The 72089-nt window shown below is 41.3% G+C and overlaps 1 protein-coding gene across 1 annotated transcript; it reads right to left on the bottom strand.

Annotated features, from left to right (window-relative positions):
* Positions 1-12686: 12686 nt before the first annotated feature.
* Positions 12687-37325, bottom strand: LOC118115163 (olfactomedin-like protein 2A). Its single transcript, XM_035166158.2, has 8 exons — positions 37050-37325; positions 25841-26104; positions 23756-23863; positions 23135-23311; positions 22360-22591; positions 19308-19604; positions 18796-18981; positions 12687-15398 (listed from the first exon to the last, which is right to left on the bottom strand). Exons 1-8 carry the CDS (start codon positions 37116-37118, stop codon positions 14794-14796), a joined length of 1938 nt encoding a protein of 645 aa, XP_035022049.1. The 5' UTR covers positions 37119-37325; the 3' UTR covers positions 12687-14793.
* Between the last annotated feature and the right edge of the window lie 34764 nt (positions 37326-72089).

Raw genomic sequence — 72089 nt, forward strand, 5'->3', positions numbered from 1 at the left:
ATGTCCTTCCGTGCCGTTCCAAAACAACATCCCCCTTCCATCCTCCTGTCAGCGCACCAACAGCCCAGGCCACCAGGTGCATCAATTCAACCAGCCACCAATTTGCCATAAATTCAACTTAAATGTGTGTACATTCCCCAACTGCCACTTTCTCCACATTTGCAGCTACTGCAAAGACGCTCATCCCAAGTCCGTCTGTCCCAGACGCCCGAACTCATTCCGGAACCCACCTCAGATGCAGAAACGTCCTGGTTCAAAGCTCTTTTGAACACTCATCCCTCCACACCAATTAACGTCCAATATCTAGCAGCAGAATTGTCTTCCCACCCTGACTCTGTATTCGTAAACTATTTAATCACAGGACTTTCTCAGGGCTTCCGAGTGGGGGTCCTGTCCTCTCCCACAGTTACATACGTGGCAAAAAATCTCCAGTCCGCCGTAAATGAACCAGAAATAGTTTCTCAGTTGCTTGAGAAAGAAGTGAAAAAGGGCTACATTATCGGTCCCTTTCAGTCATCTCCATTCTCCGTGTTTCGCTCAAACCCCATAGGCATAGCCACAAGAAAATATTCGGGAAAAAAGAGATTAATTTTTTATCTCTCAGCTCCCCGCTCCGGCCCTTTCGCAAGCGTAAATAGTCTCATTCCACCAGAGCCATTTTCTCTCAATTACGCCACAGTCGACAACGCAATAAAATTAATAAAGCTCGCAGGGAAAGGAGCCTGGCTTTCCAAAGCAGACATCACGCTTTCAAAATCATCCCCATACATCCCTCGCAGTGGAATCTGCTTGGCATCCGATGGAAATCCAAATTTTACTTTGCGGTACGCCTAACTTTTGGTGGTAGGAGTAGCCCAAGCATCTTTAACCCACTGTCATTGTGCTGGATTCTGCTTAACAGAGTCAGAGTTCCAACTGTTCTCCATCTACTGGATGATTTCCTTCTTATAGATCCTCCTCAAGACAGCTCAGGCGTGTCCCTCTTCAAACTTAAATGCTGCGTCATTCCTCAAGGACGCTCCTTTATCTCCCGTCTTTTGGACACAGCAACCTCCGTTCCAAATTTACACGATAAAATATCGCTTGATGAAGGGTGCCAATCTGACCTGCGTTTCTGGTCTCATCTGCTCGATCACTGGAATGGCGTCACTTTCTTCTATGAAGACCTAGTTTATTCCTCTGATTCCTTGCAGTTCTTCACGGATGCCGCCCCATCCGTGGGTTTTGGGGGTTTCTTTCAAGGACAGTGGTTCGCTAGCCGCTGGCCTCCCTCCTTCCCAAGACACAACTTGTCGTCCACTCTATTCGAAATTTACCCCATTGCCGTAGCATGTCATATCTGGGGACAGCATTGGGAACGCAAACGCATCTCGGTCCTTTGCGACAACCAAACGGTAGTTAATATAATCAACAAAGGGCGTTCCTCATGTAAGATTATCATGCCGTTCATGAGAAGTATCACGTGGTCTGCCATTACACACAACTTCATTATCACAGCACGTCATGTACCAGGGCATTACAACACTTTAGCTGATTCTCTCTCCCGTTTTAATTTCCAGGCATTTCGACGTATCTGTCCAGAAGCCTGCTCCAGTCTGATTCAAGTTCCTCCCCTCCATGTTCTTGCTCTCTATTAAAGGATGAACCCCTGTCTAAATACTTAGAATCAGCCAAGGTCTACATTAGGAAAGGACTAGCAACGTCTACCCTAAAAATGTATGATTTTTCCTGGAGGACTTTTGCTTTGTTCTGTATCTCCGTTCATGTACCACCGAAACCTGTTCACATAAACTTAGTGTGTGCATTCATCTGTTATTGTATGGACGTCCGCCACTTTAAACCAACTTACATTCGAGGACTAGTAGCAGGAATACAGTTCAACGCCAAATGTCACAACCCTTCTTTCCCCAGTTTATTTTCAAATCCGGCTGTTAAACTACTACTTAAAGGCATCTCAAAAGTTTCTCCTCCCCTTCCAGACCATAGACAGCCAATCACGCTTTCTGTTCTGCACAGGATGCTGTCAGTGCTTAGAAATGGCATGTTTTCCCCTTACACAGATTCTCTTCTCGATGCTGTATGCCTATTAGCTTTTTATGGATTTTTAGGAATTGGGGAGTTTACTACATGCTCTCAAACATTTAATCCCGATGTTGACATTTCCTTCAACGACCTAAATTTCCACTCCGCTCACTATAGTCTCCAGCTTAAACATTCTAAATGCAACGGCGCTTGTTCAATCATAGTGGCTCGCATCGATTCACTTTTCTGCCCATTTAAATCCATGATTAATTTTCTAAAAAACAGACCTTCTACTAGCCCCCGTTGTCCCCTATTCCTCATTCCTGGGAAACTTCCTTTATCAAAAACCTGGTTCAATCATCATCTTAAACAAATCCTCATTAAAAGCAACCTATCGCCTGAGCGCTATTCAGCTCATTCCTTCAGGATAGGAGCTGCTACTTCTGCCGCCAACCAAGGTATTTCCTCTTCTTCGCTGCAACAAATGGGGAGATGGTCTTCTTCTGCTTTCGCCTCCTATATCCGCCCTGATATAAACACCGTCCTTTCGAATCAAAGATCTCTAAAACCCTGATGTCAGTAAGTCATGCATATAACTGGTGGTGGTTGTATTATCTGCTCACTCTTCTAGTCGTGCTAGCTATACAGATAACTTCTCATTTAAACACACACCTGGGCACTCTCCTCACTCATTGCCTACGCGGTCTTTGTGACCCTGCTTGGTCTGAAGGACCCCATACGTGCTTCGCGACGTACGTGTTGCACACTGTATTTTATTTTCGGTCCAGCGGACCTTAATTTTTGTTTGTCATGCGACTTAATTTCTGTTGCGGTTACTGTACCAATTTGCATTTCTGTTGACATTTAATTTAATTTGGTCTTGGACCTTAATTTCAGTTGGTCAAATGACCTTTATTTAAGTTCGGTCCTCGCTGACCGTTTATTAAGTTCTACATTTAGATCTTGCACTCACTATGGCTTAACTTGGTCCAGCGGACCTCTATTTAAGTTTGCCATGCAACTTAATTTCTTTTGGCGGTGGCCGTACCGTTTCAATTTCTGTTTGTCATGCGACTTAATTTCTGTTGTGGTGGCTGTACCGATTTGCATTTCTGTTGACATTTTATTTTTATTTTGGTCTTGGACCTTAATTTCAGTTGGTCAAATTACCTTTTATTTTAAGTTCGGTCCTTGCTGACCGTTTATTAAGTTCTACATTTAGATCCTGCACTCACCACGACATTCACTTTCGGTCCAGCGGACCTTAATTGTTGGTATCAAGCAACCTAAATTTTGTTGCGGTTGCTTTACCGATATATAAATTCGTTAGCATTTTATTATTTAGTCTTAGGCCTAACTTTATTTCTGTCTGATAACCTTTAGTTATGTTCTACATTTTAGATCCCATATCGTACCTGCACATATGATCTTTTACTTGTTGGTCTCCAGACCTTTATCTCATATCGTGTTCACTCGGGCTGCAGATGCACTCTAACGAGTCATCTCTATATTTCTATCCGATAAATGTTACAACGATTGTCTGTTTTACCAAAGCATGTATTATTTTGCCTAGAATACTACAACACGAGGTAAGACTCATCATTATCTCACTTCCCCTGATCTACCTTCTTCGCCTTCCTTCTTTTGGGGGTATTCCTGTTCGACGCTCTGCTCCACCCCCTTCTAATCCTGATGACATCACACAGGGGTCTAAAATGCCAAAGACTATAAACATTCACTTTGCTTCTGTGCATTTGTCAAATAAACATTGTTAAATTGTGAATCAAGTCTCTCCTGATTGAACTAAGAACGTCACTGTTCGAGACCAGCGGTTACGCTGTATTTCTTCTGACGTGCCGTGTCGATGTGCTCACTAAGGAGAAAGGTCTACGTTATTGAAACTCCATTGTGAAACTTCATTGTGAAACTCCATTGTGAAACTCCATTGTGAAACTCTGTACTGTGACTCGGGACTTACTCCTACATTGGCCGACTGTCCTGCTAAAACTTGAACAAACATGAGGACGATGTAACTTACCGCTCAGAAACATCCTGTTGTAACCGACTGTAAATATGTGTCTGGTCTTCTACAGCTGCAAACATAACTTGATTATTAGCTGTGTTTACAGCCAGAGTGAATGAGACCAGTGATAGGCCTGGTCGTGTGTCACTCAAAGTGCAGTCAGCCAATCAGAGGAGGGGCTCAAGAGGCAGGCGTAAACAGCCGGTTCTGTCTGCAGCTCCAGAGAGAGGCAGAAGAGAGGACATACAACATTGCAATAGTTTTTTCGACTTTAAACCACTGATATATCATCTTAGGGGTACCAATAGTTTCAGTGTAACAAACTGTATATATAATGATTTCTTGGTTAGCAAGCTTTATTTCAAAATGAACTCTGTGTCTTGTTTCTGCTGGGAGTCACCCAGACAAGAAGCAGACACATGACACCCATCATGCTGGTCCCTCTCTGATGTCAGAGCCAATAAAAGCTTCCGTCTGTGATTCAAATGGAAATGTGGAAGTAGATTATCAGTCCTGACTCAGACTAGAACACAGCAGGCAGAGGCCAAAGGATGCTTTGAAATAAAACCTGTGTGTTGCAGCATGTGTTTTCTGTTGTGGATGTTTTTTCCAAGTAAGCCATGGGTGTGGACAGAACTCTAAACATTTAACACTCAAAGTTTTTTTTGAGTGTTAAATGCCGCATCCCCCCCATATCTCTATTATTAATTCAAAAATGTAATTTCCAGCATTACCTGACAAATAAAGCCTGTGTCAGCGTGTGAAGCAGAAGAAATACAGTTTGTGTCATAGTCTTTAGCCTCCAGACAACAGCTGTCTGTGGCGCTGGATAGAAAAGAAAGATCTGCTGGTTTCTACAATGGTCACATTATTTATTAGCCTAGATTCAGGCTGCTGTCACCCAGCCAGCATTCCTCAAGGCCAAGGGAGAAACTGGCTTTGTGCTGAATGTCAAGTATGTCTGGGATTGCATGGAACGGTCAACAAAAGCCTTCATCAAAGCCTACGCAAAAGGACTTTCTTTTTCTCTGCACAGTTAAATAATGACAAAAGTCAGAGAACACCGTTTTCAGAAAACCCTAGTGTGTGACATTATAACCTCCATATGAAACTGAAGGCATAGATAAGTTATTAAAGCTTGTAATAAAGCAGCATGGCGCATTAGAGAAATTCAAAGATGGCATAAGACCATCAGATCGGATCAGCCTACAAATAGTGACAGTGCTTTCATTAGTTGTATCAGTGGTAGAAATGGTGGCAGCAGTAACTGTACTTTTAAGTTAAATTTTGATACAAATCTTAGCAGCTACAGTGATGGTACTGTAGCAGCAGGGGTGCAGCAGAAGTGGTGGCTGTTGTGCCACAGCTGTCTTCACTCCTCAGCTGCTGGTGCAACTTTCCTTTTGCCTTTTTGCTCCTGGCAGTGATCCTGTTGCTACACTAGTTTTGTTTTCATTACTACAGCTGTCTCAACCTTTACCATTGTACTACTGTTGCTGCGAGCTGTCACCATATTATTGCAAGCAGTGATAATGGCAGCGGCTTAGGATGTTACAAGTAGCAGTAATAGGAGCCACAGCAGAAGTTGCATTTGTGTTTCTGAGCAGCAGCAGCATTTGTATTAGTAGTGGCAGTAGTATAATTGCACCTTGTGTTAGCAATGCTTGTTATACATCCAGTGGTGGTAAACTTGCAACAGCAGAGCCTGGTCACAAAAAAACATATTAGCCCTGGTATCTGACCCAATGTAGATTTATTCTTTATATCCCTATATACCAGGTTTTGGTATTCAAGCACAAACAAAACTTTCTTTACTGGTTACTATAGCAACAGATATATGCTCACTCAAAAAATATAACTTTATTTTATTTTTTATGCAACGATCCAATCTGGGACACCGGGGTTAGTATCTTCTGACCAGACTGAAACAGGTACTTTTAATTAAATTCCAGCATAGCAGTCATTCATTGCTTTAAATAATATATTAAATATTGTTATGAATGGAGAGCATTACAACAACACTGAAATAGGTTATTATATATTTACAGCTATTAAAGATTCTTGTTCCTACCTCAATTTGACAAAAATGTGTTTGTTGTTTGAAGGGCAGGTTAAAGCGAGCAAGAATTCAAACACAAATCCATCATATTAAAATGTGTGTGATTGGGTTTAAGGCACTGGAGGTAGTGGGTCATTCACTAATCAGAAGGTCAACTGGTGGATCCCCATTCCTTTAAGTCTGAACTGTGAACATGACAAATCTCTGAATGAAGTGATCTGTGTCTCTTTGTTTTGTGGTGTAGCTGTTGATGTTAACTGAAGTCAGACTTTCCACAACAATCACATTTTTTATTGTTTCCGCTATACCCCAGCTGTGGAGAATTTTCTGACATTTACAACAAATTAATCTTGTTTCTGATGAGCCCCCCTTCTCTCTCTCTCTCTCTCTCTCTCTCTCTCTCTCTCTCTCTCTCTCTCTCTCTCACACACCAGCTGCAAAATGGTGTTCATGTTTGGCCTCATTGGAGCTGGCGTCTGGTGTTGGGTGGGACAGTGTAAGACATGGCAGGGCTGACGGAGGCTGCAGTCACTCCAGTGCTGTAGTTCCATATGTCTACATATATCAACCATGCTGCCATTGCTGATGGCTTAAACCCAGGACCAGGACACCCCTGCCCCCAACACAACACCAAGTTTCCAATCCTGACACATTGTGGTTATCTCTACCCTCTCATGCTGAGCCAAAACAAACACGAATAGATATCTTCACACTTTTGTTCCTCATAAATAAGGGTAGAAGGTGCTGCCAGTATAAATGTGGTCTGGAAGTAATTTGTAGTGTTTCTTTTCAAGGGGATTTCTCTCTGGCAATCTCCATGTTTCTGTCTCTGTCAGGGCCTGGATTGTACAAGAATCATCGCTGCTGATTCAGTATGGACAGAGAAGTCCATAGAGAAGTCAGATAATGTGATTAGACTAATGGATATCATCCATTTATTGACTGAGTGTGTGTGTGTGTGTGTGTGTGTGTGTGTGTGTGTGTGTGTGTGTGTGTGAGGCACAGTAACTGACAACCATGAAGACACCATTTAGATTGATGGAGACCTGTAGTGACGGGGAGTATTAAATTAGATTAAAGTCAACAATGAGAGCAAAGTAGATCCACAGAGCAAATGTGCATGACGAGGGAAAAAAATGCTTCAAATGTTAATAAATCATTTAAACAAATCACTAACCATTAGTATGTATGTTTATTGTGTTTGAACATCAACATGTATAGAAGTCAGTCTGCAGTCTGTTGTCCACAGGTGCACTACACTGTATGAGCTTCTCCTTCACTTCACTTCCAAAGTCTTTATGCTTTATTGTTCGAGATCCAGGATCGCTGCTGCGGCCACAACGTGGATTGTGATGGTAGATCATGATCTTGTTGGTGGATTGTGGAACGTGACTGTGATGGTGGATCGTGATCATAAATGGTTATTGTAGTGGCAGCTGATCGTGCAGTATTATTACAAGATTGCTTAGATATACAATCTAACCTCCTAACATATTCTACCATTACTGACAATACCTCTATCATTACTACCATTACTGCTCCCTTCACCTCTTTCGGACATTTTCCTACAGTATGTACAAATACTTTACACATTGAAGCACCTCTCCATTTATGTTCGACACTGTGTTTTGTCCCCAATGATGTAAATATTTGTATTTTGTTGATGTGCTCTGCTACTCACGGCATCTATTGCACTTCTGTTCTGGGTTTGTACCCTCATGGTTGAATGCACTTATTGTAAGTCGCTTTGGATAAAAGCGTCAGCTAAATGAAAAATGTGAATGTAATGTAAATGTACTTCTGTCTGTCCTGGGAGAGGGATGTGGCTCTCTCTGAGGTTTCTACGTTTTGTTCCTCTTTTGTTTTGTTGTGGTCAGTTTTTTTGTTCTAGTATCCATGGTAACTTTTTCTTTCTAAGGCCTGTTTGTGTTTTAATGCATTGCACGGTATAACATGCCCTAAGTCATTTAAACTATTGTAATATAAAATGCATATCTAAAGTCAGAATCCACATCTTTGTATTTAAGGGTAACTCATATTTATCCAAATAAATCTTCCTGTGGATCCTAACCCACAATGTGACATTGTCCAGGGTTCTCTAGTCCTCAACATTTTGCCTCGCTTACATACTGATAAAAAGGGAAATCCTAGACCTGACTTTCTGTTTGCAGATAGATTTATTTTCCTGTCACCATATCACATCACATATATATTACCAAATAAACTTTATTAAGAAATGTATTTGCCTTGCAGTGTTTTTCCTCGATCACGTGCCAAAATCTGTAGGTGTTTTGGGGCATCTTTGTCTGGCCCTCTGCTACAAAATGTTGATGTGAGGTCCTGACAGTCACTCCTCCTCTGTAATCTCCAAAGGCCTCCTTTGTATCTCATACAATGGCCTTCTCTGGTGTGCTCCTCGGTCACTAGCCTAAACCTCAGGAAAGCCCCCTCTGAAAAGAACACAAGACATTATTGAGTGAGTGCCAGCTCCCATAGACTAGCTCAGAGAAAAGCACTTCATAATTGGATTGTTATTGAGTATTAGACCCCCAGGCCTTATTTTACAAATTAGATTTTATATAACTTTGGAGACTGAGGAGAGGTTGACCACGCAAACGTTTCCATGCAGCTCTCGTGTTGCTTGTTCACTGTCCTTGTTCTGCAATTTAAATCCTGTTCTGCCGACTCTTTGTCGTAAGTGACTATTACAGCCCAAAGTGTCCAAATGAAAGTCACGCTGAGGCTCTGTTCAACAGAATGAATCAAACTGTCACGAGTCCCATTTCTGTTAACACATGCTTCACTGTTAGTACTAATGTGTTTGCAGTATGCCATTGAGGATGGCTCCAAATATAAAACCGATAGCCTTATGCAATTAGACCCATCTGAGAAACAGAGTTCTGCATTGTGACTTCTCCAACCTGACAGACCCCGGGGAGCACCTTCTAAAATACTGCCTGGTGACCAGCATAGTGGACCTAAATTGTCATATTGCAGTAATAAAACATGGAATGTACAAGTGGCAACATACCAGATCTTGGTTTGGGTTCAAATAAGCACTATGTTAAAAGTCCAGTGTGTAGCATTTAGGAGGATCAATTGGTATAAATGGAATATAATATTCATTGTAATGTCTTTATAGTTTGTAAACGCCTAAAACTAAGATTCATTATGCTTTCCATCATGTTGTGCCCCACAAGTCCGCAATCTGGTGTTGGGGATGGTGAGCAGATTCTGGTCAAAGGATCGTAGATTCCTGGATAGGCTGTAGGCTCGAAGTAGGTGATCCGAGATCGAACTGGGAGCTATTGAAGATGGATGGGTGATGTGCTGCCAGGGCTTGGAAAGGGTGAGAGCCCTGGCACAACCATGAGCTCTGTTTTGCTGCTGTTGCGTTTAAGAAGATTGGCTGACATCCAGGATTTAATGTCAGGGAGGCAGTGGACAAGGGACTGTGGGGGAAGTTGGATGGGGGGTTTGGTACTGAGATAAAGCTGGGTTTCATTAGTGTAAATTTTGTCCATGATGACATACGATGTGACTGAGTGGTAGCATATATGTAAAGAGTAGGGAGCTAAGCCAGAGCCTTGAGGAACGCCATAGTCGACTGGGGCTGGGGAGGAGTGTTTCTGATTTCAACAAACTGTTTCCTGTTGGAGAGATAAGACTGGAACCATGCAATATCTGTACAAGTGATGCTGAGGTGATCAGATAGGCGGTCGGTGAGGATGGTGTGGGAAACTGTGTCGAAGGCTGCAAATATGTCAGGTAGAATGAGGATGCTGATGTGGCCTGCATGAGTCTGCAGTGCTGAGAAGGTCGTTGGGGATTTTGACGAGGGCTGTCTCTGTACTGTGGTGCGCCCTGAAGCCGGATTGGAGGGGTTTGTATAGACCATAGGTGGACATATGCTGGTGGACTTGAGAGGCAACAGCTTTTTCCAGGATTTTACTTAGGAAGGGGAGGTTGAAGATTTGCCTGTATGAGGTCGTCTGTGTCTAGACCTGACGTTTTGAGAATGGGGGTGACTCAAGCTGTTTTGGTGAGCTAATGATGTTCACCAAGAACCTGGAGTAGAGGTCAGGGCCAGCTGTTGGATGTGTGTCATCAAGGAGGGCGAAGCAGCCGGCTGATGGTAGAGAACAGGACCCTGGGGAGTTTTTGGGGGTTGGTGATGAGGGTGGTTTAGTAAAGTGTCTTGGACTAGGATAGGGCTTCTTTGTAGGCCCGCACATGGAATTGGTAGGCTTCAGGGTGGATGATCATGCCAGATTTCTTTCAGAGCCTCTTTTCTAGTATTTGCCATTCTGTTGGTCATGCCTTATACTGGGCAAGACTAAGTCTGCTTGTGATATAAGAGTGAAGTCTCTCAAGTCTTTAAGTCAAAATGCAAGTATTTGTGGTTGTCATGATTATGAACTCTGAACTATAATTCTCTGGACTTCGCCTCCTCATTAAGGAGAGATTGGGTTTTTATTATCAATACTGTGCTTCCTTGGTCCCTCTCTGTTTTATTTTGAAAGTCGGATCTTCCTTGTGTTTTTGTTCAATTTACTCCCTGCCATGATTTGTTTCACCTGTGTGTCCTGTGCCACCTGTCTCTAGTTTTTCATCAGTTCAGTTTCCTCAGTCCTGTCTTGGTCAGTTCGTTCATGGTCGTCTTCATGAGCCTCACGTCACCCACCTAGACCCTGCACTTTCAGTTTAGCCCTTTTGAATCTTTTTCTAGTTTCCCAGTGTTTTTCTGTTTGAGGATTTATGTCAGCCCTGCTTCTACTATTCCTGTGCTTTTTGGTTCGTGGATTTTAGCCTTATTAAAGGAAACTTTCAGTTAAACATTTTTGTCTCTGCATCTTGGGGCCTCCTGTTTCCACTAAAACCCTGACAGCACAAAACACAGGCAAAGGTCAAATACAGACAAAGACTTGATAATAAAAACCCAAACCCTCCTTAATCAGGAGGCAAAGTCCAGAGAATAATAGTTCAGAGTTCATAATCATGAAAGTGGTCTATCTTTTCTTAGTGTCAAAAGGAAAGGACAATGGCCAAAATCACACCAGATACATGTTTTTATTGGAAACAGGCACAGTTGCAAGTAGTGAATGAAAGTGTTTGTAACTGTCAAAAGATTCAATGAGAAATTGTACAGTTGTGTAAGAAGCATTAGGAATCAAATGAAAACAGTTTTAGAGTCAAAACCATAATTTTAAGTGTGAGTTCAGTTTATCTAATGGCCAATGTTATTATCATGTTCATGTTTTATTGTCTGAACGTGATACCATATAGATATTTTCCTCCTGACAGTGTTATTAGCTGCTTCTGGATTCATTCAAGTATTTGTAGTAAGGAGTAGCTCAGCTGAACACTTTCTTTTACACCTTAATTTTCATTTTGGGGTTTGGGGAAATTACAGAGTCACTTCAAGCCAAAAGATTAAAAGACTGGTGCCAAGTCATTGGTGTTCAAGTCAGTCTCAGTCTGAAGTCATCCAATTCATTAGTTTGTCTTGAGTTCAAGTGATGTGACTCAAGTCCACACCTCGGTATATATTCTTAGGTATATTTTCAGCTGGATATGTGGGCTTTTGCTTTATGTTTCTAATCAACCCAATACACAGAGGCGCTGATGGAGTATTGCAGTGCTGGGTGTGTATCTCAATGTGGGCAGATCCTGCAGTGGAAGGTCCCCAACCTCAGTACAGCAGAGGCCTGCATGGGGATCTAGGTGGAGAGCGCTTTCCTACATTAACCCAACAAATTATTGAACATGAATGATATGGCTCAATAGTGCAGTTCAGTTCCTGAGTTCACAGTAGCATGTGAAATGGGGACAAAGGCTTCACATCCTAGGCACGGTGAGTAAACGATGGCATATGATGAGTATGTGATGTGATGAACAGGAGGCCCTGCTGATGTGAACAGGATCAAGTTGAGTACAGATTTAGCAACAGGAGAGCCTTTGTGTTTGCCATGAGGCACTGGGACTGAAGCAGCATAGGTCATGTGAATTGTCAGTGTTCATCACCTCGGCTAGTGTGGACATCATTGTTCCATTACAACAACATGTCAACATTTCGTGACAGAGTTCACGATTGAACACACCATTAGTGCTGCACAAACTTAGTCTTGTCTCATACTCAATTATGAACTTCATTATACCCTGTGTAAAAAGGCCACAGTGCACAGAGATCTTCTTTAAATAGCAATGGGGATTTGATTTCTTTAAATGAGACACACATGCATGGTTCTTCCACACCCACAATTCAGCTCTTGATTTATTTCAGTGTCTCTCTGTAGAATTGCATGACTTGAAGCTGAAGTTTTCAAATCCCCAGCCAAGAAATCAGGCAGCCGTGCCCGTAGTACTATGACCCAGAGCCGGTCGTTCAGTGTATTTTTGGACTGAGATCAAGCAGTGCACATCGACCTCTAACCCAGAACTAAACATAACTCATGAGAACAGACATCCAGAAATCTGAAGGACTGACTCACTGGTCATCATCCCTTCAACAGGAGTTGGGCAAGGCAAGTCCTGCTATCCCATGGCATTTACTAAAGACTGATTCATAAATCTCATGAGACATTTATTATGGAAATTTTATTTCATACCACAGACATACACAAAGCTGGTTTCAAGTGTTGTGTTACATTTCATTTAAGTATAAAGACTTTGCAACTGAACAAAATATTTCATTGCAATCAGCATGCCCTATATGAACAAACCAAACACTCATTCAACAACTGGCAAAACAGTGTGGTGGTATACGAGACTAAAGAGCACTATTAAGCGTTGTGATGCTAATGCTGAAGGTTACCATTCCCACTATGTGCCCCACACAGTTCTGCCTGTCAATGTCAAAAGTAAAAATCTTCATGGTTCTCTTTGTTGAAGCTTGACGAAATAATTTTACATTACACCTTTTATATGAGCATGACTGATCACAGTTCTAAATACACAGTAATGACATTTAATGTAGTGGTTATGCACAATGTATTAACAATGACAGATAGTGTATACTTTTACTTTTTCAGATAGTGTATACTTTTACACATCAACATAGACATTTTAGACAAAGTTATAGGCTATGATATCAATTGTCAAATAAATTCTGTAAATATAAAAATCCTAAGAGCATAAGACTTTTATAGTTACATGAATTAAAAATGTTCTTATCTCGAAGAAAATTGTGTTGTTTTTAGAATTTATATTCAACACTATTCTCAAAACACTAACTAATGTAAGGAGACAGGAAGCATCATGAGGCCGGAATAATAAACCAAGCAGATTCATTGTCAAAGTGCTAGGTGATGGGATGGAGTAGTCGGGCAAGTGAAACAATACGTAAAAGTAACGTCTTACAAACATTTCTTGGAAGTAGAAGTTCTCTGGAGGCAGAAATAATCTCCATGGTTGAGTTAAATGCCAGAGGACTGAGCCAATCAAAACGTGCTATGTAAAGTTGAAACCCATTAAAAGGTAAAAGAGGATCTAACTTTAGAGGGCCTAATGATGGTTACTAAATCTAGCCATTTTGCATTATCTAATACATTGGCTAATTTTCTTATGCTGCTTTTCCTGTGTAAGCTTCAAGACAACTCTCGGCTGAAAAAATAAAGTCCAGTGTGAAGATGGAGCACACAAATCTAGCTTATATTAGCTAAGTAGCATCTGCTGATTAATTCATGCTACACCATCACTGACTCATTCGACAGCTGTGTGGCTTCTTGTTGACAAAGAATGGGAAACTGTATTCTGACAGGTGCAGTGAGTTCATCAATGCATCCTCATGACATGAGCAGTGCAAGAGGATAAGTGACTACTTGCAAGGTTAGTTGATGAATTACTGCATTGGGCAAACAAATGGCTAACTGCTTGCCTGTCAGGAAAGTTCTATGTCTGTACAGCAACAATCATGGTCAAAATAAATTGTATTGGCTAAAAGGGAAAATAAGTAATCATTGACTATCGTCTGAAAACTGTCCTGCAGAGCAGGATTAAATAAAAGTTCTGCTGAAGCTAGCATGAGTTACAGTATTTACAGGAGGAATAGATACAGCGACCAAAACCACTTTCACCCTATAAGTAGCCATACACTGCATGTATTATATTGACATATATTTATCTGAAGCTATCAAATTAAAGGATAATAACACTTATATTTTGGAGTTACTCCTAATGTAACCCTATCTCACTCAGCCTCGGCTCATGCCAATCAGCCCAAAATTCTCAGGTCTCAGAAATTACCGTCATCTATTGCAACATCTAGAGATAATTCTAAAATGTAAGCTTCAGTGTCCCTTAAAATCACGATTTAAAAACTATTTATCTTTTTAGCCAGCCTGCTGACATTTCATAAATGTAGATATAAAGAAATATCTATTATTATAGACTCTACCTGATGAGCTTAACTCAACCCATTCGATTATTTCCACTGTTTACGCCCCATTCTATTGGCATATTGTACAAACACATTCCAATACATATTTGAGGCATGTATGTTTGGTACTTTGCGAGGTCAGTTGTTTGAATAGCATGCATTGGTAGTGGAAGGCTGGACTAGATTCATCCTTTGTCCTGTTTAGTCCGATATGCCTGCTTCTCGGCTGTCAATACTGAACATAATTTTTCTATATAGGTGCCATACTGGCAGGCCTACTGTGAGCTTATCTGTCGCACAAACTAGCTGGGCTCACTGGTCGACAAAGTTAACCTGATATGTCACCTGATTGCCATTGTCCCAGGCATACAAAACCTTCTCTTTGGGGTTGTAGTCAATCTGGGTGGTGAAGGAGTACTCATTGGTAAAGGACAGGTGAGGGATGGCTTCACTGTTGGTGTGGGTATCATAAGCATAGTTCACCTCACCCTCTTTCTGGTTGTACACATTGACAGCATACAAGACTCCACAGATGATGAAGCAGTTCCCATAAGAGTTTCTCTTGAGACCTGTCCTCCACGTTGTTTCCTTTTTCAAGGACAGGTCTCCAGGATCTAGTTTACTGATGATAATCACCTCTTGCTGGTTGTAGTCATAGTCCATGGAAGGGTAGATCACCCACAGGCCACTTTCATCCACTGCAAAGTCAATGTCTGAGTGTCCCCTCCACTTCCAGGGGGTGGTGTCCTCGTAAACCACGTCATGCAGCAGCGTCCAGGCTGCCACATAGCGCATCCTCAGATCATACTTGATGATGTTCTTGGTGAAGGCTCTGTTGTAGTAGAAGGCTCCGTTATAAACGACATGGCCTGTTCCTATCCAGTTATAAGGCAATTTGAAAAGGTTGCTCCACCGGCCTAGGATAAATAAGAACAGTATGTTAGCCTACAAAGTACAAACAGATGACTCAAACCAGTATCACCAATATTACCAACATGTTTAGTACCACAAGAGGCTGCTCTTCTCATCAATAGCCAACTGCCAAGACAACACTGGGCAATAAACACAATCCAAACTTTTACTGCTTCAGCAACATATGGGAAACATCACACTGTCAGCAGCAGTATCCTAATTTTGCTGATAAAACACCTAAATCAAAATGTAGTTCTTCTGTAACTATATAGCAGAACCTTAAACCACAGACATTACCACTGAAGATTAGACTTGGACTTGATGTGTGTAATTAGCATGATAAGGATTTATTACAATTTTCTTCCCCTTCAGTTACTCAGCCCAATGTATTCATGTTAGCTGATTTCTATTTGGGAAAAGGCAAATTATGTTCTACTTGTTAGGCCTGTAGCACGGGATATGTCAATAAGCAATTGTCATTCTTGGTGAGATCTGCTGTGGTAGGCCAGTAGTAGCAGTTGCTAGGAGCAGTCTAAAAAATAAAAGTTATGCTGATATCAGATGTTATTTCTGTAAATTAATTTAAAATAACCTCTACAATACCCACATTCTTCACCATTTCTAGAGCGTAATTTTAATTTCAGTCGCTATCTTTGGTGCTTGGTTGCTTACTTTCTATGTAGGAGGATGACATCTCCATTGTTTATCCTGCAGGCTTCTTATTAGTCGCATAAAACAACCGCCACATAACGCGACAGCCACTTTTGAATTGCAAAATAAATCAGAGAGAGGATAGGATGATAGGCTTTTTTTAGCCACTGTACAGAAATACATTTTGAACAGGATCTGTTGGTTGTTTGTTTGTCAACAGGATTACACAAAAACTGCAAAGCATATTTCCATGAAACTTGTAGGAAGGATGGGACATGGGCCATGGGCGCATCCAGGAATATTTATCTTCAACATTGCGACATAGGGTCCTTTGCGGAGGTATGCACCCATGCCATTCTAGTTTGTATAGGGAGGACTTTGTATTTATTGCATGGGTGATTGATAGGATTTGATAGTGATAAAACAATTACAGTTTAATCTGCCAAAAGCCAGCTATGCAATAGGCAGGGCAATATAGTGAGCTGGTCTTTATGTTTAAGAACCCTCTGTTGTGCTTATCTCCGTTGGATACATTCAGCTGTGTGTATGTTGTGCTAACAGTTTGGCCCTCAAAGAACCAATGACAATGTTTTTACAATGCCAGACTGTGTACACATTGGCTTCATGTGACACTGACACAGTATGTTTAGGAGTTCATTACTGAACAAACACGTGGAGTACTGTAGGTGTCATTTTCTAATCACATCCCATCTGCTATCTTAACCTTCTAACCTCAGGAAGTCTGATTTAGATAATAATAATAAATGAAAAGCCCAGAATGGGACAAAAACAACGTGCAGCCAAACCTCCCTCCCCACCCTTCCCACCCCCACTCCCACCACTCCCATCCCTTAGGCCAGCCCACACTCCTAATCCTTCTCCACTGTGCCCAGTTGAAAAGAGAGAACACGTCAGGGAACAGCAGGCATCACCGCCACTCACCAAGATACCTAGTCATCCGCACACAGCTGTGAGCTAACTGCACCACAGGATGCCTCATATGTAAGAAAGCCCATTGTCCAAACACATCTAGATCAACAAGCCAAGTCCTACAATGGGATATCGTCTTAACTCTCTTAGAGAGTGTAATCCAATTCCTCAGTTGATTTGGATGTGAAAGGAGTTGATTTTCCCACCCACTGAAGCCATGAAACAACCAAGACCTGCATTCCACAGATCTCATCAGTCTCACTGGGCATGTGGGATAATCAGCATTAATCATTGTCAATGCTGTTGTTAGAGAAAACACAGCTATCAGTTAAAACAGGGTGATCCTGCAGTTAGAACCAAATATTGGGACGAAAAATTGTGTTTTGAGTTAAATGTTGAAAAAAGACTTAGTGAAGAGGAAAGATTAGTGTCTGTCTGTAAACACTGTAATAGCCACCAATGAGGATGGTACCACAACCAAGATGTTTGTAATAGTATTCAAAGAATATTAAGGTATTCAAATATTCAGAGCCAGCTCATAATGTAGATAAGGGTAGCGGCAGCCTAAATGTATTTCTCCCTGGACTCACCTGCCTCAATACATACACACTTCTCAAACCTCTCAAACTTACTGCACAGAGAAACCTACCTTGATTATAGAGAAGATTAATATGATAACTACAAAAACAAAAAAAAGAATGCTTGGGTTTCGTTTTCCATATTAACCTGTAAAGATGTAAAATCCAAACGTATTCCTGTGAAAGCTTCAGAGTTCTTAAAAGTTGCTCCACAGTAAACCCTAACTACTCGTTGTCACATATGTCGACCAGGGTGATTAGTAAAACAACTTATACAGACCAGATGGTAGATCAGTGTAATTTTCCTGTTGACCTGCTACTGCCGCCTCATAACACCTACTAAGAACAGACAGTTTGAAATTACCTGGTAGCTATGATCAGTCACCCGTCAGAGATCCTAGGTTTACCCTCAAAGTGCAAAAGTCCAAAAAATGCTGCTCTAGCCTCACAGAAATAGCAGAAACATTGAGTAGCAGCTGGTGAAGCTAGACAACTGCCTGCTGCCGCCACATTTTGAGTAAAATACCAAATGATGCGACATCAGATCCTTTTATGGGTCAGAACATTGTTCTGAGATCAGATGTAAGGAGAGACATTATCTTAAGTTCAGTATCAGTATAGCAGTTTTCAGACATGACACGTGTTCACAACAGCAACAAATTCAGTGCATGTCTAAAAGCAACTTATATTTGTTATTTTTGACAGGGATGGCCCAATGAGACCACCACCCCACCCCCAGCCCTTTCCGCCCTTACCACCAACCAACACTCACTCACTTGTCCCAAAGGAGTCAGGCACGCTATTCACTAAATGACTCTCTGCAGCTCCAGGATGGATGGGGGGCAGGGTGTTAGGTTAACTATGGTGAAGCATTAGCACCAAGAATTGTGACCGGTCTGATTGTGTTTTGCCCCACAAACCTTGATGCTGGTTAGACATAACTGATAGTCAAGACCACATTAAGGAAGTTTAAGAAGGACAGTTGTCTACTTCTTTTCAGTAACACACATTAACATTGATCCAATAATATATTAAGTGACCTCCACAAACAGACACCAAGCAATTTGAACACGTTAAACAATTTCACAAATGCACACATTACAATGTAAATAAATATTCATATTTTACATACAGATTTAACAGATGATATCCAACTTTGAGCTAAAAATCAAAACCACTATAGTGGGTCTCTTTACCCATTGCAGCAACAGAATGTTATAAAAAAGACCCAAATGAAGCACACCTTGTTTGAAGTTGTCCAGATTGCGGAACTCCACCAGGTTGTTTCCATAGTAATAGTTAGTGACGTAGATCTTGTTGTCTTTGGCCAGGGGATCCTTCATCCAGGCTCCCTCGTTGCGCCCATAACTGTGCTGCTTCTCTGGCTGCTCGATGGATGCTAGCGTCCCTTCACAGTTGAGGATCTTCCCTGGACAAAATAAAAGCAGAACATTTAACTAACTTGCCCCTCGTAGAAGTGCTGATCATAATTGCACTGTATGAATGTGTGTATGAATAAATAAAATGTACTGTAAAGTGCTTTAAGTGGTCATCAAGACAAAACAATGGATATATGAATACAGACCATTTATAGACCATTAAACTAATACATTTAGGGAAAGAAGTTAAATTGACTTCCCACTCATACATTTCTTAGCAGAGTGAACCTGTGCACTTTTCTGCTGTTAAACTGGTCTCTGTCACTGCAGTCACAGCCTGTGACAGAATACTGAGTGTGTGAGTGTAAGCAGCTACCTGCTCTGTGGAGAGTGGGCCGACTGTTGTTGTTGGAGTTGTCCAACAGCAGCATGATGGTTGGAGCTGGTCTTTCAAATGCTGGTGTGCCCTGCGTAGTGATAGTGGTGGGTGTAGCGGTGGTAGTAGTTGTGGTGCTAGTTGCTGTGGTGGTGGTGGTTGTGGTGGTGGGAACTGCAGTGGTAGTGATGGGTTCAGCCACCGTGGCCTCCATGTTTTCCAGGACCATTTCAGCTCCTCCGTCCTCAGACTGGCTTTCTGTGATGTGGTGGACGGTGTACATTTTGGCAGATTGATCTGGGAGGGTGGAGGGGAGTGTAGAGTCAGGCCAAGAGGAAAAAGACAAAGAAATCAAAATATAGCTGATGGTTAAACAAGGTCAGACAGTCCTGATGCCGAGTGATGATAGAGGAGAGTAATACTGTTAGCTGTTAATACCTGAGAACAGGCTGCTTCTTGTTCTTGTTAGTGATGGGCACATTACCAAAACATAAAGAAGTAAGTGTGTAGGGACATTGACGATATTTTCGAACTGTTTTTTAAACCTTTCAATCACTGCACAGTACAAACAGTAATAACTACTTGAGAAATAAAATCCACTTCCACGTGTTTACATAAAAGTTGCCACATTAGCAACAGAGCACACAAAGAATACCAACACAATGAGACTTATTGTAAAACAGAAATTGTCAGTGCTCCAAACTACCTCCTCTTCAGATGATTATCCATCCATTATCTATACAGAAGGTCACAGAGTGAGCTGTCCGTGGGCGAGAAGCATATTACAGATACAAAGGATTCACTCTCACATTCACGGCCAATTTAGAGTCTTCTATTAACCTAATCTGACTCTGCATATCTTTGGACTTTGAGCTGCTAATGAACAGAATCATTCATATTTGCACTATGAATTGCATCACTTTTCATGTGTACAATCCAGTGTAACATCATCAAAGCTTTTGAGAAGAGAGTAGTCGTTGCATCTCAACCTTTAATGACTTTTTTGCAATCATGAATGTTTGTGTCATCACATTTGGAACAAATTATCAACTTTGCCTTTTAGATGTGGTTGGACAACACATCACATCTGTGACCTTGTTCGGTAACGTATAGTGAATATTTAGCATCTGATAATGGTCTGAACACATTGACTGCCTACCATATTTTAGAACATAAAGTGTTGTTTTCATCAAAAATCCATACTAGTCAAATCTGGCCACTTGTTTTCCAGTTTCAGGCTTCAATGTTCACTTTTGTTCTTTTATAAAAAAAGAAAGCAGGCCGAATCAAAGACAGTCTTAGCGGAGAGAGCGGCTGCTCTCCTTCTGGTCCTCATACTCTGACATCCTGTGCTGCCAGACAGATGTGAAGAGATTACAGCGTTTCTACATATGCAGCGGACCCTCCTCACGAGCATACTCTAAACACATGGACCAGATGGAGGCTGAAGTGAAAACAATATTCGGATAAGGTTTTTACAATTAACAGTAGAAGGTTTCTGAAAGACATGAGGTCTTTTAAGGTGATGAAGACTTTACAAGTGGTACCTGGCATTAAATGTAACCCTCATCCACACAAAAGCAACAAATCTGTTGAAATCAATTTATCTGAGGTTGAGTGTAGGTAATGACTTTCAGTGGAGAGCCCATGAAAGAGGACATTAGCTAATTGTTAACAGATGTGACATCCATCTGTGTTTAGTGAAGCAGATGGAACACATCTTGTATGACTTTAGTTATTTTATTACTATACAGCTCAAAGACCTCTTTCATATATTTTGAATGGTGATGGAGATATTAAAGTAGTTTTAAAGGACCATAACATTTTTTGTCAGGAGCACCATATTTGCTTTTATCATTGTCAAAGTTACATGTTTCCAAATTAATCTGTTATAATGCTGTATCCCAGATTCCAGTAACAAACAGTTACAAATGCCTTGATTTCAATCTAATCTTTCAATCTTACAGTTACTGTTGTAATGTCAATTGTCTTAATCACAGTTTCTGAATCAAGTTTGTAAGCAGGTACAGTGAGTGTGTCACTTCATACCCACTCAACTGTACAGAGACCAACAGCTGAGAAATGTGGTTACCCTGGGCAGCTCCTAGTAAAATGTGCGTCACTGCAACTTAACTTGAGGAGAGGCATTGCAGAAAAAATAGTATGAAGGTGTTTAAACCTTTCTGGGGTGAATAAATGAATAATAAATAAGTTCTGCATCCGGTTCTTTGCCAGAGATTATGGAAATGCAACCGACTGGTTTCAGTGATTTGACAAGGGTGGCTGAACTCGCTGAGGTTCACATACATGGTAGAACACACGGTCTGACAGTGTTATGTGCGTGTGCCCTGTGCAAACGCAGCATACCTATTCATTCAACTAGACTTAAAGAGGATTGGAAGGAATTGGGAAATGTTTTCTCTGCATTGGTGAGGGTCCCCACACATTGTTGTGAGGAGTGAAGCTGAGGCATGTCATGAACATGGCAGCCCTCCATTGAGACAGCATTCCATCAGCTCCGTGTATTTTGTCAATAAAAGATTTGGATTTCCTGCTCGCCGAATGTGCACCAGCGTTCCAATCCTACGCTGACTAGACCAGCTTTGCTAAAAACAACACTGGAGTAAATCATGTATTGATGGGATCTTGTGTGCCACACAGCTATAGATTCCCTGTTTTATTGCCTTCCGCTTACGTGTGAAGTTAGCAATACAATTACAGCCTTATCTCACAGTTGTGTAAAACAACATTCTCAGGAAAACTTTACACTGTCCTCTATTGGAAACTAAACCCAGCTAATAACCATCTTCACTGTGTTGGTAAGACATGCAAAGCTGTGGCTGACGGCTGATCCTGATCCTGCAAAGAAACTAATTTGGATCATTTTCAACACCCACAGGGGATCACACACAGATGATCGCACACAGATGGGAGTGCAAACTCAGCTAAAGTGCGAGCACAGTGTTTTCTCTAGCTCAGGGAGGATGGCCTTATATGAACACACCACAGCAGTGAGCGAGAATGCAGTGTCCTGGGCGAGCTGAAAACTCACCTTCTCCGTGCTCATCACTGGTCTTGGCAGCCTTGTAGTATGTGATGCCCCTCACCACCCCAGGCTGGTGTCCAACCACCTTGGCTTTGACTGTAGGGTCAGGCTTGACCGGCTTCCCAGCTTTGATGACCTCTTTCTTGGGTTTTATGACCTTTTCTTTGGGGGGTTTGGCTGCAGGGTTCTTTTTGTTGGGTACTTTTACGGAAACCTTGGTTTTCTCATCATTAGTGTTCTGTAAAATGCATATTCAGATTATACCTTGTTAAGAAACTGGGTAAAATTGTCTTGTGTGTTTCATATGTTGACTGTCCTTAAGAAACAATGAATTAAGTTTCACTTCTTAACTTCTAGATATGTGCAACATAAAAAAAAAATGGATACGATATCCCTATTGATATTGCTTTACAGTGTTGTAAATAGAAAGCATATTATCTCCCTAGTAATTCCACAAACGTCTGTCTGATTGTGGAACGTATATATATCGTGAAAAGTTACATTTATCGACTTCACACTTGGCATGTGTGCTTCTAATAGCTGAGGGAGGGGCAGGGCCGAGTTCAGTGTGATTTGGATATGTGATATGTTCAATATTAATACAAATGTGAATAAACAGGCAGTCAGCGCTCTGTAGCAGTCAGTGGGGGCGGGGCAGTGTGCTAACTATTGTTCTGTAAACCAAGTTGAACGTGTCATCGCGTTCTTCTGATATTTCAAATAGGTCCCAGTTAATAGCTAAGGACAATGGGTGTTAGTTTTTGAGCGTTTTTTTTCTAACCTGTACTTTGCTCTCAGCTGAGTCTTTCTGAAGCAGCTGCAGGCTGAGACTGGAGATCTCCTTCTTGATGCTCATCATAATGTTGGAGTAGTTCTCATATCTCTTGAACTGGTTGGTGAGGCTCACCATGCTGTCCCGGACAAAATCATTCTCCCGTGTAAGGTTTGTCTTGATTGTCTGCAAGACAGAATCATAACTATCACAATGGTTATCATCCATTAAATAACATCAGCTGTTATTTGCTCTTGTTATTAATGAAGCTGTCACTGTATGTATGTATGTCTATAAACATATAGAAAGAATATCTTGTGTTTATGCCTGAAGATTATATTGCATTATGTTTGCATCTGGTGATCTACTTACACATGTATTAATGTATGCAGTTATTTTTCTTTTTCTTTTCTATTGCCTGTTTGTACATTCATGTTTTTATAACTGCATTGCTTTATTGTCATGTTACGATTGCAATAAATGTTGGGACTCCCTTGAAAATGAGATGGTACATCAGGTTTATCCTAATAAAAAAACAAATTTCTAATGAAAAACATGAGCTGTTACTTTAAAGTTACAAAACCTTTCACTATAATCATATGAGGAGGTATATGTCCTTTTTTTGCTCACCTCTTCCAGGGTGTTCATCTGTGACATCACCTTGTTGATGTAGGAGTGGACTTTCATTAGATCCATGCTGTAAAGGGTTCCCTCGAGGAGGTCCACCATAGATTGGAGCTGGTCATTCAGGCCATGAAAGAGAACTAGCATCATTTACCATCCCCTGAACACAATGCTGACAGATTAATGTGTCTCTCTTTAACTGCAGCAATAGCTTAAGTGACCTCTCAAACTATTTGCTCTGATTACCACTATTGACATCCACACTTTATAGGCAGCGGTGTGCTCTTAGTCTGGGGTTCATTTGAATTATATACAACCTCTCCTTTTTAATGAAATGATTTCCTTAGGGGATGTATTGGGCTGATCCATATTTTAAGGTGCAGTCAGATCAAACATCTGGAACCGCCTTTTACTTCACATGGTACATATTGTGCTTCTCCAGCCTGTTAAAAATGATAGCGTGCTGAGGTATGTGCAGAAGTGAGCTGACGTGTTCACAAAAGATTCTGATGACATATAACTCAGACAAGGTCACAGAGAGTTGAATCAGGATTTTAAACTGGAATAAACCTTATTATACATCCTGTTCAATAACCATAGAGATGTCTGTATGTGGATGATGGATGATCCTATTGTGTTTGTCTTTCTGCAGTGTAGTTATAGAGGTGAGAAAGTGGCATTTCTAACTATTCTTGAGGTTTTTGCACAGATCACATTTGTCCTTAATGAATGGGGCTGAGGATATATTTGTTTGGTGACTCATTGTCATCAAAATGCATTAAAAGCAAAGCAAGTTACATTTAAAGGGGACATAGCATGCCCATTTTACCACAAGTTGATATGGTTCCTTGGGGTCTTAATGAAATGTCTGTAACATACTTTGGTCAAAATACCACAAGGATCATTTCAAACAGCACCCTTTTTACCCTGTATAAAACAGCCCTCCACAGAGTGACCTGTTTTGAGTGCCTGTTCCTTTAAATGCTAATGAGCCAACTCCCCCCTCCCCCCTCTCCCCCATGATTTTAAACGATATAAATTACATATTTTATATGATATAAATTATCAAATATGCATCCCATACTTTGTATTCCCCTTCTGTTGTCCTGGAGTTTTAATTTTCCCAATCACATAATTAAATGTCCCCCTCTGCCCATCCACTACAAGCACACAAGCAGACAGACAGAGAGAGAAAGAGAGGGGTGGGGGGGCTATGAAGACCATCATTTACCCCCGAACCCCGACATTCAACGGGTACAACAACAAGCGGAGAAAGCAGAAAGCAAATGCGTCGTTCTCAAGCACGCAGCCAGGCGGCTGCGTGCTTGAGAATGGCGCTGCGCTGCGCGGCGCTTCCGCGTCCGGTGTTAACCCGGCATAACGAGTGTGGGGGGGCGGGGGGGATGAGGTGGGGGGTGGGCAAAGGCCATGTAGGGAGACTTCCAGTGTATTGTGACGACACAATACACAGGAAGCTCATTCCAGTCACTCAAGCATGACGTTTCTGACTTAGAGGAACCATAACAAAACGCGCAAGTGTTTTTTTTCCAGAGTTTTTGGGTTGGTAGACATGCCAGATACCCACATTAACGTGTAGAAGCACTAACAAAGTGGAATTTTCATGATATGTCCCCTTTAAGCTGTAATGTTCATCATCTGACACCATCAGAATCACTTGAAACATGCTATCATAAGCTGCTTTCAGACATGCACTGAACTCTGGAGATACTCCGGACTTTCTCCACAGAGGCTGTATGTGTGAATGCAAATGTCCAAGTGAGAGCCTCCAGCGGTGTTTCTCCACCTGGTGCCCTAGTACAAAGTCTGCAGTAAGTCCAGAGGAGCGGATGTAAGAACACAGCAGGAGATCCTCTGCAGGGTTCACCACGAGCGAGTGGCATGTTACTGACGTTTGCATGCCTGCTGCATCATCCCTTACCTAAAAGCTCCGGAGATTTCAGTGTTGTTGTGAACGTGTCTAAGCAGAGAATCTTCCGCTGCATTGTGCATGAGTGAAAGGCACCAATCCTGACTTCCTCCAGAGGTCATGTCAGAAAAGGGCTATAGTGGCTTTAAGCCTCATTTGCTCACCTTTAGTAACTCAGGGGCCTGTTTCTTCAGCTTCTCCATCTTCCACTCATTCTCACAGGGGTTGAGGGAGGAAGGTGGGGCAGTGCACGAGCACTTGCAGTCAGATCCGGAGCTGACCGTCTCCACTGTGTAGAAGTCCTCCACACGTACACGTCCACTTCGCAGCCGCTGGCAGGCGTCTTTGGTGAGAGGGCGCATGATGCATTTACAGCGGCAGTCTGAGCCCTCTGATGTCATCCGGACAGGTTCAGTCTCCCCAAAGATCTGGAGGAGGGAGCATGAATTATCACATTTTAGAATCCAACAAAAAGGTTTGCATGGTTTTTTTTATTTTTAGGTCTCTGTTATCTTCCCTTTATGTTTGCACATAGGCAACTCTTCAGCAATGACCTCTTATGATCAAACACACATCATTTCTGTTATTAATACACTATGAGAGATGGGTGGCCCCAGACAAATTTGTGTTCAAACTGCTAAACGACTGTGGCCACATTTGGACAGAAGGATGTTAATGTAAGGTCTGAAGGAGGTCTGATTGGTCAGATCACATTTGAAGGTGACCACATATGGCCAAACTGTCAATTGTGTCCTAGGCCACAGACTCCACTAACACTTTGCACGAGAGGTATTACTTCTTTATTTGCCTTCTCAAATCATGTAAGCTGGCTTTTTAATCCACAATTAAATTTTTCTTTCAAGTATATCGAGGTATATTGCACCAAATCTCTTGGGGGATTTAGTTTGACTGGAACAAATCTAATCTGGATTGTTTCAATTTCGTCTGCTTCATTTAATTTCCAGGAGACATGGACTGCATTGCTACCTCCTGTACTTGTTCAAAATCACAGCATTTATCTTGACAAACAGAAGTGGTGTACATGTGCATATAGAGCAGGGAAATGAGATCTGATTACAAGTGGTCATTCGGGAATGTGAACTTACTTTCTTTGAGATGCCCACATGTGATCAAATCACCCAACACGTAATACCAGGTATGAACTAGGCCTTAGATGCATGATGTGACAATGTCTCCTTGTGGTAATGCTGCAAAATAAGCAGCCATGGGGTTGAACACGGGTTTAGAACATCAGACCTGGATGTGAACCTGTGGGGTGAGGTTAAATAAATATAAAGATGAGCTGTGCTCTTCCTTTCCTCAGTGCGAGTTCTTCCACTCATCTATTCCATTAGTCAAACCCCTGATGGACTTGCATGAATAATAATTCCCCCTCTATTGTAGGGAAACAAAAGCAAGGGAAGGAAAGTAACCCTGAAAAATAACCACATGTTTCCCCTGCTTTGAATGTTAGCCTGTGTGACTCAGAGGAAAGCCTCTGAGACAAACATAACTCATAAGACTCCTGCATCCCCAGCTGGCTGCCATGTATGATGAGAGAGCCTTGGCAGGCCAGGTTCATGGCTTACTTAATAAACAGGAAGCAGAGCATGGCAGCCTGAACACACATTCCACACAGTTCTTAAGTGAGACATGTGCACGCTGGCACACAGTGGAGATTTCACAGAAGAATTCCACTACACAGATTTACGACATTTGATGAGGCTTATGGTGATGGTGAGTTGGCAAAGGTCTGCTGAAAACTGAACGGTGTTTCTTAATCCATCTTTTCTCATTTGACAGGGGCCATTGAAGCCTTGTTGGGCAGAATTGTAAATTGCTCTTGCAACAGCTGTGTCCTTTGAATGGGCCCTTATGCCTTGTTGTACTGATAGATAGTCCGCAGGTACATGTGACTGATGGGAGCTCATCTCTCATCATTTAGAATCATGTCCGTTGGATCATGTGTTGTAGGAGGTTAGGACTGTCATCTCTCCCTGGTAAGATTTAGGGACTATAAACCACAGCACAGATGCACATATGGTATTACTTCACAGACATTCTTCATTAATGAGCTGTGGTCCTGTCCTGATGTGACTGATGTTCAGATGTAGGACTATTAATTATAATTTTATAAACAATAGAACTAATATGGAGACAAATGTAAAGAAAAAGATTAGCCTTGCATAATGATGATGAAAAACCTTCCGGCACTGGAACAGTGGAACAGTCACTGATATGCATTGTCTTTCCTGTGAATAAAATGAAACTCTAACTAATCTTAGGCATAAAGGTCAGCTTATTTGTAATGGGGAGTACATGCTGCATGTAAAAACAGTTAAATAATGTCATGTGGAGCTGTGGAGGTGCTCAGTCAAGTCTGAAAAAATAACCATGGTGATGTCATAGTAATAGAATCATGGTTACTGGAGCCAATTTATAACAGAGTTTGCAATACAAACATTGACCATATAGAGCTTGAAAGGCCCTGCTGAATTATGTGGGCATTTAACAAATATCGAGGGTCTTAGGTAGGATTTTGAGCTTGACTCATACTATGGACTAAAAGTAAATTTATCTCCACCTAAACAGATTGACCATTCCTTTTAAAATCTGTCTCTCATGAGTCCCTCAAATTTATGAGACACACAATTGCTGGACTACTGCTGAACAGAAAATTATTAATGAAAGTGGAAATGATCGACTGATTGATTAGGATGTAAGTTAATGTTATATTCTTTAATGGGTTTCCCTCATTACAGTTATAGCACAATTTTGGATGTCTTCTGGCAGGGCTGTATTAGGCTTAATGAAGGTAGGGAGGGAGTGGTGAAGGTGGTGCGGGCTCATTAGTGAAGGAATGTAGGCTGAGTGATGAGGGAAGACGTGGAGGGGTGTATGCTTTCCCCTCTATTACTGCAGACATGTATGGGAGGGGGTCTGATACAGGGCAGGACTCCTGTGTGCAGAGCCGGACCAATCCTGACCCAAGTCAAGCGAAAAGGCAGCAGGTTGACAAATGCTACAGCCACATGAAAACAGAGTGGATTAGCAGATTAAACTTCTTTAGCAGAATCCATGCCTATTGCCCTGCTGGGCTGCATTGTTCAAGCCCTGCTGAACAATAACTGCTGCGTAGCAACATCAGCTTAAGTTGCTTTAGGATGTAGAAGTCAAAGAAATTCCAGGAGGATTTACTCCGGTACTTCGTGTTTGCTCAAAAAGGACTAAAGCTTTCCAGCAGGAGAAAGATTTGGCAGCGATGTATCATGAAAAATCTGAGCCATTCTTCCAATCAGAGCAGCTGCCTCTGCCCCCTGTCAAATCATATGTGCCAGTATGCCTAACTAACTGTCCAGCATCTCAGGCCAAGAGCTGACCTACCAGCATGAGAACAGGCAACACAATTAAGAGTGCTAATAATTAAGAGTACAGAGTATTTAACGCATGCTTTGAGCTTTGAGTCTTTGGCTCTGACCTTTCAAGTGCAGTCAAGTTTCAGGTCAAAAAGGAACGGCTCAAACATGAACTCATGTCTGCACAATACGAGGAAAAGCGCCTGCACACTGCAGAGAGCTCTATTAGATCAACCACTGCAGCCTCGGGCAGCTAACATGCACTGACAGTGATGAGGTGAACTCCCAGTTGTGCTCGGAATTCGTAAAAAACTGAGATGTATTACACAGGCATTGGTGTTGCTCTGCTGTCTCTGAAACAAGGTTCCTATAAACAAGGATATCATCTGTTCTTTGTGCTTTGCTAGCTGGTAACAGTATGGGACAAGAGGCAGCCAGTGCAGGTACCCTGTGGCAAAGCTAAAATGTCCAGATGCATGTTTGCAACCTTCTTCAAACACAAACATTCATACTTTGATCCATGTTGACCTGCAGCTAGTTTTGAACTTTTTTTCCCCACAAACGCACATGAAGGCACCATGAGTACCAGCTCTAATCAGCCTTAAGCCCATCAAGCTTGTGATGTTAGTGATTTTAAAGGACTTACTATCCCTTTAAAATCCACATCATCTCCTGTCAAGGACACTCAAGACCAGACCCAGGGTCCACATTCCAGTCCAGAGTCCACCTGATTTTTTTATCTAATTAGCTGAGCCTATGATAAACAGTCTTACTGTGTCACTATGAAGATTAACTTGGTACAAAGGAGGAATTCCTCAAAACCCTTCAGGCTGGAGATGAGCCATGAGGTCGGGGGCTCAGATTTGAAACAAAAACACTGGAATTAGCACAGAGATGCTAATTAGCTGAACACAAAGTGTATCGAGCACTTGCTGTTTTTCGGGGTACACATCTACATTCCTCTCTGAACTTTTCAGTCCTTTTAAGAACATGATGACGAAGAAATGAGAAAAGGATTGTAATACTGGATGTCTGAATGAGCTACTGGCATGAAGGCTCCTATCGAGCCAGAGTAACTTTGAAGAACTCAAGAAAACGTTATCAAACCTTTGAACTTTTTTTGCACATTTCCGCATTTGATTTGTTGCACAACATGATCACTCTGTTTGGAGCGTAGAAAAATCCACAGAAACAGGTACAAGATCAAGCTGTCAATATGGCTCCACAGTAAAAATCTACATACCAGTCCCTCTAAAATGCAGCAATTAACACAATCTCCACTAATCCACCCTTATGTGAAATCACTGCAATATTTCAGTAAATTTGACCAATCCATTTAGTTTCACCTATCATAGTTAATCTCCAAACAATGACAATGAACCGACTCCCTCCTTGTTTTTGGTTGGGATCTTGCAGACGTGTGTGACACGTAAGTCTCACCCTTACCAACCAAATTTACTGCAGAGCCCCGTGTTAGCCAATTCCCTGGTGTCAGTTTTGTGTGACAACATTGTTGTGGAAAGTCACTGATTGACAAAACACTTTTCTACAAAAAAACAAACCTGCAGAACAGCTAAAAAGCCAAAAGACAAGACGAATCACAAGGATCGAGGCCGCTTATATAAATCGCAAAGGGTTAGAGGCATGCTTTCTTATTTTAGTGACAAACTGGTCACATGTGGCTCTCTGAGGTTTCTACTTTCTTTTTACCCTGTTAAAAGGGTTTTTAGTAGCTTTTCCTTACTCTTGTTGAGGGTTACAGAGGATGTTGCACCTTGTTAAAGCCCTATGAGACATATTGTGATTTGTGAATATGGGCTATACAAATAAAATTTGATTGATTGATTGATGTTTGTGTGTGTGTGTGTGTGTGTGTGTGCATATGTCTAAATATCATTCTTTTGTTGTCAGGAAAAAAACTGTTAGGACATTATGGCTAGTTTCTGACAACTTCAATGGGTTTTATCAAGGCTTTAAGACTTGGTTTAGGGGCTGGAGAATGCATTATGTATGTATTGTGTAGAAATGGTGTGAAAGCTCTATACAAAACAAATAACAGTATTTGTGCAGTGTTCATTTGCTCCCACAATTTCATTGCAAAAACACAATTAAAAACATTGCAAAATCTGCCATCAAATCAGACATAGTTTTAGACAGCAACAACCACAGAAAACTCCACATCCCTGAGAGACTGACATAATAATTTAATCATAAGCACAAAGAGACACTTCCCTAACTACCAGTGAATGTCTGGAAACCTCAACCACCACTGGAATGATAGATGTTGCCAAATATCTTTTGTCTCAGATGATTTGTTACAGCAGATGTTTATGTTATTAATATTATTATAATTGTAAAATGCTGCAGATCTTATCACTGATACTGCACTACATATTAGAATAATTTATTGAACAAATTATTAAACGTTAACCTCCTAAAAAACAGCAGTAGTTGGCAACTAGGTCAAACCTCTGATCAAAATCGCGGCCAGATAATTTAGATGATTTAAATGATCATTCAATTATTAAAATAACACCATACTGGGGCGGCTGTGGCTGAGGGGTAGAGCGGTTGATCCCAGTCTTCCCCATCTGCATGCCGAGGTGTCCTTGGGCAAGATGCTGAACCCTGAATTCCCCCTCATAGAAAAAAAAGTGCTGCTAATAGATGAAGCTATGAATGTGTGTGTGAATGGGTGAATGGCAAACTGTACTGTAAAGCACTTTGAGTGGTCATCAGGACGAGAAAAGCACATTTAAATACAGACCATTTGCCATTTAACCAAATTGGACTGACACAGACATTCGTTGGAGTCACTGGTGCTTCTCTCTTCGTGAATACAATATATATAGAATCGCTTCCTCCTCAGCAAGTTCTCGTCAAAGTAAAATCACAACATTGGTTTTGTTGCCGTAATGCTTTATATTGAGCTGAATAACAGAGCTTTTATTTTGAAAAGTTTGAACCCAGGACATATTGGTGTTCACGATAATGCCACCTCCGAATGTGATCGGATCTCAGGACACATTGAGGATGCAATTGGGTACGTTCAGACCTGTACTTAGTGCTGACCACTCAGGATGGATGTTTTTACCAGGTTTGAACTGGGTCATTTTAAGGTTTGCAGACAACCAGCAGAGGCTCCACAGAGTCACTGCAGCACAAAATATTCCCCAAAGTCTTTTTTGTCCATTTGTTGTTGTTGTTGTTTTACGTTAGCTTTTTTCTCCTGGGCTCTAGTTTTTGTTTTAAGAGATTGGTGGTAGCTTCATTTTTAATGTACAATTGTGAGAGGGCTTTCTTCTGATTTTACTCATACGTCCTCATATTTCACCAAATGTCAAACTATTCCTTTACAGTTATAGACATATTTTGTTATATGTGTTTCATATATATTTTCATAAAAAATCAACACTTCCACACCCTGACTTTTTGTTTTGCTACATATAGGAGACGCAATACTTTTAGCTCTAACACTAACTGGACGTAAATCATGCTTTACAGAACTTTCTAATATGTAATTGTTATAGATACTGGGGCGAGGACCCCCAACAGGATAAGACTGCAGAAACACATCTGATGGTGACGTCTGAAAAATACAATAAATCTCTGTCATTTTTTGTCCTATTATCCCTGACACAAATGTGTATATCTACGTACTTCTACTTCATTTGTAAATAAATAAATACATTGTATGCACAAAGGTTTTTGAGGGTGTGAAGTTGATTTCTAAAAGAATGATCTTACGCTTGTCATGCACTTACTTATGCCAACATCTGTAGGCAGAATATAGGACAGGATACAATGATACTGATCTGTAGAAGCTTCAAAGCCCACAGGAAGAATATGCCCAAGAGAGATTTCATGAGAATTTTTAGAGAGGCCATAGAAGGACTCCGTACATGTAGAGTCGGCAGAGACAAGCTAAATTTAAAACTAATCTAGGAAAATACATCTGGCTCGCAAGGATTAACAATCTGCATAGAGGGAGAAGGCGCCTCACCGAAGACATGAAAGTCTGAGAGGAAAAAGGACAGATGATGCTTTCAAAAACACAAACATACTGAGTATCCAGTTCTTTTTTGCTTTCATTTTATAAGTTTCTCTGCTTTACAGTTTATGTGCATACACACACCATTGTGTCTCCGTGACTTGAGGTCATTGCATTGACTTACATGGATTTCCTGGAGACCAACTCTAACCTTAACCTTAGTTTGACTTGCCTAACCTTAACCCTAACCCTAACCCTAATATAAACCTAACCTTAAAACATGTCTTCACTTTAAAATGTAATAATTTACATTATAGGGACTTGCTCTTTGTCCCTATAAGGAAGACAATATACAACCATATGACTGTGTAAACATATTTAGGTCCCCACAACGCGAGTTGATACCAAGCAAACACACTGGTTTTGCTGTCCATGCAGATTGATAGGTTGATTTAATGGCTGAGGTGTTAATTAGTTAAAGTAACATTCAAGGATCAAGAACAGTGAAGCGTCTATAGAATATACATCTATATTGCACCGGTCGTTGCCCCAGTGTCACTCCTACTCCTCTTCAGCTTGCAGCTTTGTTTTAACCACAAACAGGGTGATGTGTCTCTCCACAGTCTGATAATGTTGACACTTCATCAAGCCCCATGTGACATGCCCTATTAAAGGAAGTCTAACTAGTATAGCATGGCATGACAAAATGCCATATCTTGCACATTATGGGAATGACCTGAAGCTAAAACACACCATACAGCACATGTAAGAGCATGCATGTTTGGCCCATCCCCATCTGTGCCAACATCAGAGTGCCATACTCCAGAATGCTGTTTCAATGAAGCACACTGGGCATCCCACTCTGCTGGCTCCTTCTGTCTCACCCCCTGCTGATCTGTGCAGATTGTCCTTGGGTTTGTTTACAACCAAAACATGAAGCAGGTGCACTGTTTCCCACGCCACCCTGTGCCCTCCATGCACTTCTCTAAGCGGGCTTTGTCTCTCATTAATGCTAGTGGCACCAGACAACTACAGACTATGACTGGGGGTCTGCTGTAGCCTAGAAGAAATTATGATATGTCAACATTTAGCATCAACAGCTGTTAACTTACCAGTCTCACCAAGAGCTTAAGGAGTCATTGAGTTTGCATGACAAACCTTATATGACAGGAGGTTATAATATGTCCTCTGAGCAGAGCTATTCATTCAGGACAGACTAGACACTACAGTGACTCACTGTCAGAAAGTAATTAGCATCCTAATGTCAATAGGAAAGAAATGATAAAATTAAAAGCAAAACAAAAGTGTTGGTGTTGTGAGAGAAAAACCTGGAGAGAGAAATGGTGAGTGAAGGAAAGCAGTTTGGAACTTGCAACATTTGTGCAAAAGTCCAGTAAACAGCTGCTAAAGCAAATGTTGGTTATGTAGCCTTTAGCAAAACGTACAATTAGCCAACTTTAGGTAAGTGACACACACATACTCATAATACAACAGGCTACATTGTCTAAACAAAGTCCTTCACCTAAAATAAGTCTAATGGGACATTTTGATTTCACAATTATTATTATTATTATTATTATTATTATTATTATTATTGTTTATTATCCATTACATGTGGCATCTATTGCACTTCTGTCCGTCCTGGGAGAGGGATCCTCACATGTGGCTCTCTCTGAGGTTTCTACCTTCTTTTTACCCTGTTAAACTTTTTTCAGTAGTTTTTCCTTACTCTTGTTGAGGTTTAAGGGCAGAGGATGTCACACCTTGTTAAAGCCCTATGAGACAAATTGTGATTTGTGAATATGGGCTGTACAAATAAAATGTGATTGATTGACTGATTGATTATTAGTCCAGTAAGTGAAAGTGCAAATGCTTTTCTCTTCTGGGTGAATAGCTTTCATTGTCGTTGAAATGTTTTTTTTGGGTCTATTCACTTATGGTAGACATAAATTAAAGACTGGACATTCATATAATTTAAACGTAATTGTACACTTATCAACATTTTCATGAAATATTTTAGTATTTGTGCCTTACAATATTAAATTAAAAGGTTATCATTTGGATTGTTGTATCAGAGTAAGCTGAAAGACAATGTTCTATTACACCTCTGTGTCAGGCCACGATTAAAACTTAAATCATTTTTTTAAGTTTTACCATAATAAAATAATATTTAACAGAACACGAAAAATACAAAATCAGACAATGCATCACCCATATCTGGTTTCACAGCTGTATTTTGTCAACCAACAATACAGACATAAGGATACCACTGCTCCTGGTGATGGTACTGCTGCGACTGCTACTAATACTACTTGTACTATATATTATACAGCAGTTTAGTCTTAATCACCACTCAAAGCGCTTTCACACTTTTACATTACAAGTCACATCCACACACATTCATTGTCATTCATATATTCTCTAACAGAGATAATACATCACACACTGCTAGCACAGCTGTCAGGGGTAATTTGGGGTTCAGTGTCTTACACAAGGACATTTCAGCATGTGGACTGGAAGATCCTGGGATCAAACCACTGATCCTCTACCTACTCTACCTCCTTCAACATTTTCTAAAACTTTGGAATGTGATTAATTGACTAATTTAGGATATTTTACTTCATTAAAATATCAGTGAGTAGAATTGTCAGTAGTTGCAGCAGCTAATGTCTGCATGATTGACTGATTTAATGCCAGTATCTCACTTATTTAACTGATAGTTGGGGCAACTGATAGCCTTGCAGCGTTAGTCAAACTTCCATAAAAATCAGCAGTTTAGCCTGGCTAAAAACAACAATGTTTAACTAGCAAAAAAGGAAACTGCCTCCTCACTGTATTACAGCCTTTACCATATTTAAGGTGTACATTTTATTTTCTTATGTAGGAGAAAAGCGTTATTTTCCACTGTATTACCTCCTTCCTCACCTACATCACCACTACTGGACTACGATTTATTTCGACCAGTTATAGTAAACAGGCTCCAGTAGTTTGCTCCCATTCGGGAGCGGTCCAACACTGATGCTGGGTGGTGAGACTTGGCGTGCAGTTGGTGTTCCAGTTCCTCCCAAAGGTGAGGTCAGGGCTCTGTGCAGGCCAGTCGAGTTACTTTCCAGCAAATGGGAAAACCATTTCTTTACTGAGCTTCATGCACAGGTGTTGTTATTGTCAAAGTAACACTGTAAGCTGTAGTAGTATTTCCCTTCATTTAAACTAAGGGACCCAGAGCAAACCATACTCACACTGCTGCTGATTTGGCCTCTCTGATTGTATCCAGAGTACACACACACACACACACACACACACACACACACACACACACACACACACACACACACACACACACACACACACACACACACACACACACACACACAAAGTACATAGGCGACCGTGCCTCTTGTCTTCATATACTGTATAATGTGAGCCATACATGTGTTTTATCCTCTGGCAGTGCATGTCTGTGTATGCAAGTGTGTGTAGAGCTGGATTAGGCTAAGGGATAGTTGGGGGGGGGTTGATGTTACTGGAGTCCAGCAGCTGCACAAACAATGACAACCAGATATTAGTTACCCCACTGAGAGTGTCATCTCTCCCACACTCCAATAGCATCAGGTCTGCACACAGCGGAGGTATGATTTCCTAAACCCATTGTTACCCTTGTCACACATAAGCCCTCATTGGGAGGATTACCTCCAATCATAAAAAATGATACATAACCTGAACCATCTGCCACCTTTAGACAGACAATTAAAGGTCTGACTTGAGGAAAATGTTGGGTATTGGTCTAGACACTAATTTGTCTGAAGCAGAGGCACCATGGCACCCAAACATGATACAGCTAAGAGGTGATTTTCAGCAGAACAGGACAGAAGAGCTGGACACTGTATACCCGCTGCAATATATTGACCATTACTGACATAACTACATATTAATACTTCTTTAATCAGCAGCACTATACAGTCGTGCATGCAATCCTTGGTAAAGAAAATGGAACATGACAAAAAATGCGCTTCTCGTCTGACCTACCTTGCTCTGTGAAGACGCATCCGAACACAAAACCAACAGACAGGCGAACAAGTTTGTGTATCTCCACATTTTCTCTCTGGTCTCTCTCTGTGGCGTGAAGAGCACAAATCCAAAGCGCCAGTCACTGCATTCAGTCCATGTGACGAAGAAGCGCGCCTACATCAACTCCATCTCCACCAGTCTGTGTCCGTCTGTCTGCACGTAAGGATGCTGTGTGAGCGTGTGCGTGCGGTGTGTGTTTGTGTGTGTGCGCCCTGTCTGCACCCGCGCGCTCTGACTACAGTGCGCACCGTGTCCAACAGTGATGGGAGGGGTCTACTCACACGCACATACACACACACGCACAAACGCACACACAAACAAACACACATACAAACACACACAAATGTTTGTACTTCTATCTTAGTGAGGACACTAATTGACATAATGCATTCCCTAAGCCCCTTACCCTAATCTTAACCATCCAAACTAAATGCCTAACCCTAACCATAACCTAAACCTGATTCCAACCCCAAACCAAGTCTTAACCCTCAAACAGCCCATTGAAAAAGTTAGGACCGGTCAAAATGTCCTCACTCTGTTGAATCTATGCTTAAAATGGTCCTCACAAAGATATGAGTACAGGAACACGCACGCACACACAAATACACACACCGTCTAGGTTTGAATAGTACAAATAGCCTACTAATAATAACAACAATAATATTAACAACAGGATTGTTTTATGATTGGATGTTTATGTAAATACAATATAATCTATGAATGTATTTACACGTTGGATAGTCTCACTGCGAGTTTAACGTCAAACTGAATTGGTTGTTTCAGGACAGCAGTACTCGCTGCAGAAACCTGAAGGGCTTTAGGCGCCATCAGCTGGCCAATTACTACCCTACAATTCTTAAGGTGGTTCACAGGTTGCTCAGTGTGGACACCAATGATGAGGTCCCCTCATTAAGTGAGGACCTGGAGATCAGGCAGTGAACACAGCAGCTCTCACTCATACGTTTTGTCTTCATCAGTTCATATGGTGCTGCAGTGTAGATCCACCAACTTGGTCTGAACTAGGCCTACATTTGCACCTAGCAGCAAACACACAAGTCTGGAGCCCCCACGTGTGAAGTAGGGAGGAACAGTGAAGGCTGTAGAGACATCTGCAGGACAGCAGGAGAAGCACACTGAACTTCACCAGTCTCTACAGCAGTAGCCTTCTGTCCGTGTGTGTTTTCTATAATATGTAATTAAATGCCTAAAATGAAATCATACTGATGTGGCTTCATATGGTGATTTAATCAGATTTGATGAAGAACAATTAGCAGCAGGGAAAACACAAGTACCACATTAACTTTTGTACTTGAGTAAAAGTAAGAAAGCAGTTGCTTTAAAGTATCAAAACCAAAAGTATTTGCAGAGTGTGTCCTATTCCATAATGCAACGGTCTGAGTCTTGGCAGTGACCTGCTCTGAACCCATGTCAGGTGTCTCTTCAACACTGCAGCTGGTTGGGTCCAATGTTTTACCGGCCTACTCTGATTGGATTAGTTCCCCTTTCGTTTTTGATTACTGATAAAAAAAATATATAAATAATAATGTGTCACAAAATGCATTGTAAAAATGTAGGCTGGTGGAGTAGAAAGATATTTGCTGATATATGTAGTGGAGTAAAAGTAAAATGTCCTCAAAAATACATTTACTTGAGAAAAGAACAGATACTTAATAACATACTGCAGTAACACAGTAAATTTACTTCATTACATCCCACCACTACCTTTAAGTCTGACTATTTTACAGGTCAAATAGTGTAGATACATTTTTGCAATTTGTCACAGTGCAATATGTCGTCATGGTCAGCAGATGTGTATGGAAGTATTATAGGCCAATGTGTAAGAGATAATATTTTATTTTATGTGAAACTGCAGGCTGGACAGTGCTTTATCGTAAAGGCGACTCTTAAACGTACAGAGAGTGTCTGCCTCCTGAACTGAAAGTGGGAGATGATTCCACAGGAGAGGAGCTTGATAGCTGAAAGCTCTGGCTCCTACTCTACTTTTAGAGACTTTAGGGACGACAAGTAAGCCTGAATTCTGGGAGCGCAGTGCTCTAGTGGGGTGATATGGTACTATCAGCTCTTTGAGGTATGATGCTGCCATATTATTAAAGGCCTTGAAGGTGAGGAGGATAATACAAATTAATTATATTCTAGATTTAACAGGAAGCCAGTGTAGTGAAGCTAATACAGGAGGAATGGGTTTTCCTGGTTCTTGTCAGGACACGTGCACAATCAAACGTGCTGACGTAATATAGTAAGTGTATCTTATCTCATCTTGTCTGACAGATGGAGTAAGGTGGGTACAACCAGAACAGTGTAACTTCATGGAGTCTGTATTTCTGCAGGGTCAACCCTGTCAGTTTACATGATTTCTCACTGGTCTGACTTCACTGAATGTGTTCTTCAGATATATATATAGATCATGTGTGGTTCTGCCCACGGCACCTGGCTTCAGGTTAGCACACTGTGTGACCACCAGAGAGCAGCACTGACGCTGGTCTACTATTTCTCAGTGAAGACTCTTCGGTGAAACTTGCTGCTCTGAGGGAACACGGGCTGTTCCCAGACTGGGCCACTTCATATTAGCTTGGAAGTACCAGGGGCTAACGATTGGATTAGCATTAGCGTGTTAGCTTGGGGTAAAGCGTTGGTCTTCAGATTCAGGACGGGACCTGGATGGGTTGAGGGTACGACACTACACATCCCACAATGCTGCAGGGTGAAGTTGCGTAATCTCTGTTGTGTGTTTGTGCTACCTTCAGGGCATGTGGGATTAACTGCAATTGTTATATTAGGCGACATCATTACAGTAACGCCAGTTTGGGTTTGTTTGACATTTGGAATTAAGATCTAAAAATGAAAATGAAAGAAGAGTTTTTAAATTTAATGATTTATATTCATTCCACAACATCTTAGGACATAGCCCCCTTTAACAGCCCCCTTTTTTGGATAATCAAAAGACAAGTAAATGACACAACAAGTTATTAAATGTTATTTACTCTAAATGTTTTTGGAAATTACATTTAATATTTGGTTTAACAACTTTTTTAAATAAGTGCATCAAGCCTGCGCCCACTGACGTCACCAAAGTTTCTCCAATCTTTCACTGCAGCCAGTTTTTCCACTTTAGTCTTTATTAATTTTATGCAAATATTCAAAACAAACATACAAGGAAAAAGAGAGAGTGAAGACAAAAAACACAAAAAACAAAGAAAAAGAAAAGAACAACAAACATACAACTGTAGTGAGGGTTTCCATTTGATCATTTTACAGTTTTTACTATACGTCACCATATCACGACTTTTATTATCTAATAATTCGCTTATAGTGTTATGCAGAGCTGATGTCTTTATCTCTAGACCTTATCCAGTTTTACAATTTTCTGGTAAATATTTATTCTTTCACTTTTCAACAAAAAGTGAGCTTTTCCATCACATATATTTCCTGTAGTACATCTGACCATTGTCCATGTCTGGGTGTGTTTGTATCAAGCCCGTTTCCAGAAGATATGAGTGCCACAGCCTGTCTCACTTCTTGTCTCAGGGGCTTTCTCCTTCAGTCTGCTCTTCAGGAAGGGAAATATCTTCCTCTGTTACAGATAACGTCCGTTGTTGTATGTAGGTCATCGTCTTGCTTCACGATGAAGTTTTGATGATCTGTCTGTATAGTGGCACACAGAATGTTTCTTTCATCCATTCTACTGCTACAGCATCAATAATCATCATCAGTGATCTGTGAGAATGTTTCAGAAGCTGCCATGAAAGCACCTCCACCGAGGTTCACTGATGAAACTGTTAGTTCCAGATCATGAGCAGATTCTTTCTGTCTCCACACTTTTCTTTCATTCACTTTACTAGAGCTTCATCCAGGTCTCATCAGTTTGTTGCAGTGCTTTCTGTAGTTCATCCCTCTGAGTGCAGAGTGGTTTGCATCTTGTGTTATGGGGTCTATATTTCTGCTCTCAGAGTCCTTCTCAGCCCTGCTCTTAGGAGGTTGATGCTGGTGTTACTGACTTTTCTTCACAACTCACAATGATTCTGTAATTGCTGTTGTTGTCCTTGGTCCGACCTGTTAGATGTCCATTGCTCAGTTCACCAGTCATCTCTGTCTTTTACAGGACATTTCAAATTGTTACAGTGGTTTTCTAATGTTGGTTTAATTGATCTAATTACTCTTTTCTCTGCTTCTAAATGTCTCTGTTTTTCTCCTATAGACATCAACCTGCTCTCCATGATGTTTTATAGTTTTTAACCATTTACACAGTTTTCATGGGTGAAACCCAAGAGCTGACATTCTGGTCTATGTAAGATTTAAATAATCAACGGAAAAGGCATCACATGGGCAACAAGGCACATGTGTAAATGTTGCCATGTTTCTGCTCACTTGAAAAATGCGTCTCAAATAAAATGTGTTAAGTTGTTTAACACAGGTGTAAATACCAGGAAATAATAGCTGAAACTCTCAACTCTTCTCATGTTCATCTTTCCATCTTAAACATGAACATATAAATAATAAATACAACTATATTGTTATTCTTTGATGTGCTCTGCTATATGCTGCATCTATTGCACTTCTATCCACCCTGGGAGAGGGATCAATCACACTCAATTAATACAATTTTATGTGTATAGCCCTTATACCCTTTGAGGCAAATAATGTGTTGTGAATATAGGCTATAGAAATAACATTTTAATTTGATTGAATCTGAATAATGGAGGAGGCTATAGTCTACATTGTAGGCCTATTGCACATATGTAGCTCTACTTGAAACAATATTATAACAACCTATTCTAATTGTATTCAAACAAAGCATTTACAGTTCAGGGTCAGTTTTTGTGGAGAGGTGAGGCTATTTTGTTTTTGGTCTGTGTGTATGATAAATTAATTATGTTATTTGTTAATTGCGCATGGATTCAACTCTTCATTTATAAGAGGGAGATTGTGCCTTTAATACTTTGTCTCACTTGCTTTGAAGTTTGAACATCATTCGGGCCATGAGTCAGCTTTCTAATTGGAAGCCACTATCCTCCACCGTCCTGGCAGGCCGTGAACGCACCATCCCTGGGGGTGTGGATCCAGTTACTCCCCGCTGACTGAAGCAGGGGACGGCGGTCGGAGGAGTGAGCCATCCAGGCTGAGGAGGGACAAAGCAGCGCCAGCACGAATCACCTCAGACTGCACCTTCTTCATCATCATCTTCACCACCACCACCACCACCACTGTCCCCTCAGCAGCAGCAGCAGCAGTGTGCAGGTTTTCCGCGGTGGTGAGAGGCGACGTCGGGCTGACTCGGGATCAGCCCATGCAGGAGGATGGAGATAGAGAAGAGGACGAATGGGTTCGACTACCCGGAAAGAAACAACACCAAGTCCGTCAACGGTAGGCGAACACGCCCCGGAGCATGGTCCTGCATGTTCACACTCACACACACTCACACACACACACACACACACACAGCACCGTGTATCCTGTGCAACACACCGCTGCTGTCCGTGATTGGATCATTTCTGTCCTCACCTCCAACCAGTGCGACCATTAGTGCTGCCTGAGCTTTCACAAGCACGTCAACGCACCTTCTCCAAACTGTAGGCTACATACCTGCAGGAATAAACCCCAGGCTGTGTTTCATCAGCAAATAACATGAATGCGCTCACATCAACTTTACTGCCAGTCACCAAGGGAAATCACCTGCAGTTATCACAGAGCGCATTCTGCCCCAAATTGTGAAGTTTGATTTGTCTCCTCGTTTTGTTTAAGTGGGAGTTATTCAACACTGCTGTGTGTGTGTGTGTGTGTGTGTGTGTGTGTGTGTGTGTGTGTGTGTGTGTGTGTGTGTGTGTGTGAGAGAGTGTGAGAGAGTGCTGGACTCACTGGGAACAGAGGTCGGAATGTTTTTATTTGGAGGTGGTCAGTCAGGCTCGGGGAGATCGTAAAAGGTGAACTTTTGAACTTGGAGAACGCCCTGAAGCCATTAGTGTTTCAGTTCCCAAAATCCGGTGGTGCCTGCGCTGCACAGGGTGGAGGAGATGGAGAGAGGAGAGAGGAAGGAAGAGCGACAGTACGACGAGATGCATGGTTCGTGTGGCTGACGTTCAGCCTGATCTGTGGCCTGTTCATCCCACTGTCTGCAGATGAGAATACCTGGAGATGGAGACCACCCACAGCTCGCTCCTCATGTCATTTGTTAAGGTTTATTTTTTCGTCGTATGGTCCATACGGACCGGGGCCAGGCCCAAACCCATCCCCACACTGGGCCACCTCCCAGCGGCCAGGCCGGTATCCTGCACCTACGCGGGCGACTGAAGATTTATTGACATTTCCAAGATTCAAATTCCTTTAAGTGCTCTGAGCACAGCGACTGAAGTGGACATTAAACTGCACCGTGTTCTCTGCTTGGTTGTGTGTGTGTGTGTGTGTGTGTGTGTGTGTGTGTGTGTGTGTGTGTGTGTGTGTGTGTGTGTGTGTGTGTGTGTGTGTGTGTGTGTGTGTGTGTGTGTGTGTGTGTGTGTGTGTGTGTGTGTGTGTGTGTGTGTGTGTGTGTGTGTGTGTGGAATAACAGGTGACTTCATGAGCTCAGTTAAAAAGCTACATGAAGGCCCATGAGAATGTGATGGATATGTCCTGTCCAAACGTTCTGCTCTGTGATAGAGCTCTGTGAGGTTTTTGCAAACAGCATTTTAACAATTGTGTAATCAATAAATAGGTGATAAATACAACAGTAAGTAGATAAAAAGTGTTTACTAAATATCTATTTGCATAAATGCATAGAAGTTCCGGCTTCTCTGCAGCAACAGCAGATTTTTATAGCAACATATAGTTCGGATTTTTAAAATTGTATTAATTGCTTAGTCAATTAGGGCAAACTGATCATCATCAGTCACCAATAATTATACCCTAAATCATTTAAAGTAATTTATCAAGTAAAAAACTTAGACATTCACTGGGTCCAGCTTCTTAAATGTGACAGATTTTCAAACCTTTGGAAGACATCCTCACCAGGCTTCTGGGAAATCTCACAATTCTTTTCAAAATAATTATTGACATTTAATAGACCATACAATTAATTGATAAATCAAAATTCAATACTATAGATTTATATATAATGAAAATAATTGTCAGTTGCAGTCATACTCATATTCATACTTAAAATAACTATTTTAATAATGTATCATGTTTTCCCTCTTTCATGCTAAAACAATAAAGAGTATACAACAAATACACAGATAACATAAATGTACATATAAATACAGATACATGAAGGAATAAACCAACACTGAATATGTTTGGGAATAATTTATAAGCCCTTGATCAGGATTTAATTTTGAAATCATCAGTTTTATAATGGGCAGTTTGGTAAGACTGATAAAATAAGATTCACACAATTTAAAGCATTTTAGCGATTAAAACATTGTCCTGAACAGGGTTCTTTTAATATTCTTGTCACACTTTCATCATTATCACGATCTAATAGTACACAGAATAATAATATTGATTGAAGAAGGCCTTTTTAAATAATGTGTAGTTGCTTTATTGATTCGTTGAAATAATAGTTATTTTGATAGTTAATTAATCTCTTAGCTTTGGACTTTTTGGTCGGGGGAAAAAAAAAGGTTCCATTTTCAAAAAAGAAAATAAAGGTGTCAGTAGAATCATGGATCAGGTCACAATAATGTTTAGTTGCCACCTTAGAGGATGGACAGATGTTACAGATGTTAAAGTCCAGCTGGTTAACCCATCACTGATTGGTGAAAAGTGCAGAAGTGTTGACTGTAGAATCTTTTTATCAACTCACATTGTTGTAGAAACAAAGGAGCTGAACCCTCCTCCAGCCCCTGGATGACATAACCACATTTGAAGAACAAACTCAATTTGCATTGATCTTTGAATTGACCAGGAATTTGGTTTTCCCCCCTCCCACCCTCTGCTCAGTGAAGTATCCTTTTTTTAAATGTAATTCAACTCACTGGGAGAAGAAGTAGAGAGAAGGAGGAAGACAGGTTGTGTGGGTGGAAGGGGGTTGTGTGTTTGTGTGGATCCATGTTTGGGCCTTGGGGGTTTGCAGGCTGGCACATTGGGGTAGATGGGCTGAAAGAAAGTGCCTTGTCAGCCTCTGTTCTGGTGTGTGTGTGGGGGGATCTGTCCTGTCCCTCGGGGCAGGGTGAAGGGGACGGCTGACAATGGGTGGGGCAGGGACAGGATGCGAAACCCCCCAGTGTGACGCTTGAATGATAAGCCAGGAGGAGTACAGTAGAGGAGGAGGGGCTGGTGTTGGTTAGTGGAAGAGGGAGACTGGGGGGGGCACGGGCAGATGTGATCCATCATGTCATGTTTTCTTCTTTTTCTTAACTTGGCTTCCTCTGCTATCATTAGATCTGTTTCAACAGCAGCCAGGACACGAGCTGCGCCTCACCTCACACACACACACACACACACACACACACACACACACACACACACACACACACACACACACACACACAGTGAGATTTAAACAGAACTTTCTGTTCTTACATGAGTGTTTTGTGGATAAGAATAAATTTATATGGATAAGAATAAATATAATCTAAACTGAAATAGTGGACACGGGCCTTGTTGCTTTGTTACAGTAACTTTACGGTAACAGAAAAAAAAATCCCAAAATAAAACATGCAATGAAAGATTTTTTTACTCTCAGAATATTACCAAGAGATTGAGCTAATCTCTTTTATATTCGACACTACAAATTAGTGCTTCATTTAGCATGTAACATTATTAAAGTCAAAATAAAACAATATGTCAAAGCATTTACTGGTGAATTTAAAGGCCTCATCTTGTAACTTATAGTTGCAGCTCTTCAATGATTAATTGGGGAAATAAAACTCGATTTTGGGAGACCATGACTTGATATCTATATATCTACTATTTTGAGTGAATTTGGTTAGTTATTTAGTAAGTATTGGATTTTCTGTTTAGGGCCTGTAAATAAGTAAATAAGTAAAGTAAGGAAATCCAGCAGAGGTAAGATAACCAAACTGATGCATACTTTGGGTGCTTGTGTTTTCTGCAAGGGCCTGAATTTGATCAAGCATGCCATAAAATATCTGTTCTTTAGTTCAGTGCTAAATGTTAATACACCCAATTTATTAAACATTTTTTCCATTGAAACATCAGACAGATACTGACGAGGCCTGTTACAATGATATTTTTTTAAAAAACAAAATTAAATGGAGAGTGAAGGATATTATTTCACTAAATGTTGTAAAACAAGGAGGTTCCTTTTAGGGCATTCCAAGATAATTTAAGCAGATGCAAGAAAATGCTCACCCATGGTGATTAGCATTTCAAACAAGGTGATTCATCTCACAACAAGCTCCACAGCAGATGTTTTTTTTCTTCTCCATTTTAAAGGCTTAATATTGATGAATGAAGGGATTTTAGTGAGTCGTCAGCATGAAGGCCTGCAGACAAAAATAAAAGACTTGAGCCTGATCGTTCGACCCTGGTATTGAAAAGGAAAACAGGCCAAAGTAATTATTTAGGATTATATTATAATGTTGCATAGGGCTTAAAATAATGCTGACATATGGTTCTGTTTTTTTTTTTACCACTTGCTGAATAATTTCAACGAAATAACACAGTAAAGTAGATTTTGAATTGACAGATGTAGTAGTCATAGAGGATTGGTAAAAACTGCTATTTGAGTTTTTGAAGAATGAATGATAAAATATTAACTCAAAGCATTTCAAGATGTTGCTGAAAAGATTTTTTTCGTTTAGTCTTTTTTTAAAAGAACTTCATATATGCCGTTGAACTAATTATTTATTATTTAATTGTTTATCAGGCCAATATGCGTCAATATGAAAACTTGTATATATTTTTTAAAAAGTGTCAAGTTCTGTATATATTTGGTTGTGTATATATGTGTTTTATCTCCATGACAATAATTAATTCATTTTTATCCCTATTTAAAGACATGCACATTTAAGTTATTACGGTTTTAGCTTTTCATTATAGACAACAAGGCATCCACTGCACTTCTGTCCATCCTGGGAGACGGATCCCTCTGAGGTTTCTATGTTTTTTTCCCCTGTTAAAAGGTTTTTTGGGTAGTTTTTCCTTACTCTTGTTGAGGGTGAAGGACAATGGATGTTGCAGCTTTAGATATACTAATGTAGATTTAGGGAGACCAGAGAATGCATTCAAAGACCAGGGAATGTAGGTGAATGTAAATTCTGGGATCATTGTAAGGTGAGGACTGAGTGTGAGGAATGAGGTCCGCTTCTGTCTGAGAGGTCTGGAGGCTGAATGTCCTTGATCCCGATGCGCCTGTTTCCAGGTAACACACATGTATGTGGTCACAATGAAGATGGTCAGATGGTGATGCAACATCAATGACAGAACAGCAGCATAGCCATTCATGCGCAACACAGCAAAGCACGGCACAGCACAGTATAGTATAGCACGGCACAGGAGTTTTCATCCTGTTCTTATGATCGTATTCAAATAGTCAGGTCACATAAAAGTGTCACTGTCATTATAAACATGTGATTAAAAGCTATGTCCGAACTGAGATGTCGATAAGAACTATGTTTACTACTCAGTAAATGGCCAGTGCTCTGTTTAGTGCAATTTTGCACTATAACAGAAAGTTTGTCATCAATTCTGGCGTGATTAAAAGTGTCAAATTTAGTACCATTAAAAAGTATCATTTAATTAAATCACAAAGCAGTCAAATATGAGAATTGTATCATCATCACAGTTTGTAGCTGCCCATAACCAAAACATGTTACGTTTATAAATAAAAAAAAATTGAAGACACTGACCTATAAACGTTTTGGCATTTTTGCTTGAAAATGACAAATGTTTTATAGAGAAAAGTCCAAATCCAATTCTCTTTTGATTGACTAATTTATTGATTTATTGACATAACAGAATGTCGCTCATGGGGAAAAAAGTAAATTAAGAAATTAAAGTAAAAAAAAATGGGGCTTGATAAATTGTGTGACAGGGTGTGAAGTCAGCACTTTTAATTTACTGTTTGTGACTTTGTGGAACATATGTACTCCTCCAGTTTACATTTTCCAAAGAATTGGTCAAATCATTTAAAATAAATGGGAATCTTTACATCTTTAATTCAGTTTGATCACCAAAGCTGTCATTTGAATGTGAAAAGAAGTTTAGTTTTTGTGACTTGCAGCACTGTTGTCATCATTGCACACAGCCCACAATCTTCCCTGAGGCTGTGCCTGTGAGTTTGTTGTTGCGTGAGCTGTGAGGGACACATGGGGGAGGTGGGAGTGAGCGCTATGGGAACGGTGACCAGGGTCAGTGGGATGTTGCTCTTGAAGCATTAATGGCCCGCTCTCTGCTGACCTCCACGTAACCCAGGAAAGTATTTACAGCCTCCACTTGATCCATGAGCTACAGGCTGGGATGGCAGTGAGGCCGCTCTCTGGGATGTTTGTTAGCTCCATCCTGGCACAACCTGAGGCGCTAACAGCTGCTGATGAGCAGCGGGGGAGGATTGGGGAGGAAGAAGCTCAATGCCATAAACCATATTTTTAAGGGGAAAGGTATTCTAGTAAGTATGGGGGACAGTTGGTACAGTGACACTGGTCATCTGCAGGCCACGTTTTTGTCAGACCTCTGCGATATTTAACACGTAGCCTAGCCAGAGGTCATAAACGTCTTCAATTTGAGTTTGAATTTGGGTGGAGGATGAGTTTACAGGCAGCTGTAAAACACTGAACTTGGTATGTAGAGCAGGGATGACTTTCCTGTGAAACGGCAGGGCTGGAGGATGCAGTTGTTGGGGGGGGTCATAAAAGAGCAGCTGAGCCATTTCAGTTTAGAAACGCTATTTCCATTTTAGAGGGGAGAATGGGGTCTCCTGTAAGTAGTCATAACAGTTAGGTGTAATCCTACGTTTGACATCTGACATTTGAATTAGAGAAGAAACTCACAGGTGATTTGTGTGAAGAGAAGGTAGCAGAGGCAGCAGAGGTCCTTCCATGCCGAGAAGATGGGAAAGGGTTGAAGATGATTGGCTGCTGAAGCACAGTCCTTAAATCCCCACTGGTCATATCACAGTCAACAGAAAAGACACACAGAGCTGTGTATATTGACTCTTTTAACAGGGATGTGCTAAACCGTTACTGTTCTCATTACACACACAAACACACTGTGAGGAGCAAACATTTCCTGCATTGCTCACTTGAGTTCAAGTTTTGAATTGCAGGACTTAATGCTGGAGAGCTAGGACTGCACCTAAAAAATCTCTCCAAAACCAGGATGTCTTCCAGGATTTTTCGTGATTGTCCACTAATCGTTAATTCTGTCAAATGTCAGAAAATAGTCCAAAGTGTCCCATCACATTTTGTGCAGGTGGTACAGCAGGCAGAGGCAGAAAGTTGCGTATTAATTCCGTGCGAAGATCACGCGATCATGTTTACAGCACCCTGACACCTCTGTCAGCTCTTATCACCACAAACTGTCTTGACATCTTTGTCTGTGTCTTCTATGTGTTTGATGTGTGTGTGTGTGTGTGTGTGTGTGTGTGTGTGTGTGTGTGTGTGTGTGTGTGTGTGTGTGTGGGGTAGAATTGCAGCAGCAGAATCTAAAGTGAACTGAAATGGATACATTGTGAAAAAAAACAAAACATATATATGTATACTCCACTACTATATCATGCAGTGAATATCAGTAAATAAATTGTTGATGTTTTGCCTGAACAATGAACTGAACGTTACCTGAAGTTGAGCTCAGAGTTGCACTGCCACAGGTTACAGCAGCATAGTTCCTGAGAGAGAGAACACGAGTGAAAGAGTCGAGTTTTGGCTGCAGAGCTTAACGTGTCTGTATTTTACCAACTTGCAGCCTCAATTCAAAGTGTCGCTCAGAAGCCATCCCCAGAGTCCGCTCTCAGCAAGAAGTGAGATAGAGCTGAATGTAAATGTGGCTCAGTGGCTTCAGGGAGATGCCCCTGGTTTGTTTTGTTTTTTGGTGTGTTTTGTAAGGTGATGATTATCAGATGGCTGCTACAGGTCTGAGTTTGCACAGTGCAGTACGCTCGCTGGCTCTGGGAGGTAGTAAAACTCTGACCCCTGGTATGATGAAAGGGAAGTTGGTCCTTTGAGCGTGTCAAGCAGCGGTGACAGAGCCTCCGCCCCTCTGACCACAGCGTGACCCTCCGCCCAGCCGCCCGCCGGGATTAGCAAAGATGAAGACATACATTCATTAGGTTAACATAACATACACTGATGACTGCTCTATGAAAAAGTCTCCGAGGCTATAACAAATGGCCTCCACCCCATTGTTTGACATCAGAGGTTACGCCGAAGCATTGATAAAAGGAAGGGTGGATTATTACCTGAACTTTATCAGTTTAATATCAATGATTAATCAGATTTTCATCATCATCATTAAAAGAGAAAGTTGTGCTTAAAATTGGGGGAAAATCTTCATTGATAATATTTCATGAATAAATACTGGCTTGGTAAAGCACTTGATGTGAGCTACAGGTTATCCCGAAGTGCTCAGTCATTTGAACTATTTTAAACATACTTTTCCAATATTGAATCCACTTTACTTTCATTGTTTTCTGAAGTTGATGCTCCTGATAACACAAAATAAATATATGTTTTGGGATTTCTTCTTAATTTTTTACCTTCATTTGCACAGTTTGACTTATTTGTTATCTTTAATTTTGCTCAGCCCAAGTTGTAAAAATCCACTTGCTGAAGCCATGCACAGAAATCTAAAAACTGTTATTTGTGGTTTTAGTCTGATTCCGTTGGAAAAGGCTGGGAAATAGTGACTATACTACTCCAAAACGTAATGGAACTCCACATTAGATGTAAAATGTATAAAATAATGTTCATGTTGGGCCTTGCATCTTAAATTCAGTTTTTTTAAAGTCTATAGGATGTTGTGTTCTTTAATCATTTTTTCAGATGATGTAAAAAGTATTGTACTCCAATGCTACCTGCATTACAGAAGGTTTAAATGCCAGGTGATGACCGTCAAACGCTGCTGCTGGTCAAAGTGCGATCTCATGAGCATGGAGCATGCCCTGTGAACTTGAGTGGCGCTGGGAGGCAGCACCACGGGGCTGTGCAGCGCTTTGTCAGCCAGAAGCAGCGGGGAGGACAGAGTAGACATTGTGCTGCGCTGTTACACAGCTAGGTCAAGGGTCAGGTGTAGAGGTCAAAGGGATGACTGCGGAGCAGCCTGTGAAAGCCAACACTTGAGTTCCTTCACAATCTGTCATATGTAATATCCACCATGCAGCGTTGAGGGGCTCTGACCCCGACCAGGCCTTAAAGACAGACTGCTAATCAGGACCTAGACTGTTTGTCATGTTGAAGATGGCGCTCACACAACTGTTCCTGAGTGGTTGTACTCAAAGGTGTCAGTATTTAATTTAGGGTGTACCTGTTGGACCAGGTAATTCGTAGCCTATAAGAATTTGAAGCCCATTCACACCCTCTGGAAGCAACATTTACCTCTTGTAGAAAGATTAATGAATTGTTATCGGAGGCTAGATAGAGTGATTCAGCAGCAGGTCTGTTTCAGCCACGTTGTTGCATTAAAGTGACCATAATAAACATTATCTCAAGGCACATTACATAGATCATAGAGGAACCCAACAGCTCACACAATGAGCAAGCATTTTGGCGACTGTGGAGAGAAAAAACTCCCTCATTTACTGGAAGAAACCTCCACCAGCAAGAGTTTTGTAACCATCATGTTTCACAGTAGAGCTGGGGGCCAAGCTAATACTATCCAAGGTGACTGTCTGGTCAGACAAATTTTCTCTGAGGTGTTTAGGGCCAAATACAATGACTTCTGTTTTGTCTGAATTTAGAAGTAAAAGGTTATGGGCCATCCATGCCTTTTAAAGGGATAGTTCACTGAAACATTTAAATTTACTCACCACTATGCCGATGGACGGGTGGGTGACGGGTTTGAGTCCACAGAACCCTTCAGGAGTCTCAGGGGTAAACAGTGTTGCAGCCAAGGTGACCCTTTCTTCAGATGTAATAAAACAACATGCCTCCATACTGCTCGTGTGGTGTCATCCACATAATCACAGACAGGTTAGTTTTACCCTACTGATGATGTGTTGTTGCAATAGTAATTCTTCCAAGAATCATCCAAGTGTCCGGAAGCCGCAACATTCATACACAAATATGCTAAAAGTTCACTACTGGCATTAGCGATGCTAGCAGACGTAGCAATCCTAACGTGCACCCCATGCATGCCCTTGGGCGAGAGCTTGTGTGCAGTGTGTGCAGTTTTCTGAGTGTGCGTGTGTGCAAACGCGAACATAGCTTCGAGGAGAATATCAACGACTTTTAGGTTTAAAACACAGTGTAAATGATGCCATTTCTAGTCAAATATGATTGTCGGTGCTTGTGGACGCTTGATTAAAGGAAAAACTTCCTTAATAAGTCTAGTTGGGACAGAGTCTAATAGACAAGTTGAACGTTTAGAGGAGGAAACTAGTGAAGTCAGTTCAGAAAGATCGACTGAGGAAAGTGGTCCGAATAAAAATCTGGTGCTACAGGTGGTTCTATGGTTTCTGAACTAGACAATGTATCTGTGCTGTTCATGGGGAGGAGGTGGTGAATGTTTTCCGTGATGGTTACAATTTTATTTGTAAAGAAGCCAATGAAATCTTTGCTCCTGCTAAAGGAATAGATGGATCAGTAGAGCCGTGACTCTCTGTCGGCTCTACAGTGCTGAAGAGGAACCTGGGGTTGTTCTTAGGTTCTTGCATTTCGGAGTGCTTTCTTTTAATTTATCAGGCTATCTCTCCAGGCAAGGTGAAAATCATCTTAGCTGGTGGAATGCCACTTCCTCTCCATCTTCCGTGATGTCTGTTTTAAAACGCGCGTTTGAGAATTGTGCCATGGAGCTAATCTCCTCTAAATTACTTGCTTCTTATTTAGCGGGGTGACAGTGTCAATGTCTCCATGTCTCCACTCCATACTTAGTTATAACCCCATCTGTTCCTTTAAGGCTGTCTGAGGCTCCTGTCATGCATGGGTGTCTCTTCTGCAGGTGGGGGGGTGCCCAAGGGGTAAAGCAGCCCTCTCTGCTGTGACCTCTCAGCCAGCACAGGATTCATTCTGTCCTGCTGCAGAATGAAAACAATGATCTATCTGTGGTTGCTGCTTCCTCTCATCCATCTTACTGTTGGGAGGGGTGACTGACTGATTGATTGAGCAGAAAGCAGACATTACACAACCCACAACTGTATTGTTCAAGTGTAATCTCTCAAATCCTTTCTTGTGTGTATATTTTCTGTGCTCGGACGATGAGAGTTGTTTGTGCCAATGTGTGGTCACAGTTAGTTAATAGCCAGCACTTTGATACCTTGATCCACAGATTTTCATTGGTGAGGGCAAAGCTTCTGTTGGTCTGTTCATACATGGTGCTCAGTATGAAATCTTTTGGTTTAAGAACCATCATTAATTTAAACATTTATCCACCAATCAACCATGATTGATTTAGCAAAAATCGAATAAAATGTTAAATGTCCAAAATCCTTTTTGAAATTAAAACAATAACATTGAACACCAAATAACAGAAACATAAAGTGTCATAAAAAAAGTTTAGTTTCCAAATTTGGAATTTTCATGTTCTTTCATGTCCTGACAAAATGTTCAATCGTCACTTCATTCATTTGCCTACATCATGTTTACAGAATTAGTAAATTTTGTTTTACTATACTAACTAATAACTACTAAATATTCAATTATAATTTCCTCTTATGTCTGATTAACAGTCCATAGCCCACAGGTTTGATCTAATCTCATGCAAGAAAAGGAAAGGCAACAAATGTTCACTTTTCAGAAGCTGCAACAAGTGAATATTTGCAATATTTTACTAATAGCAATTCTACAAATTGCTGCCTATTGATAGTTATTAATCAATTATTATTGTTAGTAATTATTCATCTTAATTCGGTTCGGCTTTTTTTGGTGACCACATGGCCTCTTTCTCTTGCCTGGTGTTTTTTTAGACCAGGCCCTCTCAGTGTGACGTTAAAGACGGTGCCTGTGTGGGTTGCAGTTCTGAGATAAGAGTGGGGCCGGCCCATGCTCGGTCAGGCTAGCAGGTAGAGGCCAGCTTACTCAGATAACAGGCTGGTGTTGCCCTCCACTGGCCATGCGGAACCCTGGCCATCTGGGACAGAGGAGCAGGGACAGTGATGGACTGAGGAGGATTCTTGGGGAGGTCTTATGGCATCAGAGGGTGGGTGACTTGGTGTACATTCAATATCTGCTGTTTAAGCCGCTACATTGTGGCCTCGTGCCCAAATCAGTTCAGCCATATGGTGCTTTCTAGTAAGGAATGTTGTGTCAGCTGTACTGCAATATGCATTACATTATCAAGTGTGGATAGTTGTGTAAAGAGGGCAACGACAACTGAACTTAGGAGTATTTTAACCATGTAATGGTAGAAAAGTATATATTGAAGATAATAATGCAGATAATAATAGACATATAAAGAATATAAAGAAAAGGGACAGTATATAGTTGAACTGTTTAAGGAGGACTCACTAATGGCAAGGAATCATTCTGATGTAGCTCTGGAGCATTTACAAAGGCCATGTAAACATCCCATCCCAAACAGGCACGTTTAGAACAGGCCCTGCACTAGTAATAATGATAATAATAGAAAATATTGGGTCAGTTTGTCAGACAAAGTTAGACGAAAACATGATCACCAGATAAAGTGATCATGAAATAAATCAATGGTTTGTTTGCTTGGCTCTCTCCATGGCATCACACATGGAAAGATACCATATTCACAGCATGTTTTGTCTGACCATCTGTCCAAAACTCTAACTTAAAAAAAAGAGTAAACCCTCACTCTTGATAAGCTGGAACCGCTGTGTTTGTCACATTTGCTTGAAAGTTGATGATCAATCAATCGACAACAAAGCGGCCATTTTTTCTGTCCATCAATATCCTGATTAATTAACTAAATTTTACTGCAAATTTTCATTTGACTAGTGTTTGAGCAGTAATGTAGGTAGCAGGAACTGCAAGCCAGATCTGTTTGTTTGTCTGCTGCTGCTGCTGCTGCTGCTGCTGCTGCTGCTGCTTGTTTCCACAGGCAGTGAGACAGAGCGATGCTTAAGAGTTCATGCTTTAATTAGTGGATAAATCACCACATTAAATGCTTGCTAACACTTCTTCTGCCACCTCGAGCTCAGGATGCTGATGCCAGGCTGACAACAGCAACCTGTGGTAAATGCCACGCTGAGCATGCATGTCTCCATCCATAAGGAGGGAGAAGAGGGGACAAGAGGCTGTATGTTATTTTGATGGGGAGCTGATAGCAGCGGAGGTTGCGAAGGTTTTAAAGGTGAAAGGTTAAAGATGCAGCCTTTCTTTGTCAACACACAATGGGCCACAGCAGAGGAGGCTCCGGCAGTATTGGCTGCTGCTAAAAGCCTCCCCAGCCTCGAGCTATAATGGTCAATAAGCTGTCATGAGGATTAGCAACAGAGACCACACACTAGAGAGCCCCATTCTTCTCTGACGCATGTCCAGTGTCAGCGAACACTACAGCCGTGAGTACAGACTGAAGCAAGGATTAATCCTGAACCCAGACATGCTACTATTAAGACTGGACCAGAAAGCAGTAGCAGAAAAGTGGAAGATGATGTGTGGGAGGACTGATTGACCAATATCCTGACAGCTTGTCTGTGTACAGTATTGTTAAAAGATCATTATGGCAGAATAATTATGCTTTTTTCCAAAGCATACTGTAGTGTTTTTTTTTTTTAATGAAATACGTATATATTATCATCCCAATACAACAGGAACTCTGTCTTTCCGAGGCTTGAAACTAGTCGTCCATCACATTGGATGAAACATGTGCCTTTTATTTTAGCTAATAAAGTTGTATGGGCAGAGTGGTTTCAGTCTGCTTTGTATTTTCCATTCAACACACACATATCTGACAAAAATAGATACAGACATGATGCTCACTGAGTTGAACTAAGTTTATATTATAAGTTTAAAGCCTTTACATATAAAAAGGTAACACAAAAATAACAATAGTCTGTCTTGCCTCTGGGGGTATCTAACCAAGTAGATGGGTATGGTTTTATTTGCACAGTGCGAGGTGTGTTTCTACATCCACAATAGTTAAATGGAGTTGGTCTATGGTGCCTACAGCATTGAAAAGTCTAATATATAAATTCAACAGGATAATCCACTCACCACACTCTCATTAGTGCAAGGTCTTTGGTAGAGACTCGTCCCACTGTTGACTGTTGCTGGATGGATTGCCATTAAATGTACAGACATTCATGATTACCTGAATATAGTATAAATCTGACTTAAATGATCTTCTTATTGTTTCCTTTAGCACCGTCATTGGGTCTAAAATATGAATTCATTCCAATACTTATAAGTAGCCCTTGACATTCCCTCAGCTATTTTGTTTACAGCTAATTAGCTAAACTAAGATGCTGAATATGGTAAATATTATACTTGTTATACATGCATCCTATATAGACATAGATGTAAGTCTGGAGCTGCCGCTGCTCAAATGGAACTCTGGTATTCACTCTGGTATTGGGGGAAGACCGTAAAACCACAGCTCTCTGCTGCATGGCTAAATGTGTTTTTTTTAACTAGGTGAATAGATCTGTTCAAAACCTGTGCCATGTTTGAAAACTGGTGAACAACAAGGTGAAGCAAATGGGGTTAAAACGGTTTCAGTGAAGATGTACAGTGAGAAAATGAATGCAATGAAAATATTTGTCAGTTAGCTAAAATGCTTTTGACCTCTACATCAGAGATGCAGTGGAAGACGATGGGAGACATGATTCCTGATTATTTTACAGTAAATCTCATTTGAAAGCTGTGACATATCTCAGAGTGTCAGTATCGTTAAGGTGGGGGGTGCCTGGCTGCGTGTTTGTGTGTTGTTCGTCAATATAAGTGTGTGTCTGTACAGGGGAGGGTGAGGCACGTGTGAGCTGGAACAGAGCTTGTGTGTTGGTGTATGCTCCAGGGAGAACATATGCCGGTGTTGACTCCGGGCGGGAGAGGAGGTGGGGGGTGGGTTGGGGGGGGGGCATCTGGCGTGTGTCGGGTCAGGGGTCTGCAGCTGTTGATAGCAGGGTGATACACTGACACAGATAGGGGGATCTGACGCACTGATAGCCCCCACTCTGTACCCGTCTGGATGTGAGTGATGGAGCTCGCCGGGCACCGTGTAAGTGAGAAGTGGACGCTGTGTCTCCAGACGGCGGCCACACAGATGGCCAAGCTGCTGATGGAGATGAGACGGTGAAAAAAGTGGGTATAAAATAAAGCTCAGGCAGCAAAAGGGTAATCAATCTGAAGCAAACAGATTGTTCTGGGGTAATGGCTAGATGGTATGATATATAAGGCTCGGTGTGGTTTGCCACTCTTGTCTAAGGTGCAGTTTGACTGATCCTGTTTGTACAGTACAGTTAATTAACATGATATGGATTGTCTATCCAGCAGCCTGTTTGATGCGCCCATTCTTTTAGTTAGTTGCTCTTTCATTTCTCCGAACTTTGTCGTCTTTTTGCTTCGTGTATTGCAATTGTAATGAGGTTTAGAGGACAGATGGATGCAGACGAAACTGTCATAGGCTAAAAATGGCCTAAAAGAGTAAACCATCTTTTGAATACGTCATTTAAAGGAGCACTTCAGCCCTAGATTTGAAAGTCTGAACAAATTAAGGAAGATTCAAGAGGTATCATTGGCAAAGAAAGATCATTTTAGAAACCACTCATTTTCCTTAACGATATATAAAGCTACAGGATGATTGGTAGGCATCATCCAGAGAACAGGATACCATCTGTGTCACTCTCCCCTACTATCAGTTTGTTGATTCTGGTGAAAACCCTGCACAAACAACAGTGGAGGTGCACTGTGTATTTTGGAGACACACTCTTGGTGCTGTTTCCTCAGCAGAACTTCATTCATAATACAATCTCCCCCTGACGTTGCGCTCTAATCTCTCTGTTTGAGTCCACATTTAAAAGTATAACTATCAGATATAAGAGATATGCCTGGTCCAAGTTGCGAGGCTTGAATATTGACTATAAAAGTCAGAGTGGCAGGATTATCATTTGGCTGCAGCTGACAGATTTAAAATGTTGCTCTCCATGTGTCCACATGTTTAACACAGAGGGGATTACATTTTATATTACTCTTGAAGCTGTAATTGACATGGATCTTACATGTTACTGTTATAATCGTAAATACTGCAATAGTAAATGGCAGCAATAGGTTCATTATGTCTGATATATTTTGCTACAGTTTAAGTAAAATGAATATTAGAAATGTAGTTTTTAATATGATATGATCATAAACAATATCAGCCTAATTTATTGTGTCTACTTTGTGCAGTAAATCATTGTTTGATTTAGTCAAGTGCTCGCCAGTAGTGACTTCTGTCCAACATTGCACTGTTACTTATAACACCATACTGCCCCTTTTTAATGAATGGAGGTGCTTAAGGTGTCGTTGGCCTCTGTGGTGGGGAAAAAGAAGCCATGCGAGAGAATGCTTTGATTTCTCCTTCAAATCTTCTGTTGATGATAGAATGTCAGTGAAAAGCCCAAAAGGTTTAAGCTGCAACTAAGGATTGGTTTCATAGTTAAATCATCTGCCAATGACATTAAGACTCCAAGTCCATCTCAATTTGACAGAGTCAAACATGTCAAGTTATGTGTCAAAAATATAAAAACAATGTCTAAACAGACTATTCAATATTTACTTTACTTAAATATTATGAGATCATGATTATGAGCAGCAGTTTTTTATTCATTTCAACAATCTCTGGGTTTTACTTAAAAATGTACTTCATCAAAGCAGTTAATAAACTATTTGTGGGATTAATCATGTTTATTTGATGGTATTAAATAAAATCTTAATACCAGCGAAAGTATCTGCATCTCTATCGCTCTGTCAATCATCTGACAGCTAAATCTTTGTGCCTTTTTCTTCAGGCTTTTACACTGACCATCCGATGGAGTCTGAACAGAATGACAGCATGGGTGAGTTCACAAACAAACTCTATCTATCTGTCTCTGTCTGTCTGTCTGTCTGTCTTTCTGTCTACAGATAGATAGCTCCATCTAGTGGTTAAGAAGTCATTTTATTGAAAAAAACAATTTCCATTCCAATCCTCAAGAGGGGAGTATAAACTCAGTAATAAGGGAGCAGCTCTTTCAATGTGCAGCCGTCCCTTGCTCCTCAGCTTCCTCGGGGAGAGATCGTGTGAAATTTCCCCAGCAGGTTTAAATGATGTGTTTAAAAACAGCTAGAGATTTGTGATTTTCTTTTTCTGGCTTTAGAAAAAATCAATGTCTGTCTTGGTCTGTGTATATCCAGTACATGCTGGTGGAGAGGTCAGCTGCCTTTTTTCCCAGATCCAAGTCCACCATTTTAATGGCATCATCAGAAGAGTCCCTCCATGGCGGGTGAAACGCAAACTTGAAATGTGAGATGTCAGAAATGTGTGACTTCTGGCACAGAGGAAACTGGGAGCAAAGGGCCAGGGGTGACGCAATGGTCCAATGTTAAGGTCCAGGTTCAGGCGAAGTTCATTTGGGACTCCCCTGGCTGCTATTGCAGCGCCAGGTGGCACCATGAAGGGTCAGAGGTTGGACACAGTTCAGAAACTGTTGACCTCTCCGTGACTCTGTGCTGACCTGATTGTGTGCAGCTCTGCACCGTCCTAGGCTTTCTCATCGCTCGCTTTATAGACCTGTGAGAGGAGAAAGAAGTAGGGGGGGGGGTCGCTAAGAAGTGGAAAGATGCCTGAGAGGAACTACTAAACCTGCGCAAATAGTGAATGGCTTGCATTGTTATATGTTGCAGGAGAAGGCGTGGATTTATGAGGCTGAGTCTGATTGGGTTGTAAACTTGACGAGGTAGACTCACGGCTGTGGCCACTCTCTCACTCCTCTCTCTCTCTCTCTCCTCTCCCTCTCTCTCCCTCTCTCTCTCTCTCTCCTCTCTCCCTCTCCCTCTCTCTCTCTCTCTCTCTCTCTCTCTCTCTCTCTCTCTCCCTCTCTCTCTCTCTCTCTCCCTCTCCCTCCCTCTCTCTCTCTCTCTCCCTCTCCCTCTCTCTCTCTCTCTCTCTCTCTCTCTCTCTCCCCTCTCTCTCTCTCTCTCTCTGATGGCCCTACTTTGCTCCCAGGATGCCTCGGTGCATGCATTGGGCAAGGGTGATGCAGGGGTCAAGGGGGCTGAGGCAGGGCTCCGCAGGCTTGTAAATGTTCTGACAGGGGTGGGAAATCAGAGACCCCCATTCAGTGTCCGAAAAACCCGGGTCAGGGGCCAAATAGCTGAGTTAGCAACAGCTGTTTTCAACACTAACCCTGTCTATTCAGATATCTCCAATGAGGAGAGTTTGCTTCTTTTCCTTGGCCCTTCTTCCAAATCTTTCTCCGGAATCTTGCAGCATGCATCAACATCTTCATGGCCATCTTCATCCTGCAGATGGTCTTTTTTATTGGAGATTGATTTGTGGTTCACTGGGTTGTAAACCATTAAGAGTGTGGTATCCTGGGCACAGATGTAGCTCTTTGGGGTGGTGGTAGAATGCAGGAGTTCATAAAAGCTGGAGCTGTAACTCCTAATCAGTCACACATCCTCCTGGATAAATAATTGATCATTTCAAAGCCTCATCCTAAATTGAGGCCTTTGTATTTACGTATGTTCTATAATCCAAATGGTAAATGATTGAAGCAAGTTCTGCGAGATCTATCCTTCATATTAAGATCTGTTTTTATAACCTATGTAGGCACATGCCTGTGTGTCTCACACAGCTGACCAATCGCTGCGGAGAGGGTCATCAGTGGGGTTATCACACTACCTCTGTTCTGTGGTTAATCATTACCAGCTGGGGACAAGACTTTCTCTATTAAACTTTGCCTCTGAGGTCTCGCTTCAGTCCAAAGAACTTAAATCATTATCTCTTAGGAAGTGTACAAAGTAGGAATGAAAATAGATTAAATAATCAAGAATTTGTGTACATGAACAAAATGTATTCCATGCCCGACTGGGTTTTTAACATGGATTATGTTATCCACAATCCACTATGTTCTGGAAAATGATTTAATTCCACTGGTCGTTTATCTGTAAAGAAACCTACCTTGTAAATCAGCACATGCAGCGAAGCCTCCTGCAGCACTACATGTTCCAGGCCTTAAGGGGGCAGTAGAACCATAACAGCCCTCCATGTGATGTATGCTCCCACGTGCCACCTGGACCCAGTGAACTCAACACCCATATGGAACTACTTGGCTGGAGCCCACCACATGCCTTTCCTTTGTCCTCACATAACTGGGCTAACTTCATATGCCTCTGTCCAAAAGTCATTCAAGATCAGCAGGTTTTCATTTTCCTATGTGCTACGCAGCAGAGCAGTCAAACACTTGACGCCGCTTCATATCCCTGTCTTTGTTCTTTTGTAGTGTTCTCCCTCCATTTTAAGTGGATTTCACTAAGGGCCTAAGGGCTGTGTTTGACTCAAATGAATGTATAGATAAGCGGATAAAGAATGAAAGGGCAGTTGTTGCCTTTTTTTCTTTTACTTGATTTTCCTTTTCCTCTCCCATGGGTGTTCCAGCCTTTTGCACTCCGAACATGGCGTGAGTGCCACTGAGTGTCTGGGGGCTGCCACTGCCGCTGCTGGCCTCTGTGCTTTCTTGTTATTTTAGCCTTTCATAATTCATGTTTAGCCAAGATTTGATTCACCGTCCCTTCTTTCTCGCTTGATGCAACTTGCGTTGGCTTTAGACTTGGGGTCAGCCTGCAGAGTTTTCCAGGTCAGGGAGAAGTGGGTCATGCTGTTCCCAGTGTCAGTTCCTATAACTTCACAGTGTGTGATGACAAAGCCAAACTCCACAGGGATAAACAAGCAAACTTATGTGTGGCCCTGATATATGAAGAAAATAGCATCCATTTTCCGCATACAGCCCTCTTTTGCTACACGGCTTAATTGTAAGCTGCAGCGAACCAATGTGCTGACTTTTGATTCAGTCATTCACTTATTCATTCGTAGATGAATCCCTCATTAAAAGTCAGCATTGTATCGCAATATTTAGTTTTGGCTTTAAAAAGCTGCAGACTTCGTTTTATTGAATTGTTAAGATTTCATCATATATTCATAGAAAATACTTAATAGCAGTTAATTTAAAAAGATATAAATGTAAACATAATTATATATATATATTCATATAAGTGTGTGTTTGTGTGTACAAGTATATCATATAAAATATACTTGGTTTCCTTTTTATTAAGATATTTAAATGGTAAATGGTCTTTATTTATATAGCTCTTATCTAATCTTGATGACCACTCAAAGCGCTTTACAGTAGTTTTGCCATCCACCCACTCACACACTGTCAGGGGCAATTTGGGGCTCAGTATCTTGTCCAAAGACATTTTGGCATGCGTAGACGGGGATCAAACTGCCGACCCTCTTGTTTGCGGACGACCCTTTCCAACTCCTGGGCCACAGCCGCCCAACAGACAAGAAGTGACCCAGGCTGTTTCACATTGTCCCCTCAGACACTTTTCCACTGTAAATAAAAGGTTTGGGGTCTGCTCCGGCTGGAAAACATCAATGTGTTTGAAATTTCCCAGCATGTTAACATAACCTTACAGGGCAATTACTGCAAGATTATTTCCATATGTCTAGATCTCCTCCAATTACACACTGAAATGGGGTTATGAGGCTTATTAACTTTCCAAGAATTGTGGGCACAGATTGTTTCACTTTAGAAAAATATATATATTTGTGTGAGTTGATTTGAACTGCTGCTGAGTTTGGTGTGTTTCTCAGTTTCACCTTACATTTTAGTTACAGTACACTTGGGTGACTGTCCTATAATTACAGTCTTAGGTTCAACCCCCACAGCAGCCTGTCTGTCTTTAACGTGTCCTTGACAGGGTTCCTCTGGCATTGGAATTCCTGGAATATCAGTTTTTTGTTTGAGTGGTGTTTCAGTTTGGTAAGTTCAGACTCGGTTATGTGACAATATCAGAGAACAGCAGCTTCTCGGAACAAAGCCCACAGACTTTTCCAGTTTGCTTCACACATTTTTTGCAGTGGATTTTCAGTGAAGCAGAAAGCTTACAACATTAACAAACATGAACAGAAATCCATTTTGAGTTATGGAATGTAACATCTGGGTCATGGTGGGAATTCTACTGCATAGGCAACATGCTGAGCCCCCTACCTGCCTGATTTAGATAAGATTGTCAAATACAGTGCGGTCCAGTCTGTATAACAACGAGGTTCAGTCTTTAATGGCTGTACCAGCTCTGTATTGACACCTTGGTCTTTTGAATCACAGATCTAAAACATCAAGAAATAATCTGTGACAGCCCAAATAAATGTCTAAAATATGCTAATAATTACTTTGAATACATTTGTTGATTTATAAAGACATTTAGATCCCTATTTCACAAGATAATGTAAGTAGATGCTATAAATAACATTTCTTCATGTGTCACTTCCATATTCACATTATAATGAATTTTCCCTTCTATTTTCAATGTTATAAGAAAATGTCAGGTACAGCTGCTATACCGAATGAAGTTTGCAAAATAAGCTTTGATTGTATAAGGTACTAAATAACTAAGGTATTATATCAGCACCAGTAATGAAAAATGTTCATCAATTCCTGACTTTATCCATTACTGCTGCTGTGACTTTGTTTGTTTCCATTCACCTCCATGAAGTTGGAAAATCAATGTGCTGTGGCTTGAAACATGGCTGATTGAACGTCATGTCTGCTCGTTGGTCAAACTTACTGTATGTTCTTGCTGTGCAGTAATAATGTTGCAGATGTCAATGTGCACTGACTGCAGGACTAGCACAACCGATAGCACAACTTTTATTAGAAATGAAAACAGATGTATTCACTGTGACATTCAGACACATAATTTCAATAACGTCATATTAACTCACTTATCACTAGGGTCATTCAGTCATGTATGTCGCTTTATACTTTGATTCATTCACACTTTGAAATATCAGATGGAGATTTTTGCCTCCACCCAAATATAAAATCTTTTTTTATTATAATAACATTTTGCTTTGGTGATGCCCACAGAAGTAAGAAATTGATTTTTAAAAAACATAAAAAAATGTCATCAAAAAAGTGTCCTTTATACCACAGACCTCACTGTGTACATTTTCCATCAGAAGTACAGTGAAGAAATAAACCTTATAAAATCCACTGCCAGAGTGTTCCTTGGATTATCCGAGAGATGCCATTTCTGGAACGGGATGTTTGATATTTGAAACCAAATGTTTCAGCATGCATGAAGTTACTTTCATCTCCTTAATATGAGCAGGCTGAGACGATTATTTCAAAACCTGCTGTGTGTCCAGATACACTGGTAAGTGAGGAAATGTGTTTTTCTTATATTATGGGTGAACAAATGAATTGAAAAGTACCACTTGGAACTGTAAATGTTGAACTTTAATGCTAAGATGTTTGTACAGTAGCATCGGAACAATACACATAGTAAACTTGCATTTAAAAGCCTAAATCAGTTGTAAGCATGCAAAGCTTTGGTTTACCTTCATTTCTCACATTACAATAAAATGTTATATCAGGCCTTTTCACAACAGTTGGTGTTGTTGGTTCCCGGGGCTGGTCGCTTACTGAGGTGTTTGAACCGCAGTCTGCATTCATTGATCAGTGAGTTATTCTTATGTAAACCCACCGACAGCAATGAATGTTTATTGCAGCCTTGAGAGTGAACGCCTCCTGCGTCACAGCTGATCTGGTGCCTAATGAAATGTGTCCCAGAGATTAAAACCTCCATGAATATGAGCAGAATATGAAATGTTTCAGGATGTGTGGTTTCCACACAGTTGTGTCTGTTTTGGGATACCTCAGGGTACATTTAACGGTCGATGGTTTCGTTTAGAGTTAAAACTCACCGACAGCGTTGAATGTTCACTGTGGGCACCAGGAACTTGAATCTCGGCAGATATGTTTGATTGTTGGCTGCTTGTGAAAATCAACACACGCAACATGAGTACATAACTTAAGTTTTCACCTATGTTTGACCCACACAAGTATAAAATCACAGAAACACTCCTTTTCCATATATTTAACATGTCTGCTCTTCAAATATAAACATGTTTTTTGGGTAAGCCTGCTGTGATGGCACACCTGTCACTTACTACAATTACTGATTTTGCAATGCTAATCGTCACCAAGAAAACAAGCTAGATATAGCTGTATGCTGCCAGTATCAAAGTCCTTTTGTGTGTGTGTGTGCGTGTGTGTGTGTGTGTGTGTGCGTGTGTTTTGTTTTGTTTCTCTTGGCCTGTGTTGAGCAACTCCATGCCAAGACATATTGCCACCCATGTCGGCATGGAGGTTCAAATGACGTTGATGAGAAGAAGTGGAAGTGAAGAAAGATGGTGAGACGGGGATGCAAAGGTGTGGCTTTCCTTAAATAGCCTTGCAGACGTGCTGAATGCCATGATCGCTGTCATCATCCTCACCTTCTGCAGAACTACTAACAAAACTCTCATCTGTCTCCGCCGAGGCTGCGCTCCTCTCATCTTCAGCCGGCAGCAAGAAGAAGAACAAAAAGAAGGGGGGGGGGGGAAATCTGAAATGGCAGGAATAAAAGGACAGAAGACGATGTCAGTCTGGCTCATGGAAAGAGGCGAATTGGTGCAAGTGTGATCAGAGAGTGCCGCTGTGCCCCTCAGCTTAAACTAGTGCACTGCAGTGTTCAGCTAGTTAGTGATTACTGTTCCCTTTACCCTGCGCTGAACCTCAGCTTCTGCTCTGGGAGTACGCCTTCCTGTGTTCGCCTCTTTGAGGTTGGAAAATCATGCAGTCATGTTTTATTAATGTACTCTCTGTCTGTATGACTGTCTGTCTGTCCTTTTCTGTCTTCCTCTCCCCTGTCTTTCAGAAGAGATTTAGAACACTGAATTTTTCTTTGTTCTGCATCCTCTCTTCAGATAGAATTTTGGTATGTTATATAGGTTGGGGTTTTGATTTGAAGAGGTACTGGAACCTGTTAGGGAAGGTAGTGAATATCAGTTGCAGCTCATCGTAGAGAGATTAGTTGCAGTTTTGTGGGCTTCGTGTTGTGTCTGATTCTGATTCAAGACATAGAATTAGAGAACTGGATCTGTAGTCTTTCTTGTTGGTCTTTACACACTGTAGGCTCTTAGAAAGAAGCCATTTTGTCCTGCTTTCTGCATAATGCATGATCACTTTGGGAAGAGAGGCACTGTTGACCTTCTCCTGCATTGACACCGTTTACTGGTCATTATTACCACAAATCAACAATAAAACATTCTACAATATCAACATTTTACATCCACAGTAAATTCCCCCACATTTTTCAATTTCTCTCTGTGTTTCTACTCAGATGAGATGGGAAGCAATAGTTTTTTCAGTTCCTCTGGCTCGGGCTTCAGTGGCTTCCCTCCTTGGCGCTTGGACTGTTTGGCTGCATGCCTGAGAAACACAGGGGCTTTTTTCATTCTCAAATATCCCTCCCTCTCCCTCCCCCTGCTTTTTTCATCCAACTTGACTTCCGCTCTCCCTGCACTTCGTAGAACTTATGGGAAATGGGTGTTAACACATGCTGACTTATTCATCAGTTTGAGGTGTGGCCACACTCTGCATCAGGGTCCTTGATAATACCGCTGTTGGCATGGTCCCCAGAAACGTTTGCATAACTGAAAAACATGCAAAAGTGTAGTGTGTAAAAATAGCTGGATGAGCATGAGAGCCTGACAAGGCCAGAGTGAAGAGTACAACAGTGTGACTGAACCAGTGTGAACCCGGCGTCGTCAGCACATTCCAGGGGTTGGACAATGAGAAGCACACAGTGTACTCTTCGTCGGATTGCCTGCATAGCTGGCTGGTTTTTAGCCAGGGCTCTGTTCTGCCTGAAACAAGGCCACTGCAACAGATACACAAATCTGAAAAATGAACCTTTCTATTGTTAGTTATGTTGGGATAGCCTGGATTGGAGAAAGCATTCAACTAGTTTCTTGTGTGTAAAGGTGAACTTTAGGTCGGTGATATGATTAGACATGACCAAAACGTTGATCCCCTCATACAGAGTTATCAATGGTGCTCTGATTTATCCGTTGTCAGGGATTAAGCTCTGCAAAAGTTGTAGGACCTGAATGCTGCCTGAAATATGAAGAATTGGATCATGTGGGAATCTATTCTCAGACAAGAACCCCAGGGGAATGGAGCCTGTGCACCAGCAACAAGAACTCAGAGTTGCAAACACTGTTTCTCTCTGTAAGAGGGTTTTGACAACTAGATTTGGCTTCTGGTAAAATCTAAAATAAAACCTTCGCCAGGAACTGAAAATGTTGGGCCAGGAACTGAGCTGTGATTCCCTGGATTGGAAGGTGAAAGTATTCACACTCTAGACAGTTATCCTATAAAACTACCTACTATTTACAGTCACGGGCAAACTATTTTTATAGGAAAATAATTTCTTTCAGTTTTCATTTCACATTGTGTTCATTTCACAGAATCCCATAGGCTGTGAAAAGACAGGCACAGAGTGACAAAATATGATTAGGAAATACCCTAGGAGACTGTCCTGCCACTGAACATTCAAAACATGCTTTATATCTGTCCCATTCCTCTGACAATACAAATATTTTGCTCACATAACAGTACTCACATTAACCTGACACTCCTAGCATAGCTCAGATGCCTGTTGAAGAATACTCAGGCTGGGAGACTGCCAGCATATGCGCTCACACACTTTCCCCGTCTCGTCATGTCTCTTGACAATTATTATTACACAATCAGCTGGTACTGCGAGACATTTCCTAATGGAAGTGCACTGGATGATTAAATCGCTAAAATCACTTGTGGTGTAAGTGATCCTCTTTTTGGGCAAACTCAATCAAATTCAACAAATATGGCTTAATTGCTGTGCCAGTCATAAAATAGGCTTTAAGTCAGATTGGACATTTTAATATCTGCTCGAATTAAGAAGTTTGTGATGAGATTTAGCTTGCCGCTGGGTCGTGCAGTATCGTATTTAGCTGTGCTACTGCGGTCTTTGTTGCCACATAATTAAAGAGTGTGGACTGTGATGTAACAGAATTGATATAAAGTCAGCAGAAGGCTAAAATCAGTAAACGTCCCAGTCAGTTGCTGAGTTTTTCCTGCAAGCAAAGTGGATAATTCCAGAATGAACCCATGTGAGAACACAGCAGGAGATTCTCTGGAGGATTCACTATGAGTAAGTGGGCATGTTGATGACATTTCTATCTCACCACGGATGCAAAATAAAATAATTCAACGACAATGACTTTGGAGAACTTTTGGTAATACGGGCTGATGTCGGTGTCGGATGCGCTGTGAAACAAGGGATAATCTACGCACGGGAATTGACATGTTATGTCCTGCATGTCTCCTGCATGCTGCGCCACCCCTCACCTGAATGCATTTTAGATTGTTGTGTTGTTGTAAACGCATCTGGCTGGAGAATCTCCTGCTGAGTTGCTCGTATGTGAAAGGCAAACTCCGAAGAAAGTCCAGACTCCATTTTTCGGACATTATCCAGATTTCGGATGTCTGAAAACAATCACAGTCAGGTTTAGACCTTACAATATTGATTTTGATTGTGAAATATATTCTAGTTTCACTTATAATACAATCAATCTATCTAGTGTCTAGCTGCTGAGCATGCTAAAAGGAATGAAGTTTGATGCTGAATGCACATGATTTCTGATCCTTAAATTCTAGCATACAAAACCTTAAATAGCTGAACCCTTTCCGGTTTCAAGCAATTGATTATTTATCAAAGATTTCACAATTTGATAAGCCATAGTGTATTTCTTTGGTGCTTGTTGTGCATTGATTTGTAACTATTAAAAAAGCCATACTGGCTGTACCTGAGTACAGGCAGCTGTGTCCAGGCTGGCCCTGCTCCAACATGAGGACTCCTTCAGACGGAATGCCAAGCCTTTTCAGAAACACCCTGCCTCCACGTGCCATGGATCATCCTGCCAAGGCTCCAGGGGTTTCGTTTGCAGCCTTAACTGTGGTTGAGCCAGCACCCGTCAATGCTGCCAGCTCCTCTCTCAGCATTAGGATATGACTCTCACTTGATAGTGACATACTGTTTTCTCTAACATACAGCCCTCACCGCTTATGACTTACCTTTTCTCCTCAGATCCTCCTTGTAGCACCTTTTCAGTGCTGATGAACGTGCCTGTCTTCCTGCCCTGTTTTCTCTCTCTGTGGTGCACCTTTGAACCTGCGTTGATGCAGTTGATCACATCATGTCAGTCTGGCTCTATTTGACTTATCCACTACTGCAGCATGCCTGAGAGAACTGCACTGTAAGGCACACTCCTCCCTCTTCCCTGAAGCTTTGTCGGCTCATTTCAGTCATGAGCACTGAGACTGATGAATATGTATCCTGGGCTCTTTTTGCAGCAGTTTTGAGGATCTCTAACAAAGCGGGATGAGAGAGCCCTTTGTGGCTGTCTTCTGGATTTAACCGTGACATTTCTCTGGAGCCTGCTGCCACTTTTTATCTTCAACAGACTTTATCCCTAGGTCAGACTCGCAGCCCCGTTTGAACGCTGGCATTGTCAAAGCTCACACGCAGAATCCTTGCTCTGACTATCATATTTCAATATTCCGAAACCCTAACCCTAACCCTTGATTGCGTAATTAGAGCACAGCAGAAATATTTTTGAAAAACACAAATAAATCTATCCTCAAGGAAACTCAAACAAAATGTGATACAATGCTCACTTGAAGCACATAATCCACATTTAAATCGGTCATGTCAACGTGGTGCTGTGGTGGGAACGTCGGTGCGCACGTGGATCAGCATTTCCCTCGCCTGCCCGGTGCTTAAACTCACTGCACCCTGGACTGCAGTAAAAAATGGCATGGAGCAGGGGACTGGGCTGTCAAATTGATCATCATCATCATCATCATCATCTTAAAACCCTCTGTCTCCTACACCCTGCACCCAACTCACAAACCAAGCCTCAAACTGAGAGATTTAGAAATGGCACAGAGCAGGGAAGCAGTGAAAATCACAGACGGCAATTTGGATTTCACATTTCCGTTATCAGTGGGTGCCAGCAGGGTGAGCCAGCATGGGAATGACCTGGATACTGATCACCCTTTTCCCAGATGATGGCTGTGCCACCTTACGGCCAGACAGTGGTGTAGTCAATCTAAATGGTGTTGATTATATTTTTAGCAAAGGTAACTGTGCAGAAATATAAGTTATAGGAGCTGGTTCGAGGGAGGCGAAGCACCTCATTTCGCTTAAAAAATTTAGGTGCACACTGAAAAATACACCTTCAGCCACTCCCAATCCAACAGCATACACACAGAGGACATAGAGATATGTGGTGCAAATTATGTCCAAATTACTAAATCTTGAATAGCTTCTCTTCTATTGAGTCTAGTCATAGTTAAAATCAGAGCCCCTAAACCCTTTGCATTGTTAGCACCTTGCCACATCTAGACTAAACAAATTCATTAATCGTATTTCCATATTTGGGCGATGGTTACATATTATTCCCACACATCAACTTTACCCAGTTTTTTTTTTTTTGCATGACAAACATTACAAAGCACCCGGCCTCATCACAGTGGGGAAGCGTGCCGCTGCGTCGCACCAGCAGGGACACTGTGTTCTTAATGCGCTGTACAATGCTTTGTGCTCTGTTGACCTGATCAGCTCCGCCTAAGCCAAAGTTAAGCTCATCTTTATGTCCTGGTGTATCTATAAAAGACAGGCGACCAGTGCTCATATATAATATATTTTTTGGAGACGCATAAATACACAATTCTCAGTGATAGACGAACACTGCGGTAAAAGTCTAGAATGTAGAAGTCATCATTGCGGTGTTTTGGATTGGCTGATCCTCTGCATAACTGTCTGACGACTGTGCAGCAGAGTTGTTGAGGCCAGTGCTTTGGAGAGTTGCTCAGAGACTTAACCCCTCTTCCCCCCACCTTCCTCTTCTCTAGCAGAGGAAAATCTCTGCTGAATTCATGTCTCCTTTCAGATTTCTAAGAGGCGTTAAACCTTTCTGGATTAAAGAAGGTAATCTGACAGGCAGAAGATTGTATTAGCCAGAGTGTTGGCAGAGCTTTTAATTTCTCCTCTCTTTTCATTTCCCCCTCTCAGCCTCCCTCTCCTGCTGACCTGCTAGATGGTATTATTGTGTTTTTCTTTTGAAATACAGCAAAAACATCCACATCTTCTCCACTATTCACTCTCTTCTCTCTTTCTCACGTGCTATGTATCCCACTCTTTCCATATCTCTCCCCTTCCACTCTCTCCCACCTCTCTCTCTGGCTCAGCTGTGACAGCATACTTGTGTGAACCCATGATTTATCATTTGCTAATCCGTGCTGATTATGGAGCTTTCCACATGGCCCTTATCTGTTGCTGAGCCTGCTTTTCACTCCATAGCTGCCAATTATCTTTCAGGCAGCCTGCAAACAGACCTGTCTCTGTCAGCCAGCTGCCGAACTAAAGTATACATGCAGGCGCACCAATGATAGGCTGCCTGGGCCATGTATTTTTGGTTCAAGTACTTGTTGAAATGTCAGATGAGAGATGAAATTCAGAATTGCGGATTGAAAAAGTTCTGCTCATTCACCAAATGCTCCCATTCAGAATCCTGTGCAGAGCGCAGGGACATGTGGAGAGGTTCTACAGAGGAAGGGTGGGAAAAAATTGACTAAAATCTGTCCATGGTGGACACATAACTGCTTGACACACTGGATCCAGTCACGGCATTACTTTACTTGCAGAGAGAAAAGGTTAAACGACCAGGTAATATTAAAACCCCATCCAATTCTGAATGGTGAAAAATTATGCTGACAAATTTTAAAGCTGTTAATCTGAATATTTGTCCTGGACACGCTCCTGAAGGCAGAGAGCTGATACTAATTTATAGTTACACACTGCTTTTGGC

The sequence above is a fragment of the Hippoglossus stenolepis genome, chromosome 9 (assembly GCF_022539355.2).
Source record: "Hippoglossus stenolepis isolate QCI-W04-F060 chromosome 9, HSTE1.2, whole genome shotgun sequence".
Taxonomy (NCBI): domain Eukaryota; kingdom Metazoa; phylum Chordata; class Actinopteri; order Pleuronectiformes; family Pleuronectidae; genus Hippoglossus; species Hippoglossus stenolepis.

What these genes read in the sequence shown, in the direction of transcription:
- LOC118115163 (XM_035166158.2), bottom strand. Translation starts at nt 37,118, where the DNA reads ATGTGGAGATACACAAACTTGTTCGCCTGTCTGTTGGTTTTGTGTTCG. An exon ending in AGATGAACACCCTGGAAGAG is followed by an intron (nt 23,312 to 23,755) that starts GTGAGCAAAAAA and finishes TCTGTCTTGCAG; the next exon opens with ACAATCAAGACAAACCTTAC. An exon ending in CAGCTGAGAGCAAAGTACAG is followed by an intron (nt 22,592 to 23,134) that starts GTTAGAAAAAAA and finishes TGCATTTTACAG; the next exon opens with AACACTAATGATGAGAAAAC.